The sequence below is a fragment of the Canis lupus genome, chromosome 9 (genome assembly GCF_011100685.1).
Source record: "Canis lupus familiaris isolate Mischka breed German Shepherd chromosome 9, alternate assembly UU_Cfam_GSD_1.0, whole genome shotgun sequence".
NCBI lineage: Eukaryota > Metazoa > Chordata > Mammalia > Carnivora > Canidae > Canis > Canis lupus.
In genome coordinates, this window is record NC_049230.1 from 16,642,223 (window position 1) to 16,712,483 (window position 70,261).

General features: G+C 50.0%; 2 protein-coding genes across 7 annotated transcripts; both read right to left on the reverse strand.

The window, feature by feature from the left end:
• Nucleotides 1-5,251: 5,251 nt before the first annotated feature.
• Nucleotides 5,252-24,357, reverse strand: GOSR2 (golgi SNAP receptor complex member 2). Of its 6 annotated transcripts, none has more exons than XM_038546990.1 (6): nt 23,895-24,337; nt 17,058-17,122; nt 15,454-15,559; nt 14,499-14,631; nt 11,630-11,770; nt 5,252-8,428 (listed from the first exon to the last, which is right to left on the reverse strand). In XM_038546990.1, the coding sequence occupies exons 1-6, from the start codon at nt 23,921-23,923 to the stop codon at nt 8,267-8,269; spliced, it is 636 nt and encodes a 211-aa protein (XP_038402918.1). In that variant the 5' UTR covers nt 23,924-24,337; the 3' UTR covers nt 5,252-8,266. The 6 variants fall into 6 exon arrangements, with proteins under 6 accessions (XP_038402918.1, XP_038402917.1, XP_038402920.1 ...); XM_038546989.1 differs by having other exon boundaries at nt 15,454-15,562; nt 23,895-24,050; XM_038546992.1 differs by lacking the exon at nt 23,895-24,337 and adding an exon at nt 23,495-23,683 and having other exon boundaries at nt 15,454-15,562.
• A 28,920-nt stretch (nt 24,358-53,277) lies between these two features.
• WNT9B (Wnt family member 9B) lies at nt 53,278-60,453 on the reverse strand. Its single transcript, XM_038546094.1, has 3 exons — nt 60,009-60,453; nt 58,323-58,588; nt 53,278-57,515 (listed from the first exon to the last, which is right to left on the reverse strand). Exons 1-3 carry the CDS (start codon nt 60,370-60,372, stop codon nt 57,042-57,044), a joined length of 1,104 nt encoding a protein of 367 aa, XP_038402022.1. The 5' UTR covers nt 60,373-60,453; the 3' UTR covers nt 53,278-57,041.
• Nucleotides 60,454-70,261: the final 9,808 nt, after the last annotated feature.

Sequence of the window (70,261 nt, forward strand, 5' to 3'; positions counted from 1 at the left end):
CAGTCCCCCACACCCAAGTCCATTTGATGGTTTCACCAGGGCGAGGGAGTCCAGGTTTGTTGGATGCTCCTGAGACTGGCCACCCAGAGCCCCAGCACACCCATTCTCCTGCACACTTACCCAGGCTGCCTTAGGAGCACACACCCCTCTTTACTGAGCAGGAGCTCCTGGGCCCAGAGTCCAGGGCACGAGCAGGGCCCCTTCCTACGTTTCTGGTTTCAGGAGGATACCCAGGGATCCCTATACTGGCATCCACAGCAGCACCTCCTGGCCTTTCTCTGCCACCCCTTTCCTGCTTCCCACCCAATACTTCCCTACCCTTTCAACAGGACACCCCAAACCCAGCCAGCTGAGAACTGGGCTCTCCTCCCTGACGTCCCCATCGGGGAAAACAGTAGTCAGTACCACAGCTCTGGCCGCTGATCCATCCTCTACTCAGCTGAAGTCCTCCCTCTGCCAGGAGGTGCTCTGTCACCACTCCCTCCCCTGTCCGAACTCTGTCCTCTGGACATGGTCTCTGGTGTCCACCCTACTTGCTTGGCACCTACGACCACCCCATGACATTGCTGGTCATGATTTTTTTTTTTTTTAAGATTTATTTTAGAGAAAGTGAGAGAGAGAGCGGACGGGGAAGGGGCAGAGGGGGAGGGAGAGGGACACATGGACCCCAGCTGTGTATGGAGCCCTATGAGGGGCTTGTTCTCACGACCCTGAGATCATGACCTGCGCCAAAACCAAGAGTCAGATGCTCAATTGGCTGAGCCACACAGGTGCCCTCTTGTCACTATTAAAATGACTTTTCATGGTAAGAAGGCACAGAACTAGGATTGAGCTATATTTTTCCTCAAGTGAGTATCTCAGGCCTTCGACATCTTTAATTAAGTGCTGTTGCCCCAAATGGGTGACCTCCGAAGACTTATCCCAACGTGCTTTCTCATCGAAGGAGGTGGCCACGACTTCTATTCTGGAATTCTGCTCTTCTTCCAAGAGGTCCCTGGACTGTGGTAAGAGAGACTGCCCTCTGCCAAAGGAGTAAAGCAGGGGGAAGGAAAAAAAGGTTTATTGACAGAAGCTCTCGTGGACGATGAATTTACCCCATGCCTATAGCACCAAGAAGTTGGACGATCTTCAGGAGAGTTCAGGGTTTTATCTGATATTCACGCCTGACCTGGGGAGGTCTGGGGGGCAGCGGTGATTCTTCTTCCCTCCTACAGGGGTCCAACTCCCTGACCCCTCACCTCTGCCCCTGCACATGCCCTGGGCACGAGACACTCTTAGCAGAGTGTGTCTGCTGAGAGGGGCCGGGAGGGGAGTAGGGCCAGAGGGTGGGCTCTGCCCACGCGGTCCCAGGGGGAAGGAGCGGGGAGCCCGACGCCCTGGCCGCCGGCGGGGGGAGCAGGGGGCGGCCCAGCCTCCTGGCTGCACAGGGCACACACGAGTTACTGCCCACCAGCGATCGGCTCCACCAAGGCTTCTGCTCCACCGAGGCTTCTCGGGCCTCTGAGCAGCAGCACTTCCGCCAGGAGCTGTGTGCAAGAAGGGGATGGGGTGTAGGCCCTCCTGGCACCTACCGCCCTCCCCCTCCTCTGGCCTCCGCAGCTCAAGGCTGGTCAGAGCTCAGGAACTGCCCCTCACCTGGCTTCTGTCATCCTGCGGCCACCACCTCACTCTCCCAGAAGGCCCCTCCTGGTTAGTCCACAGTGACAACCACTCTAGACTCTTGCCCCTGACCCTGAACACATCTGCAGGTCACTGTCCTCCAGTTGTTCTGTGTGACTTCCTGTCTTTCCAGTTAAGCAAGCATAACTACCAACCACACCTGGGAGGCATTTAGAGCAGTGGTCTCAACCTTGTCAGTACCGGAGACTGTCTTGGAAAATTCGAACAAATATCCTGAGACCCGGGCTGCACCCCAGATTAAGTGACTCCAAGGCTCTGGGGGCAAGGCCCCGAACCTGGACTTTGTAAACTCTCCAGGAGGCAGTCGCAGCTGAGAACCACTGCTCCAGGCCTCCGGCGTGTTTGTAGAGCCCCTGCGTCTGCTGTGGGAAGCACCGTGGGACAGGCGTTACCCCCATTCTAAGAGAAAGTGGAGGCACCAGGAGGGGCCTGCCATGTGGTTGCCACCTGCACCCTGGATCCCAGTCTCTCACCGCTGCCCTGTGCCTCCTTCCTGCCAGCTGCAGAGACAGGGCCTGCTTCCCACCCACACTTGTCCTGGAACAGCTACGAGGGTGCCAGGCCCATGCTGGGCTCTGGTGGCCTGGTCCTAAAGGAACCAGGGGCACCGGGTGGCCGGCTCAGTCAAGGCCACGTCAACTCTCCAGGAGGTGCCGATGAGCCTCCACTAGCGGAATCTCTAAGTTGGGGGGTCAGCCTCCAAGATCACAGTCCCCCCGCTTCCTGGGTACTTTGCGTTTGTCGGGTTTTTGTTAACCTCTAGTGTAGCTAGAGTGGCCAACCATCCTGATTCACTCTGGCCTGGGGAGGTTGCCAGGAGTTAGGACTTTGAGCTTTAAAACCAGGATGGGGGGAATCCCTGGGTGGCGCAGCGGTTTAGCGCCTGCCTTTGGCCCAGGGCGCGATCCTGGAGACCCGGGATCGAATCCCACGTCGGGCTCCCGGTGCATGGAGCCTGCTTCTCCCTCTGCCTGTGTCTCTGCCTCTCTCTCTCTCTCTCTCTCTCGCTCTCTGATGACTATCATAAATAAATAAATAAATTTAAAAAAATTAAAAAAAAAAAAAAAAAAAAACAGGATGAATCGGTCCCCCTACTGGTCTCTCCCCTAACAGTCCCTGATGCATTCTCACTATCGAAGTCCCACACCTCTTCCCCTTTTGCTTCAACCACACACAACACCTGGCTAGCGGCATGTGAATCTTTTGGTTTCCTCCCGGCCTGGCCACAAAAACTTTGCTGAACCACTGTACCCATTGCTCAGAAATGTGTTACCTGCATGGGCTGGGCTCATCAAGTGCCTCCTGCAGGCCAGTGAACCCCAAGAGCTACTGAACACTTACTATGCACAGAGGGTGCACAAAAGTCCCTGTAGTGAAGACACACCTGAATCTCCACTGTTCCCCAGATGTGCAGTGCTATGGGTCTGTCGGGGATCGAGGGCAGGGCTTCTTGGAGAGGACCTGGGATTGTGGTGGCACACCCTGAAGAAAATATCTTGTGAAAAAGGTGCAGATGTGCAAGAGTACGGGAGGTTCCAAGAAGACCAAGCAGTCCAGGGAGGACAAAGAACTGGGGAGAGCTAACAGGTGCACCAGGGTGGCAGGAGTCACTGGCCCGTCACCCTGAGATGCTTCACTCAGCAGACACAGAGGTAGCAGTCTATGATGGGGGTCCACTGGCCAGGAAGGGTGTGACCCCTTCCCTAACCTGATAGGAGAACCCAGCTTCCACCCTCCCGAAGCCCACCCCAAGTGGTCAGGGCAGTGGCTCCCTGGTGTGGCCACAGGGCAGTTTGTGGGGGACAGCCTCACCTTGTGTCGAATGCTCTAGGGCTAGAGCAGTCTTTCTCACCCTTGTCTACATGTTACAATTGCTTGGACAACCTGTAAAACTTCTCATGCCCAGGATACATGCCAGGCCAATTAATCAGACTAGATCAGGTTAAGACCCACACATGGGTATTTTTAAAAGCTCCAGGAAGAATGCACATGTACAGCCAAGGTGGAGAACCCTGTGCTAGAATGATGTAGGGAAGAGGCGGGGAGGGCATGCTCACAGAGGGGTTCCTTTGGCAGGGAACTTAGCAACTGAACCAGAGGGGCCCAGGACCTCCCAGATTCCCTTACCCCATCCCACCTCCCTCCTCTCCCATGTGTCACAAGAAATGAAAGGACATAAAACGGGGAGTAAGAATGAACACACTTTTGAGAAACATTTTCCGTTCTTGTAGGAAACAGGTCCGTGTGCTAAAGGAAACACCAAGTGGAAAGGGAGTCTGAAAATCAGAACTAATAGGTTTCAGGTCATTTTTGGCCACATCCCAAAGCCCCACAAGACAGCCCAGAGCTGCCACTCAGCAGTGAATTATGTATCTAAAAGGAATGGATAAAGAAGATGTGGTCTATGTATACAATGGAATATTACTCAGCCATTAGAAATGACAAATACCCACCATTTGCTTCGACGTGGATGGAACTGGAGGGTACTATGCTGAGTGAAGTCAGTTAATCAGAGAAGGACAAACAGTGTATGTTCTCATTCATTTGGGGAATATAAATAACAGTGAAAGGGAATAGTGAAAGGGAATAGAAGGGAAGGGAGAAGAAATAGGTAGGAAATATCAGAAAGGGAGACAGAACATAGACTCCTAACCCTGGGAAACGAACTAGGGGTGGTGGAAGGGGACGAGGGCGGGGGGTGGGGGTGAGTGGGTGACGGGCACTGAGGGGGACACTTGACGGGATGAGCACTGGGTGTTATTCTGTATGTTGGTAAATTGAACACCAATAAAAATTATTTTATTTAAAAAAAAAAAAAAAGGAACCAACCCAAGTGGACACCCGTTTCCTCCTCTTCCAAATACACCAGGCCTCAGGCCCAGACTCAGCACCCGGCAGACCAGCCACAGGTAGGGTTATGTCGCTCCCTAGTGGCGATGCCTGAGTACAGCTCCATTCTCTATTTCCAGAAGCTTCCCCTGACAAATCTCCTCTCCCACTTTCAAGTAGGAAAATACTTCAAGATGGAGAACCTGCCATGTGAAGCACAAATGCCTTATAGCCTGTACTCAACCCTGGCATTCTGCCTATAGTTCCTGCCCCCCATCCTGAGTGTGGGAGGCCCCTCAATGCCATGGTTGGGAGCTTGGGCTATGAGGCCAGACAGATGTACAGCCTAGAGAAAGTCACTACATCTCAGCCACCTACACAATGAAGATAATACAGGACCTGATTCAGAGTGTTTGTAGAGAGCAGAGGGACGGCCCTGGAGAATAACCACACCTGACTTCCAGTAAGGGCCACAGACAAACCAGCAGTATTAAGGGTCTGGGTTTTCCTCTGAATGAAAGACATCCCCAACCCCACTGAGACAACAACAGATAATGCTTCTCTCTGCTTTGGATGCTGGGGCTCAAAACCAAACCCAGAATAGTTCTAGAAGGGCTTCACAACTTGCACTTGCATTACTTTTTCTTAGTAATGACACTAATCTTATTTGTTCTTGGTCCTCATTTCTTCCTGTTGTACTGTTAGTACCTGTAAGTCTCCTCAAATCTTTTCTGGAATAAGATAGGATATAAACAAGTGAGATTTTATTTTGGACATTGATAAAAGTTTTGCTCTTTATACACAGATCCCTATCGAATTCAGCATTTACTTTAAAATGGTATCATCTTTGATTAAGACAAAAGCCTTCTGTCTAAAAAGACAGTGGTTCCAAAATACACACATCAGAATTACCTTAGACTTTAAAAAATATTCTAATTTAGAAGGTTTGGGATAGACCCCAGGAACCTACAATTTTAAAAAAGTTTCCCAGCTGCTTCTAAGGTAGCCAGCCTAACCCTGGCCATGGAGCTGTGTGTGAGAATCTCAGGCCTGAAACTTTAAAAAAGAGTAGTGACAAAATATAATTTTCTAAATAAAATGTAAACCTCAACTTTAACTGATGTTTCAAAAACAAGGGGTATAAATCCAAATCTGCAAATCAGACCCATCTAAATTCATTAAGGGCAAAAGATTTTGGGAAAAACCCAGCAGTGAGGCCTCCTATGAAATCAAGACGCTCCTACTTACTTTTGGGTCCTTGAGTTTGGTTTTTCTTAAGGTAGTTGCACCTGGAGCAAACTCCCCTGGAATGAAGCTATTTCCCGGTTCCTTGACAACCAACCCATCTGTCTTCAACAGGCACACTCAAATCTTGTATGAGGTCGCAGATGCCGCCAACAGACCTGCCTGTTTTAAGATTTCACCCCAGCTCCACTAGAGGGTGCTCCTTCCCTGGCCTGGAACCCTTCCCTACACGGGGGGTTAGGGTAGGGGGTGTTGGTGGTTGATGGAAACAGTAGCACCCAGATAGGCCAAGGTGTGTTTCACACAGGACACTGAAAGTCAACTTGTGCCTTCCCCATCTCTCTGGGCCTCCAGACACCATGTGGCTGCCATTCCCTAGCCCCAGGCGGCAAAGACCCACAAACTGCCTCTATGATTTTTATTACCAAGTGGGGAGGATGGCTCTGAAAGTACAGCAGGACGGAAAGTCTTACTTCTGGTACATCAAGGCCAGCACTCACTGTGAAGTGTGCGAACACACTGGTGTACACTATGAACAGACCTATCACAACAGCAAAGCAGGGGGAGAGGTGCTAGGGGGATTTTCTGTGTCCCCAAGTCCAGGTCTGCAGGGCTTAGTTGTTCCTTATACACTTTCCTCTAAAGGATGCTCTTTGGCAGGATCCTCAGATGCCCAGGGAATAGGACAACCGGGTCTGTGCATTAAGAACCTTTTTTATAGACTGCTAAGATCCTTGTGCTGGCAGGGGTGCTGAGGGTGCTGCAAATTTCACCTCCCCAAAGTCAGACCTAGGTCTAAAGATGCCTAGACAGCTATCTACCCTCTGGGCCACCATTCTTACTCTGGTGGGGCCCTCAACCCTTTTATGAAGGGGTCACAGTTCCCTCCCCTTCCTTGGAAATCCAGGGCCCCTGTTTAGCACAGGGAGCTAGGAGCCATGGAGAACCCACCAACTATGAAATCAGCACCTGGGAAACCCATGTTAAAAATCTGTGACAATTATGAAACACTTGCCAAAAAGTATGCTAGAAAAGACAAATATTGCTACAGAAACAGGTGGGAGGTAAATAAAGGAGGTGGAATAGAACACACATAGAGAAGGAAAACAGATGACAGTCCAGGTGACAAAACAAACAAACAAACAAACAAACAAACAAACAAACCCAGGACACACATGGGGCAAGGCAATCACAGGTGGAGTTAATACTGACCAGGGATCCAGTTCTGGGAAATTCTCAGTATTATTTTACATCTTGCTATAAGGTACTGAGCCTGGGGCAGGCAGGGCCTGTGACAGATGAAAACACACGCTAGGTCTTTCTAGTACATGCAGTGCTCAGCTACAACAGAGCAGCTGGCTTTACAAGAAATCGCAAAACACACCAGGTACTGATATAGCCTTAACCTGGGGTTGGTCAGAGAAGGAAAGAGGTCCTGGTCCGACAGCAGAGACACACAGGACACCAGGGCTGTCTCCGGGGTGGTCCCTGCCCATGCTGGCTGGGAAGAATGGGGGACTGGCTGGCAGATGCTAGTAGATTTCGGGGAAGGGAAGAGAGCCAGAGAACCAGGGACGCTGAAACTAGAGAAGACGCTGTGATGGTACATCACTAACCCCCATGCACAGTGGCTTTCGGGGTGGGGGTGGGGGGCGGTGGTGGACAGGAGCAGAGGCCCACCAGTGCCTGGGCATGATGCCAGGTGGCAGTCCTGAAACCACAGCAGCCACCCATTCTATTAACCACTGGGAAAGAATCAGTGATTAGGGGCCTCAGTCCCAAGACTGAACATTCTCAGGGAATAATACTGGCCTTATTTTAGAAAGGAGGAACACCCAACAACCTTAATGTGGAAAATCTTACTTGCTGACTGCAATGGCATCGGTGCCTCTGTTTCCTCTAGGTAGCTGCTTCCAGGGAAGGGTGACAAGTACCAGCAGTTAGTCATCTGCCTGTCACTGAGGGTGGGGGATGCTGGTAGCAAGAGCATGGAAATCCATGTGTTACAAGGACACGGGAAAAGAAGGCCTCCTTCCCTTCCTTCTATTTGCTTCTGCTCTGACCTTTCCACAAGGAGCCAGAAAGGCCAGATGGTGATGAAGCGGACAGTCCTACCTGAAAGGCTCACTATGAAATCTCAGGGTGCGTGTTAGCTAGAAACCAGCGAAGCTGTTCTTTCCCTCCCGCTTCCTTCTTCATCCCTTACCCTTCTGTCACTTCCTCCCCCATGAGGGCAAGAGAGGGAGAGAGAGAGAACAGGTACTCCTTTCATTTCCTAAGTACTGTGCATCTTGGTGGCACTAGCTCCCCCTCCATGGTGTCACAGACAACAGGGCAGGTTTGAAACTCCCACCAGGTTACAGATGACAGTTACTTCCAAGTGGTCTTCACAGTTGAGAAGGGCATACATTTCAGGAGGCAGCCTCTGGGGTCCCCCCATTCTCTCACGCACACACACTCACACAGATTCAAATGCAGTGGGAACAATGTGCAGCCACTGGGCTCAGTCAGCTCATGTCAAGTATTGCACCACGAGGAACATGAGCACACAGGTGAGCAGCATCCCACCGATCATAAAGTACTTGTCCTGGAAAGCCCGCTTCTCAATGAGCCGCATCACTGTGTTGGACAAGCCCAGCATGTTGGCAATGTCAAGGATCTTCTTCTGAGTCCCCTGGGGGCAGACAAGAAGAGAAAGAAAAACAACGATCAGCTCTTTTTGCCAAGGAATGGGACTTTACCAACAGACAGTCTCCTGGTCATGCCTGAAGCATATAAAAAGCAGCATTAATCAGAAACAGATTCACGCTTATGGTCAAATGACTTCTGATCAGGGTACCAGAGCAAAGCAAGGAGGCAAGAAAAGTCTTTTCCACAAATGTGCTGGAACAAGGGACTCTAGGCACATGGGGATCACAGACACACACACACACGTCTCATATATTTTATACCCATGTATGTGTGTGAAAAGATCCTCAATTCATATTATGCCCCCAAATTAATTTGAGATGGATCACAAAATTAAACACAAGCTTCTAAAGGAAAATAGGAGAATGTCCAAATGCTGGAGACCCAGGTGTATACCAAGCACAGAATGAGTAAACGATGTACAGTGAATCTTTGTACTAGAATACTACTTGACAATAAAAAGGACCTAATGACCTACATGGAACAACATCAAAGAGCCTGGAAAACATTCCTGAGAGGAAGAAGTCATACTTCCGAATACATTTATGTGAAGTTCAGTAACAGGCAAAACTACTTAATGGTGAGATAAATAAGAACAATGGTTGCCTGAAAGGAGGGGTAAACTGGCTAGGAAAGCAGGAGGGACTGTACAGGGCCAATGGAAATGGTCTGTCTAGAGAGCAGTGTGAGTTACAAAGGTGTGCACACTTGCCAAAATTCAATGACCTGCACACATTAGATCTGTGCGCCTCTTGTATGTACATTATATCTCAAGAAAAATTTTTTTACAATGTCATACATTTTCTTAAAAAAAAAAAGGCAACATCAAAAAACTTTTCCTCTGCTTCTTAACTCCCAAACCCTGGCTATCAGCTTGTTCACCTTGTAGAATAGAAATTTCTGGGATTCTTCGGCGTGTAATGTGTGGGTCAATGTCCATGTTTATCAAAGGGTCTGAAGGGTACAATTACCAGTGCCATGATCCCTTACAAAATACCACCAAAGGCAAAAGGATATTTTACTCCTCAATCAACAGCCCATAGCACCCAGCCTGCCCCTCCTCTTGGCTTTCTAATTTTTGTTTTTAAGCACAATTTCTTATGAAGTAATAAGCTTAAATGACTCCTAGGACAGACCCCATAGCCTACTTCCACACACGTCACCCACTGCATCCTTATGGATGGCATCTAACCTAATGCCCTACGTGCCTTTTTTAAATCAACAATGCATTAACGAGCAAGAGAGAAGAGGAAGAGGTGCAGACAACATGAGGCATCACAGACAGGAATTCAAAACCTAGGTTCAGCCCCGCAATGACAGACAAGCCTTACTGAAAGACATCTCTCAAGTCAAACTTTACTGTTACGAGAAGGCCAGAGACATGTTTTTTCCATAACAGTAATGGTAAAATTTAGGCTCTCGCTAAAGATTCTGTTTAGCTCAGATTATTTTATTACTATATGAAGTATAAGTAGCAAATCACTTGAAAATTAACATAAATTTCAAAAAAATGTATTCCTTTCCAACCCCAAATTTCCCCAAATCATGGCCCAGTTCCTTCATGCTCTCTCCCATGTTCCTTTCAAATGGTTTAGGCAGAAAACCCCAACAGGACTGGGGTGGGAGGAGGGAATCAAAAGACTTTAAAAGACAGGTAGGCAGCAGTAGATGTCCAGAGGAAACTGAATCAGAAACCTCACATTCCAACCCCAACCACCTTGCCAGGCTTCCCGGCACTGCCTTCTGGGGACAGTGTAGGGGCAATGTTGCTTGGACTCCCCAGTAATACGAGACTTTGCGAGGACATGAACATTTGTTTTAACAATAAGCTCTAACTAACCCCACCTCCCAGGTACATGGGTACGACATGGGGAGTTTTGTCCTAAAAGACTTTTACTAGGGCGCCTGGATGGCTCAGACGGTAAGTGTCCAACTCTTGATTTTGGCTCAGGTCATGATCTCAGGGTTGTGAGACTGAGCCCCTGATCAAGACCCAGCATGGGTCTGCTTAAAATTCTTTCTCTCTCCCTCTGCAAGCTCCACCCCCTCCCCCCCCCAATCAAAAATAAATAAATAAAAGGGTTTTACTGTTTTACTGGGTTGTGGGCAGTTTTCTAAGGAAAATGTAGATTAATCATCATGTATCAGTTGAGATTACTGCAGGCGGCCACTCGGAATGGTGGCACCTGTGAAGCTGTCAAGAGAGCATACTTCAGGACCACAAGCACCACCACAGCCAGTGGCAGGTTAATTGTCCCTCGTGGCTTGCCTGACCTTCTCCCTGGTAAAGATGGCAGGGGCTGGTCAGCAATGTACCAAAGGCCTGTGGAGCTGACAGGCTCAACGTGGTCCAAAAAAAACTAAGATAAAGTTCACACTTCCGAGTGACTGTTTCTCACAGCTCAGTGGCCGGGACTGCTTCGTTCACAGGGGACCACACCCTGATAATAGGCGCAGCCCACACCCCATTATCCATCAGGGCTGATACAGGAAAAGGGCTGAGGCTGAAACACCACGATTGACATCAGAATCTGTGTAATGTTTCTGTAAACCACTCCCGGGGAAGGGGTGGGAGTCAGGGGGGAGTTGGAGTCTCAGCCAATGGGGCAGGGCTTCTAGAAAACACCTGTGACTACCAAAAGTACAGAGGTGCTGTAGCTCAGCAGCAGGTGCTCTAGAAGCCATCTGCCACCAGGCAGCTAGGGCAGCCCTAAGCCCCCACCACTCACTACTATCCGCTTCGGTTACAGGTGCACAAAAGATGTGGTGTCCAAGGTGGTCCACCGGAGGGGCTCTCCAAGAAGCCACGGAGGGGGAGGTGCCACATACGGCCGCATCTGCCTTCTTAGAATCATGGATTCTGTAATTTCTGAAATTGTGGAATTTCTTGGATCTTACTGGTTCCTTCTGTAGCGGCCACTGTCACGAAAGGTTCGGGACAGGGAAAAGGACCTAGGTACCAAGAGATGCCAAATCATGCTTCACAGTGAGCACAAGAAATAGCTACTGGTAAAGGGAGCATGGTGACCCGTGGACTCGCAATAATTCAGCTCCGACAGGAAGGACCCCAGGCTCCATCAAAATCTCAAAATGTGAAGATAAAGAGCCGAAAGGTAAATGCGGGTACCAAACTGTTGGAGGAGGCCAAGACAAGGGGCCTGGTCCCTGTCCCCCGGAAGTGCCCCACCTTCAAAGTCAGTCTCTGGGCCCTTAGTCCCTCCAGAATACTGTGCCCTCCTCCAATGAGGTCATCCATGCCGTGGTGAATTTTCTGGAGGGAGGAGTTGAACTGCAGCGAGTCATCCATTGGGATGGTGGTGTCAGAGTCCTGTGAAAGAGACGCAGGCACTGGATTAGCTCTGCTGGCTGCTCGGCTCCTGGGATCCCGCCACATCTGGCCACTCTGCCTTTGGGCCAAGGCCAAGCTCGAGGAATAGCCAGAGGGAATGGTGCAAGAATCAAAGGAACCGAATAGAGAGGAAAATGCAAAGCAGAGACCTGGGTGGCCTCTGTTCGCTCAGAGCAAGAGCAACCTTCCTCAGATGTGGCACTCTGCAAACGAATCCATTACATGAGGCCCGTTAACTCCTGCCTCTCTGCCATGACCATGGTCTAGGACAGATGTCGGTCCTTCAAGGCCTTGCTGGGCTCCTCCTAAAGGCTTTCTCTGACCATGAACTCAGCCCATTCCACACGTTCCTCTCCTTTGCTTTCCCTTAACGCAATATTAACTGTTTGCTTTTGGTCTGCAGCTGTTTTACCTACAGCTTATCACTGCAATTAGATTGAGACTAATGGTAGAGGAACCTGTGCTTTCCATCGAAGGCCAAAGCGTGGCCCGGATGGGACAATTCTAAGCAGGCAAGAAAGGTCTGGAAAGAAAGGGAGGAAGGGAAAAACAGATGTTGATCAAGCCCTTTCCACTCTGCGTGCACATTGCCCTAAGCTCCCCGCATCTTCATGCAGACATTACGGCGTAATTACCATAGCATTCCCATTTTAGAGGTGAAGAAACTGAAGCCCAGAGAGGTGGAGCGGCCTGTCTTGACTCATGCAGAGCTAAGTTCAGTGGGGCCTGCATCTCACTACTGAGAGTGAGCCTGCCCTCTTAATCATCCTGTAGAGACCAACTGGAGACTGGCCCTGGAACTCTAAGTTTACACCGAAGTAGACTGTATACAGCAGTCAGGACTGGCTATAATGCTGTTTTTTCCTGCCTCCTGATGATAGCACGTTCTTCAGTCTGCCAAGCAGTGCCATTCCCATCTCTTTTGATCATCATGAAGAAGCTAAACCACCTCATCTTTCCTCCCAAGTTCAGAGCCATTTTTCATGCATCTACCCTCAATCCCCGCAGATGACACGCTTCTCACAGGTAGGAGCCATGGCTTTGTATTTTTCCACAAGCTTTACTCTTGGCACCCTCCATGGTGTTCTGCACACGGCTAATGGTCAGTGGGGCAAAGACTCTAATGTTTGAATGAATCAACGAGCAGCTCTGACAGGCATTTGCAGAATGCCTTTTATATACAAATTTTTCTTAACCTCCCACCCGAAAGAGTATATATAGCTCATGGGGAAAAATGTATTATAGTTGCAGCTCACAGAATGACCAGCAAGTACTTCATTTGGCAAGTCAATTTTCTCTAGGGACACTGTCTACACAGTCCCACACCAAGCTGGTAAGAAACAAAATAATTCTGAGTGATCGTCCCAGGCCTAAAACAGGCCTGAATACCCAGTGCTGTATCAGACGCCCACACACCTTTTAGTGGGTTGGACAGTTCATTGCGCCTTTTGAAGAGCAGCTATGAAAATCTGAAACTTATAATTAATTAATTAAAATTTTTTAAAAATTAAAAAATTTTAAAAATTTAAAAATTTAAAAAAATTAAAAAGAAAAAGAAAATCTGAAACTACAAGAAAGACAGCTATCCTTACCATTAGACCACCAACACGTCCTCGTTACACTTTTGATTTGTTAATCATTGCTACGTGACTGCTTACCCTAGAGAAGCAAAAACTATGCAGGCACATTCAGGGAAATTTATTGCCAGTGTAGACACAGCAAAGAGACTTAAATATCTGTGAAATGTGGACTGGTCTGAATTCTGATGGCAGACTTTGAAAGCTAAGATCTTGTTAGAAAATGAACCTCTCGGGACACGTGGGTGGCTCAGCGGTTGGGCGCCTGCCTTCGGCTCAGGTTGTGATCCTGGGATCTGGGATGGAGTCCCACATCGGGTTCCCTGCAGGGAGCCTACTTCTCCCTCTGCCTGTGTCTCTGCCTCTCTCTCTCAGTCTGTGTCTCTCATGAATAAATAAATAAATCTTAAAAAAAAAAAAAAAAACCTCTCTGTAAAACAAAACAAAACATAACAAAAAGGCCTCCAAGTCCAGCTCACTTGATGAAAATATATTACACAGGACATGAGAAAGGCCAGTGTGCTCTATAGCCATGTGCAGGAAATGAGCCCATGGAGACCCGAGGGCAGGGGCAAGGGTATCCCAAAAATCCAACATGTGAACCAACAGGCCACTTTTGAACAGGCTCAAGTTAAGCAATCTGTCCAAAACAAAGTATCTGTTAACAAATTCCTTCAAATGGCTGCTCAGATTAGGGGCAAAAACATTTTAATGCATCTGACGCTGGAACCACACACAGACACAGCACAATGGTGACCGCCCGAAGGCAGCTTTGAAATGCTGCCCTCTTGACAAATGGTCTCCATTCTAATCATCTGTCTCTATCTGATCAGAAAAACGTTTCTACCACGTGAACTTCCACCTCTCCGTCAAACCAGGTCATTTTTACCTCTGCCCATTCCCTCAATTCAACTGCTTTCTTTTCAGGTTTCTGTATTAGAAAAAAGAGATTTCCCTTCTAGGTCTAGTGGCTGTGGCAATGCACAAAGTCCACCGTCATTTCCAGTTAGTCTCCTCTTGCTCAGTTGGCTTCAGATACCCCCCAAAAAGGATGAAGCTCCAAGACCCCAGCCGCAGCTCCAGTGAGCCGCCCAGTACCTGCAGATCCCCACCCCAGGAGCCTGGCTTACGTTAGTGGTGAAAGTGCGAGACAGGAGCGCCTCTCGCTGTCTCTCCTGCTGTTCCCTCGCGTATCGCCGATGCTGGAAGTTACTGAGAGCAGTCTGCAGATGCTGGACATCATACTTTAACTGGTCAACACGACTGGAATTAATGGAGAGAGAGATTACATTCCGGAAACTCAGGCAGCACACTTAGAGTAGCCAGGCTTTGCATTCAAGATGTTTCCTTACTTCTCCCTACATCACTGTGTGTTATCCCCGCTAAAATCATCTGATTTTGATCAAGGATATTGAAACTAAAAGCAGTAGCCTGTGGTCAAAGCAAGGTTGTAGCACACAAGATTCCAACAGCTTTACTTAAGCATCTGCTGGTCTCTGATTCTGGATGCATGACAGGGAACAGGTGACAGGAAGCAGGCTCAAAGACCTCTCCCTGACCTTCTATGGATTAGATCGCTTTCCAAGAAGCCCAAGGGCATCTTTTGAGTAAAGCATCAACAAAGTTTCATAAAACTTTAGGGAGCAGGGGCTGGGGTGGAGGTGGTGAGGGGAGTTTCATTTTAATTTTATGGAGGAATATCAAACATTAGATCGGTAAGTTCATTATAAACTGAAGTGATTAAGGGCAAGATTTCATTTCAACCCAAGAATGCAGCGGGAACCAAAGGGTAGGGCAAATCTCCCTGGCAGCAGCAGGATTCAAGTGAGCAATCTGGTCAGAAAGTACTTGGAGGCAAAATTTTAGAATGACCCAATATAAAGAGATACGAAGCTTCTGAGCCGCCAGCCTCACAGGCTTTTTATGTTGAGGAAGCATGCCTGAAGTGGAAATTGTGCCCTTTAGGGACTTTGCCAGCTTTATCTTTACAGAGTCTCAGTTTTTCAATGTGTAAATGGATTTTCAGAATATTCGATAGCCTCCCCTGGGCTAGCTCTGATGGGCTGGGGGTGTCAGAGCACTCACAGTTTGGCATTCTGTCTTTTGTTAGGGGGCTCCTTGCTGGACAAAATCTCCAGACGCTCTAGATGGTTGAATATCTGGTCTATGCTTGCTTGGATTTCGTTTTCTACTACTGCACAAAAGAGAAAAAAGAATAATTGCTGGAAAAGAGACAGTGAACTTAAATTAGAATGATACATTAAACATATCTTTTTTCCATATCCAATAAATTCAAAGAAACACATTTGAAAAGGGAGAAAAATGCAAGTACCACTGAATAACAGGAAAAAATTCAAGTTACACTAAGTGACTCTGTAAACGTTGTTCTAAATACATACACACACAACACACACACATATATGTAGCTGTTAAAGCCATAACAATGCCAATTTTTTAAAAAGCTAGATAAATCTGTAGAAATAAATTTCCTGCCTTTAGAAATGAAATATTTTAAGCAAAATGCAGTATCTTCTGAAACAGAACGAGGTCTCTTTTCCTTTGAGATTATTCTCAGATACAAGTTATAAATATCTAGTATAAAGGCTGCCAATTGAATTCCCTACAGTAATGAGGTTAAAAGAAAAAAAAAAAAAAAGCACAAAGGGGAAGATTAGTGTGTGAAACACAGAGAAACGCTCCCTTAAGGCTTTCCATAAGAATGGGCAAACTGACGTTGCAATCCCCAAAATAGACCAAATATCACTAGGAAAGGCCCAGGAAAGAATCCTCAGAGGTAAAGATATGATAAATACACTCATTTTCCTTATCCCTTTTGATAAACAGTCGAAATGACCTCTTTTCCATTTCTAATCGTGTGACAATGAGAACACTGGGAAGGCAAACAGAGCCCATGGACACTAACTGTGCACAAAAGAAAGGGCACCCAGACTGCTTCTTGCTGAGTAAAGTCATGACAGCAGACAGTGATGTCACCATCCTGGGCCAACCTACAGCTAACAAACACAGTTTAGATTAGATCAAGGTAGGCACAGAACCCAGAAAAGAGACACCTCTGAAGCTGCAGAAAGAAGGTACTAGTGGACCAAATACGGTGCGCTCACAGCCAGGTAGGGAGGTGAGGGGGTGGCCTCCACAGTGTGTGGGTAACCAGCGGTGCCCCTATGACCAGCTCTGGGACAGGACCTTTCCTTGTAACAGAGAAGAAACTACAAAACAAAAAGCAGTGCTCTTCTCCAAAGAAACCATGGTGTGGGAACTAAACCAATTAATATTGCTATTCGTTTCTGAATAATCCTCCTAAAGAGCCACAGTTCTCAGCTCAGAAGAAATGACCAATTCCAGTTAAATATCCCTGAAGTGGTATGGAGTACATTCCTCTAAGGGCTTGGTAATTAGATTAAGACAGATGGAGGAGAAGAACGTCCATTCCCATAGGGCCATGTCAGGTTGAGTGGAGGGGTAATGGGGGATAAGACTTGTGGGATTCCACAGGGTGCAATCAGGGAAGTCAGGGACTTTGCCAGAGGGTTTTTCTGTCCACCCCAACAACAGAACTCATTCTGCGCTGAATCATTAAGCCCCTGAGGCAGAAATGCGGTCAGGAAACCCAGCCCATTAGCATCGTGTCATCAGAGAAAGGACTCTGGTCTCCATAGTTAATTACTCACAGTGCAGAGACTGCTTGTCTGCCGTCTCCAGGCGTGCCATGTGAGACTGGATCTCATGGACCTGCCTATCAAAGGAAGAGAGAGGAAATGAGTGAGACAGGAGTAATCAACAGTGCTTCGGTCAGGAAAGACACGTTTTCTGATGCCAACATGTAACTGATTTAAATTGACAGCATCATTGAACTGTAAAATTTGTAAGTGGCACTTTAGGCCACATGTTTTGGCATGATTTCTAACATTTTAACATGAACATGAATAATAATACCGACAGGCAGCATTTATTGAGCCCTTGCCACATATCAGACATCCTGCAAAGTCAATAACCCCATGAGGAAAGTACCATTATCATCTTCGTTTTATAAATAAGACGACTGTAGCGCAGAAAGGTTATGTAGCTTGTTCAAGGTCACACAGCAAGTGATAAACCCCAATCTGGACCCAGCCAATCCCACTCTCTGTTCTTTGACCCAATGTGCCGAGCGCTGGTCTGTACTAGGGAGGGCCAAAGGGCAGGACAGATATAATCCTTGTCCTTGAGAAACAATGTAATTAGGAATGACAGGCCAGAGAGACATGAGAAGTCCCAAGAAGATTTGAGGGAGCACTAATACATATAAGTCTAAACAAAAAGAAAGCTGAGGAACTGTGCCTGGTGGTGCCAAGCAAAGGCAAGCACACAGGAGAGTAAGCTGGAGGGAACAGGTGGGGTGAAGGCAGTTCTGAAGATCATTTTGAAGACATGATCTACTGAGGGAAGAGATGAAGAAAATGGTACCCAAAGAGGCATTGTCAGGTGGATTACGATCAGGCTCGCCGGCCTGGAAGAGATTTGGGGTCAGAGGGGAGAAGGGATGAGGCTATCAGTTGGAGATGATCAGAGAAGGTCCTGAAAGATAGAGATCTCCTGTTTGGTAAACATCTTTCCCCAGCAATACCAGGTGATTGCTATCTCTTTTGGAAATGCAACACTGTACCCTGGACCTCTGGCACAATCCCAGACATCAGGCCCTGGAGCACTCTCCAGAGGCTCCCCTGGGCTTGGCCAAGGTCACCCTCGGAGCCCTTCCTGGCAGGCCTGTGTGATCAGTACTGAATACTGCCTCTGTTGCCCCCAACAACTGCCTCCTAGTGTGTCTGGTCTTTCCATATTAGAGGCACATGGGAGGAGTCTGCTGAGCTCTTCTATCACCTCCAACCCTTGAAAGATTAGCAGCCATCCTCCACCATGAGCACCAACTGTGAACCCAAATTTACTAATGCAAGCCAGGAGTCCAAAGTTGGTTTCAACTTCCTCTCGTCTTTTCCCAGGGCTTTCCTGAAACCTCTAAATATGACCCACGGCACCAGAAGCAAGGCCAGCTCTCTAATGACCCTGAGTGCACCTGGGTGAGACGCATGGCCCTGAGAGGAAACTAGAAATCACTACTAGAGATGGAGAGACCAGACTGCTACTCCAGTCAGGTAAGTCCTGAGAGTTTAGAATGAGGGCACATGAGATTTGGAAGCAGATACAGGAATGCAGCTTGACTTAAGCAACATCTGGATCAGGGTTACCATAGGAACGGCAGTAGAGGACCGCATGGCAACGCTGATGGAAAGGAGAATTAGGATTTCACAGAAGGCCTGAACATAGGCAGTGAGGCAAATTTTCAGTGGTAGCTTCATAGAGCAAATCTGAAAATTAGCAGCGTCACTGACAGGAATGGAACATAATACAAAAAGGGGTGGGGGCAGAGAGTATCCAAGACAACTCTGAATTTCAAAGTATGAGAGAGATGACCTGTCCCACCTGCTATTAACACTTATTACAAAGCTATAATAACAGGGGGATCTGGGTGGCTCAGTAGTTGAGTGTCTGCCTTCTGCTCAGATCGTGATCCCAGGGTCCTGGGATCAAGTCCTGCATCAGGCTCCCCACAAGGAGTCTGCTTCTCCCTCTGCCTATGTCTCTGACAGTCTCTCTGTGTCTCTCATGAATAAATAAATATTAAAAATAAAAACAACCCACCAAAGCCATAATAATAAAAACAATATGGTAGCAGTACAGAGACAGACAGACGAACCCTAACCCCAACCCTGACCAAGAAGCAAAGAATAGAGGCTAGCTAGAAAGAGCTCTCCATGTTTGGGAACTCAATGACATAAATGAGTGGAAAAAAGAAGGTACTAGAGTCAATGCCAAAGGCTCATTTTGTTACCCATATAGCAGACAATATCTCACATAATACACAAAAATAAACTCCAGATGGTTTAAAGCCCAAATGGAAAAAGCAAGGCTTTAAAACTTTCTGAAGAAACTGATGAATCACTGAACTCTACCTCTGAAACTAATAATATACTACATGCTGATTAACTGAATTTAAATTAAAAAAACTTTCTGAAGAAAATATAAAAGTGCATATTATGACCTCAGGTTAAAGAACTTCTTAAGACAAAAAACAAAACTATCCCCAAACCTCACACACCACAAGGCTGGTAAATTTGAGTACGTGAAAACAAAAAATTTTTCTGCAGCAAAGGTGCCATAAAAACAAATAAATAATAAAAGGCAGAGACTGGAAAATACCTGGAACAAGTAAGAAAGGACTCCTGTCTAGAACATATAAGAGGAATGCTACAAGTCAACAGGAAAAGTCAAACAGAGAACTTCTGTAAAATGCGCAAAAGGCAACTGACAGTAAAGAAAACCCAAACAGTCAATATAAAGAGATACTTCCCTTGACCAGCAATCAGGAGAAGGCAAATTCAAAATAATGAGACATCACATCTCATTGGATTGACAAGTATTTTAAGCTTTAAGGATGAGGGCTTCATGGCAGGCTAAATGAGGTACCCAAAGGATCCTAGGGGAGATTTCCAGCATTCTACCACAGGGCTGCCTTTGGCTTTATGTTTTGTCCAATTTTTTTTTAAAGCCAACATATGAAATTTGAACATGATTCTGTGCTATAAAGAGTAGTTAGACTGGGTGGTGGGCACTGAGGTGGGCACTTGACGGGATGAGCATTGGGTGTTATTCTGTATGTTGGCAAATTGAACACCAATAAAAAATAAATTTATTATTAAAAATGAGTAGTTAGGATATTGTACTACAAAATAAATATTAATGTTTTTCATTTAGGCTAAAATAGTAAGATGAAATTTGTCAGGGATGAAAAGTATTTTGACTTTTTAAAAAAGTCACATGTACAATATTGAACGGCACTCCATTCTGGGAGCCATCTGTTCAAGGACCCTGTCTATTAAAGGCTTCCCCTAATGGAAGATGATGAACAAGATGACTGGGAAAGAGTCTAGAAGTCAAATCACAAAGAGGAACTGTCAAAAGAGCTAGTGATAGTAAGCCTCTGAGGAAAGAAAAGGGGGAAAAAAAAAAAAAAACCTCTATATTAAAACGGGGAAGTTGGTGCTCTTCAAATATCTAGAGTTGACATACAGGAAAAGGAATGGGCTTGTTCTCCATTGCTGCTCCTTAAGGGAGATCCAGAACCAAAAGGTCCAGATTTCAAGATGACAGATTTCAACTCAGCATACCCCCTACCCCTCAAAAAATCCCGGAGAATAATTATGAACTCTCATTCTTCAAGAAAAGGAACAAGGAAAAGGAGAGTTCCTGCATGTCTGCCTTGGATTTTATAAAGGGTCTTTCTGACCAAAGTGTGTTGGAATGGAAAATCTTGCCAGTCCCTTTCAATTCTTAAATAAATAAATAAATAAATAAATAAATAAATATTTTTTTTAGATTTTATTGATTTATTTGAGAGAGAGAGAGAGAGAGAGAGAGAGAGAGAGGGAGGAGAGCACACAAGCAGGGGGAACTGCAGGCAGAGGGAGGAGAAGCAGGCACCCCACGGAACAGGGATCCCAGGACCCTGGGATCATGACCTGAGCCAAAGGCAGATACTCAACCACTAAGCCACTCAGGCAAAATTTTTTTTTTTTAAATTTTGAGATAGAGCACACGTGTCTGCATGTGTGCAAGCTGGTGGGCAGGGAGCAGCAGAGGGAGGAGGAGAAAGAGAATCTTAAGCAGGCTTCATGCCCAAGGCAGACCCCAATCCTGGGCTCAATCAACCCTGAGATCATGACCTGAGCCAGAAACAGGAGTCAGACTCCTAACCAGCTGTGCCACCCAGGTGCCATCCCCCTTCAATTCTTAAATTCTATGAGGACAGAGGGAGAGATGGTTGCAACACCTACCCTTTAAACACCCTTCATTTGGCTTTTACTGGTTTCTAAGCTAAAACAGGTAAACTTTAAGTTGTAGGGAAACATTACTGACTTTTCCCATCTAAGCTCTATTATAGGCTTTGAATGAACTAGAAAAGATACTGCCAAGAAAATGATTCCAATCTCTACATTTCCTACCTGAGAGGAAATAAATGCAAAATAACCAAGCAAGTATTAATTAATGACAGGGTGGGAACTACAGTATGCTAAGCGGGAAATCTGTTTTATTTTTTTTTAAGATTTTTAATTTATTTATTCATGAGAGATGCAGAGAGAGGCAGAGACATAGACAGAGGGAAAAGCAGGCACCCTGCAGAGAGCCTGATGCGGGACTTGATCCAGGACCGGGATCACACCCTGAGCTGAAGGCAGATGCTCAATCACTGAGCCACCCAGGCATCCCAGGAAATCTGTTTTGAACTGGGAATTCACAAACACACCTGAAGCCAATACGGAACAGGTGATACACAGGTATGACTTGGGAGTGTGGACACTAGAAACTGTTAAGTCCTAGCCCCATTCAGCACGGGGTCCATGGTGGGCTTGGGTAATAATATAAACAAACAGAGACCCTAATAATAAGTCACTGTTGCTGACTCAAAAAAAAAAAAAAAAAAAAAAGTCTGCAGAAGATCCAGGAAGAATTTTAAAATGAAGTTGTCTTTTTAAAGTCCATGGAACCACCCTAATGCCCCTTCATATACACCCACTTTGTATCCATTATGCCTCTGACCACTGCAAGCAGGAAACAAAGTTTTGGAGTTAAAAGAAACTGGTTTCAAGTTCTGGTTCCACTACATAGCAGCTGAGGGACCATGAACAAGTCATTTAACTCCTTGACGCCTCAGTCTTAGGTAAAATAGGGTATTAACAATCACAATTATTTAAAGGCTCATAGATCCAAATGCAGCATGAAACTGCTGTGTAACCTACATAGCATCACAGAAACCTTAGTGGTTGTTTTTACTTAAAAGTGGTGGGAACCATCTGGCCATTTTCATCTCCCTGACCTTGCTTCTACCACATTTAGCCTCTCACCAGAAGGCAAAATCAAAAAAAGGTAAAACTGACCTTGGGATAAAATAATAGTTTTTACACCCAGCTGCTCATCAAAATCACTTGGGAGAGCTTGTTAAAAATAGAGCTTCTTCTGCTCCAGACCTAATGAATCAGAATCTCTAGAGATAACAAGGTGCAGAGCACTGAATGGTCCTGAATGATATAGAGGACAAGTATGGGCACTGGAATATCGAAAATAGAAGCCTGGCTACTTATTCCTCTATGATGTTCATTCAAATGAAGTTTTATTTAAGTATAAAATGTTTATTCTGATTTTCATCCCTTTTTTTTTCTTTTCACTCGTTCATGTGGTGATTCAGGAGCTTTCAAGACACCTAATTTTAAAATATCAATCTCAAAAAAAAAATATCAATCTCAAAATAAATAAGTTAATTAATAAAATAAAATAAAATATCAATCTCCTTCAACATACTTTCAGGGACACCGCACAAGATAACCACCAATTGGGTTCAAAGTCCCAGCAAAATTCATATGCTCGGTTACTGCCGTGTCAATTCAGTTAGACAATTGTTAATTTCTGCCAACTGCAAAAGTTAACTGCTGATGCTCACAGGGTTGCGTGTTCCTCTTTAAGACACTCCATCACCAGTTATTATGAAGCTGAAAGGAGACTCGGAGTTGAACCAGCCTCAGACATTTCACAGATCAGAAAAATAAGGTGAAGAAGTCTAGAACCAGGACTCCCAGATTCAGCACTTGAGAAGAAAAGACTAACTGTAAAAGACCAACCCTTCCTTAGCAACATGAGAAATGCCATTCCTTTTCCAATGGACTCACAGGCTGAATTTTTTTTAATCCCTTCCTGTAATTTTGATGAGCCCAGGGCTCCAGGGTGAGAACCATATTCTGTCATTTTAATACCGTTACAAAGTAGGTTCTGTAGTCTCACTCACCCAAACCAAACACTCCATCACTATGGTCTTTAGTATAAACCAGATCAGAATAAAAGCGGGGGGGGGGGGGGGTCGCAGCAACAAGCTTAGTGTCGATGAGGAGTAGGTGCTGACATCATTTAGGAACTGTGAGCTGCAATGAAGCTTTTTCTGACGACCTTAGCCCAGGGACGGCTCTTTCTAAATTGCTAAAGAAGATTCCGCTCCTTTACCCTCCATCGCATCCTGTCACACCTTAGATCAGTCTCCGGACTGTCCAACAGTAAACTATGTGGAGGGGCCCTGACTTCCCACCAGCTCTATCAATCCAGAGCGCTGAGTTGGCAGGTGCTGGACAAAGCATTATGATCCGTAAGTGTGACTTTCCCTTCGCCCAGTCTACCCAGCAGGTGGATTGCGGCCTCGAAGATCCCAGGAGCCGTCCGGCCCAACGTCTCCAGGCATCAGGCCGGACCCTCCAACCGCCGCCGACCTGGGCACCCCGCCAGAGACTGAGCGCTTCCGAGCTGCCCCGGGCTGCGCCCCGCCGGAAGGACTCGGCCTCTACACCGGCGGACGCCCGAGGCCCCAGCCAGGGGAGCCGGCCTCGCCCAGCCTGGCTGCGCTCCCGCCCGTGCCCCGACGCGGCCCTCACTTGTGCGTCTGCTGGTATAGCGGCTCCATGTCGCCGGCCGCGCCGGGTCCGGCCCTGGCTTCCTCGGAACACGTCCTCACAGAGCCCTTTCCGGTTTCCGGCTTCCGGCTTCCGGTCGCAGGACCCGCCCCCTCCTGCCAGCCAGGGCTGCCCCCACGCGCGCCCGGCTGGCGGTGGTGGCGAGAGAGGAGGAGGGTAACGGGAGAAGAGGCCCGGGCAAGAAGGCCAGGTGTAGTCAGAGGCGCTGCGGCAGATCGGGGACGAGGAAACGTGGGTTTGGGCCGGGGGCGGTCTTCAGCATCAGCTCAGGCGTTGACCAGGGCAGTCGGAGAGGACCGACGTGGGGTCCTCAGAGCCCGGCTGCAGCAGAGCAGGTGGATGGATCCCTGCCCTTCCCTGCGGTTGGCTTCGCCGTCGACTGCTCCGCTCTGGGATTGGATGGAGATTTCGCTCATCGCTGTAGTGTCTGCCCCGAGCTTCTCCTCTGTCAAATCTGTCCGCTTCCTACCCTCCCCGCCCGTCCCCCCCTCCCCATTATCCTTCCAATAAACTCAAAATGAATGAGCGGTTAGTTACTATGTGTGCAGTGGGGGAAACCGGGCTCCTCTTGCCCTCCAAAGAGGTCGCGGGCTAGGAAGTAAGATAAGTATACAAAGAAGTCCAGACAGGCTGAGCTGAGCCGGGGTCAGCCCCGTCGAAGAGTCAGGAAAGACTCCTAATGTAGGAGGTGGCATTTGAATTAGGACTCGAAGGATTGGGACGCTTCGGTCTCTCTCTCCACAGAGACCTAACCCGTGTCCACCCTCCCAGGCTTATCTGCAGTTCCTTCCAAGGGAGGAGATGTTCCTCTTCCTTTGACAAGTTGATGCTTTTATTTTCCTGTATCCTGGAGCCCACCCAGTTTTGTGTCCTAAGAGACTGTCCACCCATGTACATTCTTTCCCAAACATTTTCCCATTCTAATTATTAATGAGCACCTACTATTACCAGGCACAGATACTGGGAGCAGGATTACAGGAAAGATAGCCTTCAAATATCTCTTCTCTCGTAGTCTGTTGACAGAGCTAATTATGCCCTCCAGCTACATTATCAAGTAGAAAAGTGCTACAGTTGATACAAAGTACCTTTTTTTTTTTTTTTTCTGGAGAAAAGCAAGAAGAGTTCGTGGATGAAAGAGCCTATGAATGGGGCCTTCAAGAATCAAGTGTTTTGTTTTTTTGTTGAAGAATCAATAGAATTTTAACAGTGTCTTGCACATGCTAACCCCTCTGTAAATGTTTATGTTTAAAAAGATTTATTTTTTTGAGAGAGAGCAGCTCACTCAGAGGGTAGGGGCAGAGGGAGAGGGAAAGAGAGAATCTCAAGCTGACCCCCCACCCAGTGGAGCCCAATGCTGGGCTCTGTCCCAACACCCATGAGATCATGACCTGAGCAGAAACCAACAGTCCCTCAACCAACTGAGCCACCCAGGTGCCCCTGTAAATGTTTATTTTGTTGGCCTAATGGAGATGAAGGGAAGGACGTTTGCAGCTGAGGGGATAGCTTGAGAAAAGGAAAATAATGGGAAAGAACATAGACCTCTTGTGGCTGGGTTTAGGGGGCTTGGGGGCAATAATAGTGTGAGAAGGAAAGTTGGAGCCAGATCATGGGGGATCTTCAATGTCATGTGTACATTTTTATTTATAGATTTAAAAAAAAATTCTGTAAGTAGTTAGAAGCTTTTAGAGGTTGGAAAGAAATTTTAAATTTTCTCAATTTTTATGCCTATGTCTTGCTCTTCTTTGGACCTCACAGCATCCCAGTGAGGTGGGTAAGGCAGATAAGGAAATAGAAGTCCAGAGGACCTCCCCTCTGCTTCTCAGTTTCTTAGGTCTTTATTATGGGCGTAGGGCTTTCTCTAAAGAGAAGAAAACTCCATCTTGCTGTGCTTTTAACTATCTTATTTCTTTTAATGACTAAACCACCTTGACAATTGATCTACACTGCCAACATCTCTGTGGATGGCCTGCCTTCCAATCTCTCCTTTGTTCTCCTAGAGCTGTTTTCTAGCTCCTCAGAGTCTACCTGACTTAGTCCAGTGGTCTCTTTCCATGAATTTTCATACATATATTCATTGAACTCATATACATATTCATTGAACTCAAACTCATATCAGGCACAATGCAAGGATTGGGACACAAAGAAGAGTAAAACATCCATCAGTTTGCCATAGAAGTTCTTTATTTTTTTAAATTTAAAATCAATTAAATAACATGGAGTGTATTATTAGTTTCAGAGGTAGAGTTTAGTGAGTCATCAGTCACATATAACACCCAGTGCTCATTATATCAAGTGCCCTCCTTAATGCCCATCACCCAGTTACCCCATTCCCCTCCCCTCCAGTGACCCTCAGTGTGTTTCCTAGAGTTAAGAATATTTTATGGTTTGTCTCCCTCTCTGATTTCATCTTATTTTACTTTTCCTTTTTTAATATACACATCTACACAGAGGGAAAATATCTACAGAGATCATTAGAATACCACATGGCAAGTGTGGGATAGAGATAATTAGGACCTATGTGATGGCAGAGAAGTGACACTTAGCCTAGTTTGGGGATTCAAGAGGACTTCAAAGAGATGATGATACTTGAACTGAGTCTTGATTTATTTATTTAATGCTAGTTACATTATTACTCATGATGCTACATCATCCTTCACACTTCACATGAATACTGACTTCTGATGACCCAAAGTTTGTTACTGTGCTTCCCTGATGATGACACTAATGGTGAGTTTTCCCTAGAGTATGCAGGAAAATATGAGTAACTATTCACTGTTCAGAATTTTTTAGTATAAATTTATAATAATATACCTTCCAACTATGTCTTCTCTTGAATTCTTTAGGTCTTAATCACTGCATTCCTAGAATATGATCTCTTTCAGTGTTGACTGCACCCCTGCCTTCCACACACTGAAACTAGTTGGCAGAGGAGAAAGGGTAATTAGGCTGGAGGTACATGGATGAAGTGAGAAAAGAAGTCCCCAGAGCAGCCCGGGTGGCTCAGCGGTTTAGCGCCACCTTCAGCCCAGGGCCTGATCCCGGAGACCCGGGATCAAGTCCCACATCAGGCTCCCTGCCTGGATCCTGCCTCTTGCCTATGTCTCTGCTTCTCTCTCTCTCTCTCACTGTGTGTCTCTCATGAATAAATAGATAAAATCTTTAAAAAGAGAGAGAGAAGTCCCACCCATTCTAGATGGAAAGACAGGGTACAGGACTCAACAAAAAGGTAACAATGCCAAAGACAATTGGGTTCTGTCAGAATGTAGGGAAGGAAGAGATCCCTCTGAATGTCAATGATGAAAGAAGGCTTTCCAGAAGAGACGAGATTTCATCTGGATCTTGAAGTGTAAGAGAGTTTAACACATATGGAGAGGCAGGCACAGGGCATTCCTGGCAAGCAGGGAGGTAAATTTGGGACCAGGCCGTCTGTGTGGTCCCTCTGAGCCAGAGCGGAGGGTCTCTACAGTAGAGAAAGATGAAGCTGGAATGCTGACAGGAAAGCTGTCTTGCCTCCATCTTGTAGCCCTGGAGAACGTCTGTAGGCCTTTGAGCCTTGGCTAATGGAGTCAAGTAACATTTCAAGAAAATCAATATGATGTCTTCATGCTCTCTCCTTTTATTTGAGCTTCAAGAGGTGCCCCACAGTTCTATGGTTTCAGGATTTGGCACACCAATCCAGGGTCAGCCTATTTGTTCCTTTTGTGGTGTGATAAACTTGAAACCTCTGAAGAGTATTTTTGACCCATCCAATTTGATAGAACTTGATTCTTGTCTCTGAAACCAAATTAATCTGTTGTGTGTCTCTGGCCACCTCATTCAGACCCCTTCTCCCAAACTGTCGTGCTCCCTCTATTCCCCAGCCCTGGTCTCTGCCTCCTTCCCAGTGCATTTCCTGGTCCTGTTTCCTTCTGAGCCCCATTGCCCCTAATGTCCATCCTACCTATGCTCACACACCACCATGCCAGCTGTGAATACACCTCACTTTCCCTACCAGATTATGAGAGCCCGTCAAGATGCCCCATCATTCCTCAACCACTCCCTCCCCTTTTCAATCATCTTCTTGTAGATGCTCAAGCGATCCTTCTAACACAGAGATTTGCTGTCATACATATGTGGGGACTTTTGATAGCTCCCTGATGCCTACAGAACCCAGTAAAAAATTCTTATCTTGGCAGACAGAGCCCTCCTTATTGACCACATCGATTATGGCTGTTCTCACAAGAGCTTTTGTGTCCTCTCACCTTTGTATGCACTAGTCCTTCTGCACCCTTCCCTCTGCCTCAGGCCTGATGAACTCCCTCCCACTTGTTCAAGTCTCAGCTCTGGTTTCACCTCCCTTGGGGAGCACCCCTGACACCCAGGCTGGGTAGGAACACCTCCCCGTGCTGCTCTGGCACCCAGTGCTCCTTCTTAGCACTTTTCATGGGTGTCTCAGTTCTCTATCCACCAGCCTGAGGGCAGAAGATGTGGCTTTCTCCGCTGCACCTCCCCAGCGTCCAGCTCAGTGACTGGTATAAGGTATGTGTTTGCTGAATATCTGTTTATATCTGCTGAATATCTGGCAGTGGACTCTGTTTTAGTCAAATCATTTTTTTCGGAAGCCCAGAATTGTTTGAGGGTTGACTTTGAGGCAATTATAAACTGCCTACATCAGAGGAGCCATTCTTGCTGAAAGGCTTGTCACTTGCAATCAGTGCAGAGTGCTAAACAAAATGCCTTTCCCTTAAGTACTTTCTCAACAGGTTCTCATTCTGTGCTTATAACTACCTGGCGGGGGGCGGGGGGTGGCAGGCAGGACCAGCATTGCCACCCTGGTTTTCTAGACAAGCATGCTGAGCTTCAGAGAAATGAACTTGCTTGCCCAAGCTGACAGCGGGAAAGGGGAGCTAGGTCCAGGCTGCAGTCACCCACTGCCCTCCAGGTAGCTGTTGTGTCATCCTGCCTTTTGACCCAAAGAGGGCCTTGCCACAGATAAGACACCTCTGATGGCTTCTGCTTTGGACAGCCTCAAAACCCTAGTCACTCTCCAAAGCCAGAGAAACATAATCTCACTGCCTCTGGGTTTGCTCTCCCACTCCTTCTATTAAAGCTGAGCAGACAGAAAGGATGACATTTCTGAATTCAGAGACTGCAATGAGCTAAGAAAAACAAGCAACTGCGTCTCCTTCCAGGACCCACCAGGTGGAGGGGATGTTGCCCCGGGTGCTGTGGGAGGTGGAGACGGGTGTTCAAGAAAGCTGCCCTCTGTGGACAGTCCATCAGCAAATTGTCTCATGTAGCCATAACAGCCAGGAGCAAGGTGGGGGAAGCAGGGTTTTGTCCAAGGAGAGCCAATGTATTGTAAACAGGATAAAAGGGGCTGGAAAGCCCCACTTATCACTGACTAATGTGTCCCCAGGTCATCAGGGAGCGAGACCCCCACCGACAGCCCTGAGCAAAGCAAAGAGAATTCCCGATTAACCCCATCACCTGTGAGCAAAGCCAGGGCAAAGGTCTGGCTTTTCCTCCTGTTAAGTGATTCCCATGGTCATTAGGCATTCGTGGGGGGGGGGGGGGGGGATCAGCACGGTTTTTAGGAGGCCTTCTGCCAGACTAGAGAAATGCCTCCCGAGTCCTCGGCTCTTTGGGGCCACATGGAGCAAGGTGTAGGTGCGGGTATCCTTGGGAGGAGAGGAGGTGGGAGGAAGGCAGAGACAGCATGAGGTCGGGAGCAGTTGCTTGGGGAGAGCAGTGGAACATGGAACAATCAATCGGCTTAATTTAGACTTAAGGCACTGACTGAGAAATGGCTCTCTGGACTTGAGTAATCTCATTCGTTCCTTACAAAGCCCCTTGTGTACAGGTAACTTAATTTACAGCTAAGAGAACGGAACCTCAGGGAGGTTAAGTGCCCAGAGTTATGCAGTGGGTGGCCTGTGCTCAGGCGCTTTGCTAGCTAGCAACCAGGGCATGGGCACCAGCTGGAGCAGGTGTCCCGGATCAGTTCTCCAGTGTGGCAGCCTCTGAGGGGTTTGTGGCTCAAGTGAGTTCTGCTTTCCTCTGAACATAGTTCACCCATCCTGAGCACCTTGCTTGGTCATCTCCATCTCCTCCTTTTGGGTTCCCATTTCCTGGACCATGGAGTCATGGGATAGTAGGAAGAGTTCAGGATTTGATAGAGAGAGCCTGAGTTTGGTTTTCCAACTTGATCCTTCAGACAAATGAATTCATTCCTCTGAGCTTCAGCTTCTTTATCTGTTAGACACCATCAGTGTCTCTCTGCTGCTGCTTCCTTGGCCTAGAACTCATCTTTCTTGGTCTGGTCCATCTCCAGCTCCCAAACCCAGAGCCTTTGCTTCCTTGCCTGACCATGGGCTCGAGTCACAGATCCCACTGTGTGTTCTCATACCTGTGGGCCTGTGGCTCCTTAGAGTGATCTATCCCCTCTTCCAAACTGGCTCAGATTGGAACCCCTCCTCCAGCTGACTTCCTGACCACCCATCCTGTAGCAGCCTCTCTACCCTCTTGTCTTTCTCTGTGCCTTAGCATTCACCTCCTGGGAGTATTGGCTTTCCATGGATAATCAGTCTCCAGGTTAGATCATAAGCTTCTTGAGGACAAAGATCTACATGTGTCTTTCAATGAACCTGTTCAACTAATGTGGGCTAGCGAGGCAGTGGGCTTAAGGGGATGTCCTCAGGAATCAATTCATCCACATGTCAGGAGACAGTGCCTTACCCCAATATGTGAGCCTCTTGAGCAGCAGTGCTTTGAGGATCTGGCTTACAGGAGGGCTCAACATACGTCTATGAATTGACTAGAGCTGTGGCAGGCCAGTGTGGTGGCCGGGGGGAAAGGGGGTTGTGTTTAGCAGGTGGTAACTTAGTGGGACCTGGCAAAGGGTGCCAATCTAGAAGTCCTCTATTCTATAGCCCTATAGGCTTGCCCTAAGCATGTAGGAGCCCCTGTGTCATCCCCTTTCCTCTCTGCCATTCAGTGTGAGTCTCTGGGTTTTAGGTGTGGAGTGGGAAAGCGGGAGGCATGGGGAAATTTCCTCTCATGTCCTTCATAACCAGTGAACTGACAACCAATCAAGCTGCTCATTTATCATCAGGGAAACTGAGGCCTACAGATGGGATATGACCTACCCATATCATACAGAGTTCAAAGCCTAGCTGGGGTTAGAACCTGCATGTTTTGATTCCTGCCCAGGGCTTACCTCCCTACCTCACACTGTCTCTTGGGTGACATACACATGACAAGGCCCTGTAGACCCAGAAGTGTGGGTCTGGGAACGAGAGCTCAGGAACCATCCCTGAAGCCAGACTATCTTCAACATGCCAAGAGTGAAGCAGGCCGATCCAGACTGAAAAGTCTCCAAGAAGGAGTCTCTAGGCCCCTCTCCAAGGCTCTCTGCCATTCCTTGGTGCATCCTACCTGCTTGTTTTCTCCCCTTGAAATGAAGATGCTCCCCACAGCCTGAGCTCCATGAGCTGTCTCCAGCCTCTAGCCACATGTGACTGTTGAGCACCTGCAGTGCAGTTAATGCAAATCGATGTGTGCTGTCAGTATAAGATACACACTGGCTTTCATAAACTTAGTAAAAAATACATAAAATATATATAAATATTTTTAACATTGATTCATGTTGAAATAATAATGTTATTAAAATGAATTTTGAAAATCTTTTTTTAAAAAATGGGACTTCTGGGTGGCTCAGTGATCGAGTGTTTGCCTTCAGCCCAGGGCGTGATTCTGGAGCCGAGGGATTGAGTCCCACATTGGGCTCCCTGCATGGAGCCTGCTCCTCCCTCTGCCTATGTCTTTGCCTCTCTCTCTGTGCTTCTCATAAATAAATAAATAAATAAATAAATAAATAAATAAATAAATATATTTTAAAAAATAAAATGAATTTCACTGGGCATCTGGGTGGCTCAGTGGTTGAGTGTCTGCCTTCAGCTTAAGTAGTGATGCCGGGGTCCTGGGATTAAGTGCTGCATCAGGCTCCCTACAGGGAGCCTGCTTCTGCCTATGTTTCTGCCTCTCTGTCTCTCAGAATAAATAAATAAAATTTTAAAAATAAATATATAAACTGAATTTCACCTATTTCTTTTTCCTTTGTTACTCCGACTTCTAGAAATTTAAAATTGAATCTGTGGCCCACATTTATAGCTTCTTCTCTGTTTCTATCTGGACAGCCCTGGTCTAGAGTATTTGCCCTCAGCCTCCCTCTGAGACTGCAGGCTCATGAGGGCAGAGAGCTGACTTGAATAGTACTTCTCCACACATGTTGTCCCTCGCAGCCTGGCATCCCTGGACTAGTACATGCTGATGCACGGGTTGGGTTCTCAATTCTCCAGAATGCATAGCCTGGCTATCTGGGCTCCTCTGGGGTCCCTTGGATCCACAGAGTCTCAGAATGGTGTATGAGAGCAATCAAGGCAGACTTTCCATTGGAAATGAATGGGGCTTCAGGTTCAGGTCCAGGATTAGGCAAGCCAGGTACCCAGGACACAAAATTTAAGGAGGCACTCGTTCTTGGGATGGGGCTAGAAGCTTCACTTGCCATTTGCCCTCCTCACAACCCTGTCAACCTCCACTATGGTTCCTTCAGAGGGACCTAGGCGGGAGCCGCACACCTCCGCAGAGGTCCACTGCTGAACTCACCGTGGTCCCAGGGTGATCCTAACAGCCCCCTTCCAGGGCAAAAACCCTACTCAACACCTGCCAAGTCAACCCAGAATAAGCCAGATCTAACCCCAAATCCTCCACAGCTAAGGCCTCTTCACTGTACTTTGAGGCCTCTGGGAGACAAGCTGCATTAATGGTGATAATTTTGCAGCTTTGAAAGCAAGCGCCCAAGACCCTGAGGCATGGGGTTACAGGAGCTCTCTGAGGAGAGGGCCAGACAGCAGGCATCCCTCAGAGGCCTCCGTCCCGCTGCAGGCCATGGGGCCAACGTGTCCCAACACTGACAGGCTTCCTTGCACAAGCCAGACCTCACAGAGTGAGGGGGCGCATGAGGAGGGGGATGAGGGGGCTCAGCAAGAGGGTCGGGGGCCCATCCATCAAGAACCGTCAGACAGTGGGGCCACAGGCCTGCCTGAACACTTGGCTCTTTAAAGGGGGCTTCTCAGCTCCCCCACCCCAAAACTTTAACCTCCCCAAATCAAGCACATTCCATTGGAGAGGGATTAGGGGGTTGGCATCCCAGGCTGGGCTGCCCCCCTCCACTCACCAACAGTGCTGGGACTGAACCTCCCTACGCCACCCCACAACTGGAGCTGTGGTTATGGGGCCCAGGGCAAGGCAGAAATTGGTGGGGCCTTTTTGTCTGTCCTTGCTTTTAAGAAAATCGCACACAATTTGAGAGGCAATATTTACTATCTTTTCTTTCTTTCAATCAGGAGAGCTGGGTTGCAGTGGGGGGCAGGAGGGTCTCCCAAGTCTTGTGGAAGCCAAGAGCTGGGGTTGGAGAGTGGGGAGGCCCCTCAGGGGAGAGCAGAGGACCAGTGTCATCCTCCCCACTGAAGGTAATACCTGCACTTGGTTCACTCTCCTCAAACCCTGGGGATCAGCCGGCCTCAGGTGGCCTGAGTGCTCACAGCCACAGTTAGATAGATCTCTCTCCAGGAGGGACACGAGTATGGACTTCCCATCTCCCAACCCCCCCCCCCCCCCCGCCAAGGGAACCCCAACTGGGGCCCCTCTGGTCCTGAGAACAGCAGAGCCAAGAAGAACCTTACCTTGACAGTTGCTCATCAAGGCATTGGAAAGGCCTATGTTCAAATCCCAGCTCAGCCCCCTGCCACCTGTTGACCTTGGCAGGCTACTTGAATTCTCTGAGCCCCACTTCTTTAATTAGTAAGTGTTCCTGGTATAGCGCTGGTTTAGTTGAAAACTATCTGGTTTTGCAATCATAGAGACCTGGGTGGGGCCAGTGGCTGGCTGTGCACCCTTGAGTAAATTACTTGACTGCTCTGACCTTCATTTTCCTTATGAGGGTTTTACAAGGAATAAATGAAATCACATATTTAAAAGTACCTGGCACAACACATGGCTGCTGCTATCAGATGGAATTCATCCTCTTACCTCCTGCCCTCCCACTTCCCAATATAGCCTCCCTTGGTGCCTTCACAGTATAGCTCCAATTACCCTAATCACCCTAAGTGCGGTATAGCTGTGGCAGGGTTATATGCTGGTCTCTCGGGGGTGGGTTCCAGGCAGGACCCTGTGATAGTGCCCAGCATACACAAGGCGCTCAAGTGGTGCTCTTATTTTTGCACCTTTGGGAGATAGGGTTGCATATGAGTTAAGAGCATCAACTCTGCAGCCTGAGTTCAAAAGCTGGCTCTGCCGCTTACTGGATGGGCAGTCTCCGGCCAGTTGCTTAACTTCTCTGGGCCTCAACTTGCTTGTTTGTAAAACAAGCAGAATGATAGCACCATCCTAATAGGCTTGTTGGGGGTGGGGAGGTAAATAAGGTGATACTTACAAAGGGCACATGCTACATGCTGCAAGAGTGTTTTTTTAAACCAAATTTATTGACCACCTTCCCTGCCCAGAGATGCTCACCATCCATCTGCTGGCTCCAGTCCAGGCCTTTGGCAGGCTCTGTCCTATTAGTTCAGGGAAGTCCTTTCTGACCCTGTGTCTATTTTCTTATGGGAGAGGGGAGGGAGCCAGGCTCCAGAAGAGGCCGGGGGAAGGCCTTGGCTTGGCCTCTGGTCTTTGCCTCCCACCCCCACCCGTAAGCACTGGTCAGAAGCCAGGGCTTGCTGCTCCTTTCCTGGACTGGCTTTCTCCAGGGTGGGGGCTGGGCTGGGCCGAGGGGTCTGCCCCTCATTCTCAGGAAGAGATCCGACAGGCAGGGAATGCATTTGTAACCGCCCAGTGGTCAGCACAAAGGTGGCTGCAGGAGGAGCTTCCTCTCTAGGAGGAAGGGAGAAGGTCAGCGGCCCACATCCGGCCCTGCCTGTTCCTCCCAGATGCTGTGGAAAGATGTCCTAGCCACTTCGTCATTGCTGGGCGGGGTCTTTCCTTCACACTGGGGCAGGTCCCTTGGAGGACCCTAGTCTGCAGGGCTGGGCACACACGCAGAGGCGCACAATCTCTCCACCTTACCCCCACCCCCCAACACATACACACACACACAGTCCAGGGGCTGTGGGATGAAACAATCACATTCCATGGGGCTGTCTCAGGCTCTAAGGCCCAACTGCCTGGATGCACAATGAACTTTTGGGAATGATGGCTTAACTGTCCATATTCATTGCCCAATAAGTCAAGGTCACGGGTAAGTTCTTAGATAGGTCCAGAGATTTCCTTCTTTTCCATAGCCACAGATGCCACCCTGTGCCAGGGGGTCCTCTCACACACATGTCCAACATGTACAACAGGGATCACCTATGACTCAGCAGAAGGATAAGACTGTCTTATTGCTCTGGCCCACTCCGGCTGGGGGGTGGGTTATTCAAAGCATCATCTTCACAGCGGGGCCTCTGGATTCTGTGATGCAGACTAAGAGTATCTCACTAGGGCCACTGTCTAAAATAGAGGCGTTAGGACATGTGGAGACCTGCACCGAGATCCCAGAGCTGGTTTTGTGGTGATGGGAGTGAGTAGCTCCTGCTCTGTTTTGGGAGGTAGAGGTCCAAAAGGGGACCCAGGAGATGGGAGCACCTCCTTTCCAAGGTAGAGGTGGAGTTCTTCAGGAAACGCTGGGAAAGGGGGCTCAGGGTCATGGATTCAATGGCATCATTGAGAATTAGGATCTTTCTCTCTTTCTGTCTGACTACTCCCAAAGTGCTTGCCAGCTCACCTCGTGGTGTCAAAGTGGCTGCCGCACATCCAGGTACTACCGGCCAATATTGTAAATAACTGAAGCATAAGAGGAACAGTTTCTTCTCATCTCCCTTTTTAAGAGAGAGGGAAACTTTCTCACAAACCCAGCAGAACTTGCTTTCAAGTCTCTTTGGTTGGCATTGTGTTACCTGCCCATGTTCAAATTAATATTTGAAAAGGGAAAAGGGATAATCACACCTGGATTTACCCCTCAGCTGGGGGAGTGGCGATCCCTTCCTTGGAGGGGATGGGTATCTCATCAGAAGTGGGGTTCTCTTTACCAAGAAGAAGGGGGGAGCGGGCTACTCATGGTGTCTGTTGGCAATCAGATGAAAGATCCAGGCATTTTGTGTTTCTTCCCCCAACCCTGGCTTTCTCAGCCCCCTGCTCTGTTTGTTTTTCCCTCTAGAAGAACTGCTTGGCCACAAACGACTCCTTGTTTGTTGTTAAAACTTGGCCAAGTGAAAACTTCCTGCCACAATATTCTCTCTCATTCTCTCTCTCTCTCTGTCTGTCTCTCTCTCTCTCCCTCACACACACACACACACACACACACACACACACACACACACTAGTGTCCACTGAATTACTCTGAATCCCACATATGCATGAGCAAAATGCCTGTCCCAGTGCATTGTCCAGTCTCCGGCATGGACACTGCCCCCACCTGTCTCTGACAAGGTTTGCACAAGTAGGCATCCATGAGCCTCCATTTCTTCATAAACAATCCACAGCCAAAGACCAGGTTTGACCTAAAGCAAAGGAAAAAATGACACCTAACCTCATGTGCTCCACATGGCCCAACCCGAAGGAAGAGGCTTATGAGGCAGCATTCAGAGAAGAGGCGGCTTATCTAGCTGGATCCATAGCAGGCACCGGAAGGAATCCCAGTGGTAGCAGTCTTACTCCAGCCAGCCCAGAGATGGTGCCTGGCAGATGGAGATTGTGAAGGGAACCAAAAGATTTGTTGCAAATGACCCAACCTCGCTCCATTGCTGTGAGCATAGGGAGACACCCTACAGGATACCATGCCTTGGGATCCTGCTGTTCCCCTCCCGTTCCCCCTCACAAGAAGTCTGGAGAGCCTGCCCATGCAGCCAGCGGCACTAGATACAAAAACCAAGTCCCTAACAGACCTGCTTGCTCTGTGTCACAGGACCTCCTCCCACCGCAGGGTCTCCCCTTGCCACCCTCTCAGCTCCAGCGCCCCTGGCCTTCTTGCTGTTCCTGAAACGTGCCAGACTTGTAATCCCACTTCAGTTCCTTCTCCCTCAAGTGGCCCCATCCCATCTTAGCCCACGAGCCAATTTTTCAAGGAGATTTCCTTGAATACCTGTATAAGATAGTCCCTCCCACCTTTATCTTATTTCTTTCGATTGCATTATAGCTGGTGAGAAAAATGCATTCTTGATAGGTTTACTTCTTTATTATGTACCTCCTCTACCCCACAGAATAGAAGCCCCATGAACCAGACCTTGGACTGGCCTGGTCCCCACTCTATCCTAGAGCACAGAGCTTGGCCTGTAGATGGTGTTCAATAATAAGATGAATTAATGATATCTCCAGACCAGATCACTTTTCTGGGATGAAATGGAAAACAAACAAACCAACATCAATCTGCTGCAAAAGTGTGTGATATTGGGGCACCTGGCTGGTTCCATCGTTGCAGCATGTAACTCTTGATCTCAAGGTCATGAGTTCAAGCCCCATGCTGGGTGTAGAGCTTGCCTTAAAAAAATGCTGTGAGATTAAAAATGCCTGATAGAGATAAGCTACCTTTATGTCTTTCCACCTGCCATGTCCTACAGTGCTTCTCCTTCTTCATCATCCTCATCCTCTAAGAGTGATTGCACTTTAGGGGGCTTGAGAAGGAAAAAAGAATGGGAGGAGGTTGTGTCCTATCTCTAATAGCAATGATGCCTGTGAGCTCCAGGCTGTGCTGTGTGTATAGTGTACAGCACTCGCATCATGGTGCCCATTTTACAGATGAAGACTCTGAGTCTCTCATGAAAGTTGAGGGACCTTCAAGGTTCCTGAACTAGGAGAGGGTGGAGTTGAGGTTATACTCTCACCATTGCACTGGAAGTTCTGTGCTCTAAGAAGCATGTTCCTTACCCCTCATGCAAGGCTCTGTAAGAATAAATGAAGTAACAATCAACTTACCTGACAAAATTTCCTAGTATTTTCTAAATAACCGCTGTATTGGGAGAATTCACATACCATAGAGTTTACCCTTTTTCAAGTATACAAGTCAGTGGTTTTTAGTACATTCACAGAATTGTGCAACCATCGCCATTACCCTTTCAGAGAATTTTCACCACTTTCCCCCCAAAACCCATGCTTATTGGCAACCACTCCTGTCTACCCCCACCCCCACCCCCACCCCAGACCTAGGCAACCACTGCTCTGTTTTATGCCTCTTTGGATTTTTCTCTTCCGGACATTTCTTGTAAATGGAATTATGCAATGTGTGGTCTTTTATGACTGGCTTCTTTTACTCAGCTGAATATTGTCAAGGCTCACGCATGCTGGACTGTGCGTCAGTACGTCATTCCTGTTGATGGCTGGATAATATTCCGTCCTGTGGGTAGACCACGTTGTTTATCCATTCACCAGTTGGTGGATTTTGGCTTGTTTCCACCTTCTCACTATTGAGGATAATGCTGCTGTGAGCATTCCTGTGCAAATTTTTGTCCAGACATACTCTCTTGGGTAAATCCCTAGATGTGTTATTGCTGAGCCATATGGTACTAACCCCATGCTTAACATTTGGAGGGCTTGCCAAAGTGTGTTCCAAAGCAGCCACACCGTGTTATGTCCCTACCAGTAGGGTATGAGGCTTATAACACACGAGGGATTCTAGGTACTCCCATTGTTACTGTCGAAATAGACAGTCGTCTGACTCTCTGCTGAGGCTGGCTTCCTTAGGCAAGGATCCCTCCTGAATTTTGAGGTTCCACAAGGCAAGAATCCCCAGCATGAGCTTTATCTCTGTTTTATTGTCTCTCCTCTTCACCTGCCTCCTTCCTTTCCTTCCTGCCATAAGCCCTACCTCTCCCCTGGCTCTGTCACCCCTCCATGTCTCACCTGTGACCCTCGTCACACACAGTGGGGAAGCTGGAGGCCCCCATGGGGCCAGAGATGAGGCCAGGTCTTGTGACAATAGCCATGCACACAGGCTAGGTCCAGACTAGAGCAGAGCAGCCACATAGCTCACTTCCTAGGGGACCTTTGAACTTGGCAGTGGAAACTCTTGAGGCAGCAGGCCAAGGATCCCATGGGAATTACTGAAAATGTATACCTTTGGTGGGGGTGCACTGGAGTGGCTCAGTCAGTTAAATGTTTGCTCAGGTCATGATCTCAAGATTGAGCTCTACGTGGAGCTCCCCACTCAGGGGGAGTCTGCTTTTCCTCATTCTCTCTCTCTCTCTCTCTCTAATAATTAAATAAATCTTTTTAAAGATTTTATTTATTTATTCATGAGAGACACAGAGAGAGAGGCAGACACATAGGCAGAGGGAGAAGCAGGCTCCGTGCAGGGAGCCCGATGTGGGACTTGATCCCAGGACTCCAGGATCACGCCCTGAGCTGAAGGCAAGTGCTTTAACTGCCGAGCTACCCAGGTGTCCCTAAATAAAATTTCAAAAAAAGAAAACATATACTTTAAAAAAAAATCGAAATTACTAAGATTTCCATTGTTAAAAGCTTGGAACATTTTCTGTGTACATTTGTAATATTCTGAAGCTGTGTGTTTGTTGGCTAGGAGAAGTGGGGAAGTAGGAGAGAGAGCAGTCCATTTCCACATCTCCACTGGGGTATCTCAGCAAGGTCACAGTAGGGTCCAAAGCCGAAAATCGTGGAGAAATGTCAGCCCTCGAGTGGCTGAGATGGAGAACATGTGATTGAGGGAGTCCTTGTCCCTGATAATGGTCTGCTCTGTCTCTGGGGAACGAATGCTGCCTCTTCCAGGAAGTCCTTGGATCCTACTCCTCAAAATACTTTCTCGAAAATGAGACTGCATTCAAAGGCTATGCGCTCTCTCTCTTGCTGAACAGGCCCCACTCAGGGATGGATGCTTGGTGTACAGAACTCACCTACATGACACACATTACCTGTTTTCCTCTTTGAAAAGTTTGCAGTGAGAATCCAGGACCCAGATGAGTGAGTGGAAGAAATTCAGGCAGTGGAAGAAGCCGCCCGGGAGACTCCATGATAGCTTATTGCTGCAGAGTCAGTAAAGGAAATATAATCAGAGCCTATACAAGAAAAGCCGTGCACTAAGTGCCAACGTGACCTTACTACAAAGTCCCTCAATCCAGTACAAGTCCAAGGATGGACCAGACATCAGTAACTTTGTGATTCAAACTACATCATGGTAACCTTAGAGATTTGGTTAATGGTAGCCCCGGATACCAGGTGCCTATGTCCTGTGGGTCTAGGTGGTTCTGGGGGGTCAACAGCACCAGAAGAAGGTGGTCCTGGGTTTCTAGGTAAAGATAGCCCTGGGTTTTTAGATGAAAGTGGCCCAGACTAATGCTAACCTCTGATCCCAGGTTTATAAGCCTTGAAGGGTGTAGCTCTAGGCTTTAGTAGCCCTGGCTAATTGGGTGCTTCTGATCCTGTGGCATTAGTGACAGAGGCCCCATGGTTCTAGATGCTGGCAGTCTCTGGTACTAGGTGACCAACAAGTCTGTGAGCATTGGTCAGAGCTAGTCAGAGAAGAAGGGAAAAGGAGCTAAACTGGAATTGCCCTCCCCCGTCCCGGCTCCTGAGGGACAGCTCCTGAGCCTGCATGGTTAAAAGCCCTGGGCTGCAGCCACCTCTGAGCTAAGCTATCTGGAAGCACTTTGAAAGGGACAGGCACAGCACACAAGTTAGTTATTACAAGTCACTGACGGGGCGGGACTGGGGGGATCCCAGCCAGCAGCCTCCACACTGACCGGTGGCTGAACCCAAGCTGGGCTCCCTGCCCTGGAAGCAGGGCGATGCCTGGGGATGGGTGGCCTCATGTCCTCTCAGCCTGGCCCCATGGGAGCCTAAGGCCACCTCCCCCAGTGGGCTCTGTTGAGGTGTAGGAAGGGGCCACTGCCGAGGACAGTGGGATCCAGCAGGTCTGGGCAGGTCTGCTCTGCCGAGGCCGGGCCCTCTCCTGGGTGGCTGGGGCACCCCAGAGCGGGCAGGCAAGCACGTCCCAAGCACAGGCCCCTGCCCGGGAGGCCCGGCTAATGACCCCGTGCATTCCGGCCTGCATGGGCTGGGGAATTGGCTGAGGGCAGACCCATTAGCTGGAATTCTCCCAATGCTCACACATCAGAGTGGAGGGGGTGGGGGGGAGAAGTGAAAAGTTGAAAAAGAGCTAATTATCGCTTTTATCAGAGCGGGTGGGTTGATGGGTCCTGCCCGAGGGCAGTTGGGGCTGCATTAAAGATTAAACACCAGGTAGGGGGGAGCAGCGCTTGTCATTCCACAGGAGGGAGGCGGGCAGGCCGCCCTATGGAGACCTGGTGGCAGGCGGCAGCCTTAGATCTGTCAGGCGAGCCCTCTGTCCCAGGGCCCACCATGGCCACATTCCACCAGGGGACCCCCGCAGCGCCCAGCACTTCCGCCCCACCACTGTGGGGAGGGCAGCTGAGGTCCGCATCTCTCCCTCGAGGGATGAGGGGTCGGGGCAAGCCTAATTATCCAATTGGTAGGTTTCCTGGCACCTGTCTTCGGGGGACTTAAATGATCCCTGCACATCACCCAGTGACCTTATGTGTAGAACCTACTTTGGAATTGTAGGAGACCTGGCAAGGATTCAAGGTCAGAGAGTCTGATCTTCCTTGTTACTGCAGAGCAAGAGCCCAAGGCCCAGAGGAGGAAACCATCACATTGCTGGATGGTTAATCCCATGAGGTTGTAAATCCTGGGAGGGTGTGGGCTGCATCTTCAATTCTCCTTTTTTCACCTAAAGGAAATGGAGGGATTAGCTTCAAGTCGTCAAGGCCAGGGTGACTTCCCTAAGCCATTGCAACCCAACAGTGCTTTGGAGACACTGGGTGTTCAGTGAATGTTTGTTTGTTGTGTGGATGATGAAAAGGCCGCACCTAAGAAGCGTGATGGTCATTTGGAGCATTCTCCAAATCTTGGGAGCTAATTCACTGGCCATGAAGGATGAATGTAGGTGACTATTATGGTCTTGAGTTACTAGAACAAACCAAAGCAGGGGTCAGAGGGCGTTGCTGAGTGCCACAGGCAGGCTGACTACAGGCCAATGGCGTCAAGGCAGCCAGCTGTGCTAGTCTTCATTGGTGGTGTCCACTAAGACATCTCCTCCACTGCCACGAAGCCCCTGGAAGCATGGTGTCCACTCTCTGGCCCCTCTAGGGACCCAGAGCCCTGTATGGCCAGCATTTGCCCTTGCCGGGAAAGATAAATTAGGCTCGTTGCTTCTTTCTTTTCTCCCAGCCTCTAAAAATCAGAGCCTTTCTGGTTTGGTATCTTCAGGCTTCGAACCTCAACTCAGAACTTGGTCCTGTTCTCACCCCTCCCCATGGTAAACAATAATTTACTTGTTATTCAGACCTCCTGAAGCTTCTGCCAGTTAGGCAGCCCTCAACCCTTGTGGAATAAATATTTGTTGAAGGAGGGAGAAATGGAAGAAGGAAAGACGAAAGGGAGAAGAGGAAGAACTTTTGCAGGAATGGAGGTGGATAAGAGCCAGGGCTTGCTCCCAAGGAGCTCACAGTCCAGTGGGGGAGAGGGAGAGAGAGAGAGAGAGAGAGAGAGAGAGAGAGAGAGAGAGAGAGAGAGAGAGAGAGATGGTTGCACAGGTGCCCACAATGCAAGGCAATGAGTGCGAGTGAACGTAAAGGGAAAAACGGATGGTAGGAGCTCCCAGGAAGGCATGATTCACTCGGGACCAGTGGGAAGCTTTCTATAAGCTGAGTCTTTATGGTGGAGCAGGACTGAGTAAGGTGGACACAGGGAGGAAAGGCATTCTGAGCAGGATTGGCATGAGGAGAGGCTCTGAGTGGAAACATGTGGCCACATGCAGGGGGAGTGGAAGTGGCTCGGCTGGCTGGGGCATGGGACACCTGCGCGGGGCCTGGAGCTACGGGCTGAGATGATGGGGAAAGGCTGAGGGGCACACCTGGGGCTGACAGCCAAGGTTTCAAGCAGGAGTGTGACAAGTCCAGCCTATAAGAAGTGTAAAGAAGGACTTGGAAACTCTGAAGACTGGCATTCACTTTCACTAGAAACAGAGACCATTCCATTTGGAGCCAAGAAAGTTCTGAGCTGCCTGAGGCCCTGCAGAGAGTGAGCCTTTGGCCATCCTGAGTAGAGCACAAAAAAGGACCAGGACCTAGTGACAGGGTATGACCAGGACGTAGGTGACGACATGGCAGCCAGAAGGCTTTTGGGCTGGGTGGTATGGGAGGCATTTCATTTTCTCCCTGACACTCTCAACAAACTGACATCCTCTCTACTGAATGGGTGGACTGGGGCCCAGGCGAGATCCCCCTGACTTGGGTACCCTCTCAAGTTTCCTCTTGGAAACTTCTCCACTCTCAGGCAGCACAGAGCAAGGCTGGGACCAGTGCAGAGGATGGGGTAAGCGATGATTCTCCCATTAGAGTCATCTCTGCACCCCGCTCTGCACCCCTGGGCTCTGCAGACCTCACTTTGAGTTCTGGCTCGCCACCTTCCACCTGTAGCCCATGCAAGGAGCTCACCTCTCTGAGCCTTGGTTTCCTTGTCTGCAAAAGGGGATGATTAAGTCTTGGTCTCCCCTGGGAACTCCTAGGGGTGCTCAACAAATGAATAATAGTCACGGAAGACACTTTGTAAATAGGAACGTCCTACACAAAGATTAGATGTGATTTTTACTTGAGTCCACAGAGTAGGGAAGACCCAGATGTGGGATGTCCGGGTTCTGCACCCATAACCTTTGTCAGGGCTGGGACTAGCCAAGGAGAGCCTCTGAGAGCTGCAGGGCCCCGCTCCCCAGCACCCTTCATTAGATGCTCTCCAAGGGAGACAAAACCCTTTTCCCCCTTCCTAACTGTATGACTGGAGAGCCTATCTCAGGGAGCTGTTATGGGAACTAAGGAAGTCAAGGCCTACCGAGGCCATGGTGGGGCCAGGCACCGAAGTGGCCATTTGCTTGTCTTGCTCCCTTGCTGGCATGCGATCCTCTCGCAGCCCCCTGCTCCCACTCTTGTCTCTTCCTGAGGAACCCTGTGGCTGGCAAGACCCCTGGAGGTGAGGGCTGAGCAGGGCTGAGCAGGGCTGAGGACAGAGTGGCCAGGAGCCTCTCAGGGCCAGAATTCCGGGACCCCAGGACTTCTCTTGGACAGAGTGCCCAAGACATAGTCCCCAATGGACCCTGTCTGTCCTGGGACACTGAGCTGAGTGTTCTAGCCCCCGCCCCCTGGGACAAGGAGGCCAAGATTCCAAGCCCCCCAGATCCCTGGTCTCTGGCTCACAGCCCACAGAGGGGCCACTCCTCCTGGTCCCCACCCCCCACTGCAGCCCCATCTCTGAGACAGGAACCCACCTGGAGAACTCACAGACCCGCATTCCTTCCCCCGAAGCTTCCTCCAGCTGGGCAGCCCTTGTCCCTTGTGGAGCACTTTAGGCAGAGCTGGGAAACCACAAAAATTTTAAGCTGAGATGAAGGAACGTAATGGGCTCTAATCTGAGCTGACAGCAGCATTATTAGCTGGCCAAGGGCCTTAGGAGCAGTGGGTTAATAGGGAAGCACGGGGACACAGTGGGAGGGGGGACGGTGGGGGGGACGGGGACAGAGACACAGGACCCACAGGGGATGAGGCAAGGCTTCGGGGATGGAGGCTCGGGCAGGGCCAAAGCAGTGGTGTGAGGGCGAGCCCAGGAACCTGGGAGGCCAAGTGTTAGAGTCCTAGCGGTGGTAGCAATTATAATAGCAGCTGGGGCTGCTTGAGAGCCGACAGTGTGCAGGGCCTGCTCTAAGCTCCTGTATTAATGAGTGGAATCCTCACGATGCAGGTGTTCGCGGTGTAGGGGTTAGCACATCCCCACGTTTCAGATGCTGTAGAAATTATGGCACAGAGCAGTGTCTCAATAAAGATTGCTCATCCCGTCCGCAAGGCTGGGATCTGTTGCTTCAAGAGATCTTCCTCTGCTCTCTAAAGGTCAAAAGTCAAAGGCCTCCCTGGGCAGTCAATAAGATGCAACTATCACACCGAGGGCTGTGTGGAGCTCCTCCCTCCAGGGTTGGGAAGGAAAGAAAAGACATGTTCTCATACCTAACCACACAGGCAAGGCTGCTGGGGGTCAGGTGAGTGCCAGGGAGGGGGGCGGGCAGGAACACAGAGGTCAGAGGTCTGAATTAAGCTTTAGGAGTCAGAGATCAGAGGTCCATTTAGCCAGCCCAGGGGCTGGAGGTCGTGACCACTGACAGCTGGCTGGACCCCGCCAAGGCCATGATGAAGCTATGTGCTTACAGGACTCCTCCTTTCTTCCAAGAAGCAGAGAAGAGACCATGGTCACCAGCACAGCTTCCTCATGGCTCACTAGCTCACAGCTTGCCTGGGGTCAGGGCTCTTCCCTGCTGGCCCCCAGCCCAGGGTGACATGCTGGACCCCCTCCCGAGGGAGGGAAGCACTTCCTGTCAGGCTGAGGCTGTCACACCCCAGAGGTCCTGATTCCAAAAGGAACACCTCTCAGTGAGCTGTGCACCCCCACCCCATCCTGCATGTAGATGTACTCAACTCCTGACCATCGGCCTCCCTGGAAATCAGATTTTCAAAATTTTATTGTTGTGATCACAGGTTCTAAGTCTAGAACACAGATCAGGTTTTCGTTGTGCTTAGTGGGCTTTACCAAGTGGGAGGAAATGGTTTTCTTCCTGTTGCAGAGAAGGGCTGAGCAGACAAGTAGAGAGAATCTGAGAGCTCCCACGTCTCAGATTCTCTCTGCTTTAGGGCCAGGAAGTGGCCTAGAGGCCACCCGAGGTCAAAGCCTGCCCATGCGACCTCCCGAATGTGACCTCATGAAGGTTACTTAACCTTTGCATGCCTCAGCTTCCTCATCTGTGAAATGGGGGTGGTAATTACAGAACCTCGCTCCTGCTGGGGTGGTCGTGAGGCTGAGAAGCTAGTGCACCATCAGTGCTGACCACACTGGTTTTCATTGCTGCGCTATACATTGTCCTGGGCCTGCAGCCAGGAGGGGATCCTGTCCCTTCCCAGTGTGGGGAGGTTTCTTGGTCTATGATGTGAAATGAAACGACCCAGGCAGCCGTCTTCTGCATCAGAGGTCCAGGGTTGTTCTGGTCCTGTGTTCCAGAGAGAAGAGAGAGGAGCCAAGCACCCCTCCCCCAGAACAAGGCACCCTCCGCTGGGGCCTCCTCTGTCTTCCTGCACCCAGGGCTGGGCCCACATGGACAATAAAACGCCACAGCAGTCCCAAGATCGCCTGTCGCCAAGGGACTCCCAGAGGCCCCGGAACATCTTGGAGGGTGAGCAGCAACACGAGGACCCCCCTCTCCCTTGTCCCTGCTGACGGCAGCAGCAGTAATTGCAGGATTAATAGTAGTTGTGGCTGCTGTACATTAAGCACATCCCATGTGCCAGGCCCTTTTTAGAGCTACCCTCTGAGCCCTCGATGACACTGCACCCCTCCGTACCTCATAACCTTTCCCCTGGCACCTCCCTATCCTCCCCCTCAAGCTGCTAACCTGGCCCGGGCCTCACTAAGCTATAGGCTGAAGCTGGGCCTCCCCTTCTGCGGGAAGCCTTCTCTCTCTTCCCCAGGCCAGATCTACACCCTGCTAACCGCCCTCCAAGTCTTCCCTGAAGCACTCTGTACTCCTCCCTTGTCAACACTCATCGCACTTTATTTTCATTCTTTTTTATTTTGTTTCTTTTCAGTGGTAAGTAATGCATTCACATGGTTCACAATCCAAAAGCAACAGCAAGGAACACAGTGCAAAGCCTCCCTGCTCTCCCACCCCTGTTCCTCAGCCACCGAGTTCAGCTGCCTGGGGCGACCAGGGTTGTCAGTTTCATCACCCTGAATAGTGATGACTTGTTTATCTGTCTTCTGTCCTTTAGGAGCTGGGATGGCTCGGGCCTTGTTAACTGCTTCATCCCCAGGGCCCGGCACAGCGCCTGGCACATGTATATGGATGCAATCTGTCTATCTATGCTTCCATCTCTCTGTCTACCGATCTACTAATCACCTAGGGATACCCATATAGAGCTTTTTGTCCTGTGTGCTTGTTTTAATGAATGAGGTTCAGAGAAGAAAGGTAACATGGCTGCTTGGCTCACCCAGGACTCTGATTTTTTTTTTTTAATTTTATTTATTCATGAGAGACACAGAGAGAGAGGCAGAGACAGAGGCAGAGGGAGAAGCAGGCTCCCTGCAGGGAGCCCAATCCCAGGACCCTGGGATCACACCCTGAGCCTAAGGCAGATGCTCAACCACTGAGCTACCCAGGCGTCCCCGTTTAACAACTTTTAAAGACTACTTATCTTTCCTTCTTGGACATTTAAACATCCTCTGTGAAGTAGATCCTGATGTCATTTTTTTAACACTAATTTGTGATTGGAACATAAGTAGTACCCCTCAAGAAATGATCATAAGAGAAGAGCCATGTGTCAGGAAATAGAACGTCTCCCCACTTCAGAAGTCTTCCTGGTGCCAGCCCAATCCTGACCTCAATGTTGTGTTCAGGATGTTTTTGCTGCTACGCACCTTGGGGCTCAGTTTCCTCATCTGTAAAATGGGAACAGCCCATTAGGTCCGAAATTCTATGGATCTTTGATGTGTTCCCTATTATTACTCCATCCAGCTGGTACTGCTTTATGCCAGCACTAAAATGATATCATTTACATTTTCTGATAGCTATGATAGCTATGATAGCTTTTTGACTAAAGCTCGATACCAATGCAAGAAATGCACGAGGTGGGTCAGGACAGTTTTCTGTCTTGGGCCCTACACCAGCCAACCCAACCATGTTCTAGCTCTGGCCCAGGCCAAGGGTCAAGTACACACAGTTTTGGGTGCTCTGAAGCACTGGAGGGAGAAGCAGGGGAGAAGTTCACACTGGGAAGCAGGTGGAGGTGAGGGGTGAGGGCCCCCTTGGGGAGGGCAAGTTGGCCCATGCACTACCTTTATAAGGAGACCAGCAAGCTACTTTCCAGTTGATTGGTTCATTCTCAGTCCCAGGGCTGCAGAAAGCAGCTCTCATGGAAGCTCCAGCCTTGGCTTCTGCGCAGCCTTGTTACTGATGGTTGGGCAGCCAAAGTTCCTGGGAACTGGGAAGGTGAGGCATGAGGGAGTGAGTGGAAAGAAAAGGAGTAGAGAGAAGGCAGAGAGCATGGTCAGTGAGGAGCCAGAGTGTCCAGGAGGGACACGGCGCCTGCTGAAACAGAAAGCTTGCTCTGGTGGGAGGCTGCTAGGGTGAGAACAATATGGAGAGCAAGATTCATAGATTCATTTGTTCATTCATCTTTTCATTCATCCAATCAAGCAAATAATGTCAGTATTAAGGGCTATTTGCTAGTCATGGTATATGCAAAATGCTAAGAAAATGTAAATGAGGAAGCAAACAACTATTTGACGGGTTGCAGGAGTGGGGGAGTTAAGGGAGCAGGCAAATTTCACCGAAGATATTTAGGCCAAGCCATGAAGCAAGCCAAGAAACCAATCCCCAAGTCCTCCTCAAACCCTGTGGCCCATCTCTTCCCAGACCTCCAAATCCCAGTCTGGCTGGTACTCTCACTGGTTCTGAGTCCTAGGTCCACCACGTACTTGCTGTGTGACCTCAGGTAAATGATCTAACCTCTCTGAGCCTCAGTCTTCTCAGTTGTAAGGGAGGGATGGCACAAATTTGGAGGGTAGTCTTGCAATTCAAATAGGACAATGCATGAGAGGCACTCTGCAAGGTGCTTGGCACCTGCATAGAACATGCTCGAAATAATGTCCTGTTGATATTGTCAGTGTCAGTGGCGGCGGCTTCATTTCCCCAACTCTGGGCCTCTGTCTCTGGGCAGGAGAGGAAAGCCGAGGCTGTTCCCAGCATCTCCCATCCCTGGCCCCCGGCCTTTAGGGAAACATGAGAAGCAGAGCTGGAGGATCTAATGTGAGCCCCCCACGCCCCTTAATCCTTCCTGAACTTGGGCGGGGAGGGGGGGGTTAGGTGGGGGCAGCACTGCTGTAACACCTGCACGGCTCTGACATCTCCCGCCTCTGGGCAGAGAAAGCAATTTCAGAAATGACATGTTGCCAACAAGCAGAAATCAGCTTCTGAATTAAACTGTGTTGGCGTCAGGTGACCCCAGGCTTGGAGGGCTGGCTGCATGAAGACAGCTGAGATTAGGGCCTGTCAGCCACTGGAGGGGCTGCGCGGGAAGGGGTGCGGGGACCCGGGGGCTACCATTGGCCGCCCTGGACTTGTCCAGACGGGGGCAGGAATTTGGACTCTGGGTCAGGTTCTCCTGCGACTCTGACCGGCCTCCACCTCTCACCTGTCCACTCTGAACAGTGGGGGCGGGGTGGGGAGAGTCCGGCCCGGCTCCCCTGGGCCCGCTCCACCGTAACACATTAATGGGACCGAGAGAGCCAGGGAGGAATGTGGGCCTCACTGCCTCTGGGGACTAGAGGAGGGACTGCAGGAGAAAGGGGGGGGGGGCGGAGAGGGGATCAGACACCCCAGAGGCAGTCAGCCTCAGCTCTGCAGGTATGCAGGGAGGAGAGAGAGGGAGAGGGAAGAAGGAAGACCGAGCAAGAGGGAGGGGACACTAGCAACCACACTGAGCCCTTGCAGTTTCCCGATGCCATCGTCTCCCTGGCACCCTGGACTCTGCACGAGCTGTGTCCTGCACTTGGGACAAGAGGCATCTTGTTTAATGGCCAGCCCTGTCATGTATTATAGGGCTTTGGTCATGGCAGGGAACCTCTCTGAACCTGTTTCCTTATCTGTGCAATGCGGATCATGTTTGTATGTAGCCCTGGGGTTGGCATGGACAGGAGATGACCTGGGAAGGGCACCGGACTTCCAATGCCGTTAGGTGTCTCTCACAGAGCTTAGCACCCAGTGACCTATTTCCTTGCTTGTCTTCTTGTCCACAACCTCCCTGAAGCCTGTGCCTTAGTGTCGTCACCTTGGCACCCCAGCACATGCCTGGCACACAGGTGTGCTGGCTGAACAGTTACAGGAAGGGACACTGGATGAGAGATGGCTCAAAGTAGAGAATGAACGGAAGGGCAGCAGGTAGGTAGAGGACCCCACTCAGCTGCTCTCACTCCTGAATGTCCCCACCCCAATCACTGCTCATCCCTCTGGTCCTTTACAGCCTTTCTCCTGGGGGCAGGGCTTAGGCAGACTATGCTTGCTGGCCAGACAGTGACTATATCTCCCTGATTGGAAATCAGGCAGGTGAGATATTTCCACCTGTCTTTAGAAGTCAGTGGGGCATCGTAATTGACCTTGGGCCCTTCTCCGGAGCTCTAGGACTTGGGGTCACCATGGTCATGCTCCACAGATCCAGGAGTCCAGCGAAGAACAGAATGTGGCCTGTAGGGGTGAGGCTGAAGGGCCTCAGGGAGGCAGCGAAGTGGGAGTTGTCAGCACTGCAGAGCCTCTAAGGTGGGAGGCGGGCCTGGGAGGCCGGAACAAGGCCATCTCATGATTTCCAAGAGAGGAAATCTCTGTTCCCCACCCTCCCTGCCCCACCTCTGCTGCCTTACAGTCTCCCACCTGCTATAGGAACTCCACTGGGCGAGGGCACCACTCCTCATCCCCTGCTTGGAGCTGAGTCATCAGAGAAGACACCCAGAAATCTGGGAAGATTCCAAAGGCAGCGGGTGAGAGCTCAGATGTGAGAAAGGCCTGAGTTTGAATCCTGGCTCTGCCACCCACTCAGCCAATGACTGAAACTCCCCCGAACCTCCATTCCCTCATCTGTAAAATGGCGATAACAATTCTTGGGGCACCTGGATGGCTCCCTCCATTGGTTAAGTGTCTGACCAGCTCAGGGGCCTGGAATCAAGCCCCGGTTTGGCTCCCTGCTCTGCAGGGAGTCTGCTTCTCCCTCTCCCTCTTCTCGTGCTCTGTCCCTCCCTCAAATAAATAGAATCTGTTAAAAAAAAAGAAAAAGGGTAACAATTCTTACCCTGTAAGGTGGATTGTGAAGATTAAAAGGAATACCATGGAGATAAGGAAGAAGGGAAAGCTCTTCGGTATAGAAGAATGCCAACTAAAAACTAGGCAGGGAATGATGAAATTAGAAAACCATCATTTGTGATCAGTTCAGGCAAGGACATCAGTGGATGCTGGAGGTTTTGGGTAAAATGCTTATTGAGCAACCAGAGAGTCCCATAGTCTCAAAACATCACTCCGCAGACGAATCATGAATCACCAAGTGGAAATGGCCACTTCACGTCAGAAAGATATGGTGGAAACCACCTGAACCAAGTGATGAGATTCTGCATCACTGGCGATGTTGACAAACCAACATCCCATGGCTCTTGATGGCATGCATGGAGCAGGGCGCCCGTCACCCGAGGAGAATTCTGGCCAAAATGTCCAACCAGAATCTAGTCATAAGGAAACAATCAGGAAAAAAAAAAAATCTCAATTGAGAGACATTCTGCAAGACATCTGGCCTGAACTTTAAAATGTCAAAGGCATGGGGCACCTGGGTGGGTCAGTGGATGAGCATCTGCCTTTGGCTCAGATCATGATCCCAGGGTCCTGGGATCAAGTCCTGCATCGGGCCCCACAGGAGCCTGCTTCTCCTTCTGCCTATGTCTCTGCTCTCTGTGTGTGTATTTCTCATGAATAAATAAATAAATAAAATCTTTTTAAAAAATAAAATATCAAAGGCATGAAAACAAAAGCAGGAGACTATCCTAGATCACAGGGGGCTTGGAGAGGCATGACAATACGCAAGACCTGATCCTCAAGTGGATCCTGGATCAGGAAAAAAAAAGTTGGAAAGGACATTTTGAAGGACAACAACAGAAGTTTGAATAGAGTGTTTGTAGATAATATTGTGTCTTGGATGTGATGATGGCCTTGTGGTGCTTTTGGAGAATGCTCTTGTTCTTAGGAGACATGTAATAAAGTATTTAAGCGCCCTGGTGTCTGTAATGTTCTCACAAATGGTTCAACAAGATAAACATGTATGTATAGAAAGGAAAAGAGAAAGAGCACTTGTGGCTAAATGCCTTTAAAAAGGAAGACAGGCTCCTGGGTGGCTCAGATGGTTAAGTGTCTGCCTTCCACCCAGGTCATGATCCCAAGTTTCTGGGATCAAGCCCCAAAGCAGGCTCCCTGCTCAGTGGAGAGTCTGCTTCTGCTTCTCCCTCTCCGTCTGCCTCTCCCCTTTGCTCATTCTTTCTCTCTCTCTCAAATGAATAAATATTTTTTAAATAAAAAATAAATAAGATAAATAAAAAGGGATATGCCATAGATGAAGTACCCACGCAGTGATTGTCTCAGCAAGCACTGATCCCCAGGAAGAGATCCTCTCACTGAACAGCTGAGGGTAGAGAGGCCCCAGGGCCTGTTAGGGAACAGATTTATGGACAGGAGTAGATGGAGGGAGGCCAAAGGCCATGTAGAGTAGAAAGAATTTGGGGTTTGGAGGCAAAGACCCAGGTTATGCGATATTTGGCCTTCAGTGAGTTTTTTAAACATTTTGTGCCTCAGTTCCCCTATCTGTTAAAAGGGAAGAAAAGTGCCTGCCTTGTGAAGTTCAAGTGAGAGCAGGTAAGAAGTCCCTTGGAACACCGGAGCCCGCTGCGTGGACTCTTCAGTCACTGCTCAGAACCAACTGACCCCCAGGCCTGAGGAACACGTTAGGGCAGGCTTGCCGGTGGAATTACATAGGTGCCCTCACGATTGGACTGGACTACCCTCTGCCTCCCTCTCCGGGGACCTGGGCTGGAGAGCTAGGGCAGGGCAGCTGCCAAGCCCTCTCTGCCGCTCTCTGTTCAATAAGGGGCCTCCTTCCCAATCACACCTCCAGGAGCCATGCTGGTAAAGGGGATGCACTTCCCTAAGCATGCTGGGAAGGCAGTAAGGCCAGAGAAGGAACTCTGGGGCTGACTTGTCAAAGGGCACAAACCATCACAGCAGTGCTTCTCATTTCTCCTATTTGGCCCTAAATCCCTAAAGGCTCCTGCTTTGCATTATCTTGCCTCCACCCCAACCTGCATGCTGGCCACGGGATGAGGATGCTAGAAACACTTATCAACTCGAGGAGCGGACCCAGGCTCCAGCTGGTCTGACTTAGCATGTAACCTCAGATGGGTTACCTCCTTCCCCTAGGCCTCCATTTACCCAGGATCCATTAAAGGCAGTGATCCATTCCTGCCCTGTCTATAGATGAGAGGAAGCAGCAGTCCAGAGAGGGAACTAGCCATACTTTGAAGGCCAGAAGATCTGTGCTCAAATCCTGATGTCTTTGTTTCCTAGCGGCATTCGAGAGCCTTCACTGGTTGTGTCCAACATGCAGGGTTATTGCAACAAATCAAGACAGAGTACAAACAACTGATACAGAATTTATTGGTTTATTGTGTCTCTCCCCCACTAGAGTGTCAGCCCTGTGAGTCAGGGACTTGATTTTGCCCACTGCTGTACCCCAGTACCCAGAGAGGTGCCTGGAGTTCAGCCCGGGCTTCCTAAGTCATCACTGATTGAATGGATGGACATAACAGGTACTTGATATATGATAGCTCCCACTGGAATTCCAAAACGTGCTGAGACAAAAAACACTTGAAGTTCATGGCTGTTGAGAGAGGAAACTCTGGAAATAAGAAATAATCTTCGGGGCTGGCATGGGTCTGTTTGTGGGCCTGTCTGCCAGGTCATGAAGGACACAGGGACACTGGGCTTATCTGGACAGGGGGAGGTACACGATGTGCTCACGAGAGCCAGGCAGGAACATCCAGGAGTGAGGCGGACTGAGGTGGGGGCACTTGACAAACTGGGGACCCTCCACACGGCCTAACAGGGCTCCCTCCCTGTAGCTGACTGTGGCAAGGTGGGAAGACAAGCTCCGTTTGCCAGCATGACTGATTTTAGAAGGCAAGTCAGAAATCCAATGGAAAGCAATTCATTTTTAAGAGAAAAACACAAATGAGAGCAAATGAGATGAAACCCATCTGCAGGCTGGGAGGGGCCGTGTGATGTAGTTGCCCAATCCTCTCCTGCAGCCCCCAAGTGGCTTCCACGAGGTCCTTGTCTCTCCAGGCCTCTCAGGCATTTCCCAGCTCCTGAGACACAGGACTCTGCTTGGAAAAACGCTGACGTGCTATCCAGATCCGAAAGGCCAGGGTCACGCACAGCCAGAGACACAGCCACTTCCCTGGGCTCCATCGGCTCAGGGCAAGTCCGCTCCCATAGCGAGCGGCCCATGCAGAATTTCCATACTCCTTGGATGGACCTCCTCAGTGTGACTTTAGGGACATCCCTCCCTCTCTGGGCCACATCTGTAAACTGGGCATGAGCCCCTCCCCCACAACACGCATGCACGCGACACACACACACACACACACACTCTTCTGGGGATAAAGGGAAATCAAACGGGATTCAAGGGACAAGAGTTTCTGAAAACCGAAAGTGCTTTACAAATGCAAAGAGTGGGCATCTTTGTTGTCATTATTATTATGAGCAAGATAGTTTTGCTAGAGCAGAAGAGGGGGCCTGGGACCCAGAAGAACAGAGAATTTACAAAACCTCCACAAGGACAGTCTGGATCAAGCCCAGCAGGCCTCATGCACAGAGGAGAAGTGTTCTCATCAGCGCCAAGAGAGGCTGGTTGCAAGAACCTGTGAGACACCCCAGCCCCCTGGTGAGCAGCTCAGGGGTGACCCCCGGGTCTGGCCAAGCTGTGTCTCCCCAGACAGCTGGCTTCTGACAGAACACACAGCCCCCGCAGGTGCTGCCCATGAAATATAGAAACTATATAAATATTATACATAAATATTTTCTCATATATCTTAGCTATATAAATTATTTTCTTTTGCCCTAAAAATTATATATGTGAGGTAGACCAAAAATATACCCTGTGAGCATTTCCCTTAAAGCTGTAGAGTGAGGGGCCCCAGCAGGGTTGATGTGGACCTTTGGGGGCACCCGGAATAGAAAGAGATGGAGCAAGGAAGGAGAGAAAAGGCTAGGCAGGGAGGACCTCCCCCACAGGCCGAGGCACTCTCAGAGCCCACACCTCGTGTCATTGGCCTAGGTTGTTGGGGTTGGTGGCCCACCATGGCCTCAGTCCCTCAGAGTCTGCCTTTATCCTCTTGCAACCCCAACACTGCCAGGCATGGAGCTGGGGATGCAGATGGCGTGTGGGTGGATCAGGTCCCTTTTTCCTGCCAGGGAGGCCTCTGGTCCCTTATGCCGAGGGCTGGGGCAAGGTAGAGGCAGAGTTGGGGCCTCAGATGGATTGGGCTGGCAAAGAAAAAGTCTCTATGCGGTGGGGGGGCGGGGAGTGGAAGAAACTATAAAACCAGCCCACTCTCCTTTTTTGCTCTTCTTGACAAGATGTGGGCTGGCTACCTGGGTCAGCAGGGTCAGTCCATTGAGGGCATCTCAGGTAAGTTTGGCTTCTCATCAGAACTTCTGTAGCCAGAGATCCTTCCAGCATCTCATGAGCTGCCCTGACCCACCCCAGCCAGGACAGCTCCTCGCCCTTGGAGGTCCCAGGGAGCCCAGGGCTTCTTCCTGGGCTTGCACTGGTTGTTTCTGAGCAGACAGCCAATTCTGAAATTTCTGTTGAGCAGAGGTTCAGCAACTCTGGATTCAGAGGAAGCTGACAGAGGGCGCGGCAGGGCCGGCAAAGCAGCCGAGGGTTTCCCGAAGGAGGCCACTTCCTCCTGGCTGGCACTGGGCCCTGCTCTGGGGAAACACTCTGCTTCCAGCAGAGTGACCCCTGCAAGGACTTGGTTCTGAACCAGAGAGGGTGTGCTGCTAAAATGTGAACCCTCAACCTGGCAGGTCCAAGGAGCACGTGTGTGTGTGTGTGTGTGTGTGTGTGTGTGTGTGTATACCAGTTACTTCCTCTTTCTCCCACACAGGGCCTTGGTAGGTAGCACTGGAAATGTCCACAGGATCAGAGGAAATTAGCAAAGTCACGTCTATTCCTCAGGTAAGAGCCAAAGTGGGGGCTATTCGTAAGTGAAGGGGGCCCCCAAGGAGCCAGGCTTAGCAAAGACTTTCCCACGCCTGTAACTCCAGGGTAAAACCTTAATTAGATGAGTAGCTATAAGAGGAGAAATGTAACCAGAATCAGACCTCTTCTGTGTCATGAATGTCAGCTGTGTTGGGGCCTCACGGCACAGGTGGACCACCACCACAGGGACCTGACCATACCAGGCCTGCAGGGAAGATGAGAAACTGAGCTCCCGGCGTCCCTGCCTTGAACCAAAGGCTGTCACTCTCTCCTGGGCTGAGAGTAAAGGTTCCACATCCAGAAAACAGGGATGGGTCACTGTCTCTCTGTGCAGCCTCCGTGCACTATCTGCGCCCCACCTGGGGACCGGCTCTCCCTACCACCTCGCATCCACTGGTGCTCTTACGGAGCAGGGCTGGGCGGGTATGGCTAATGCAGCTCTCAAGGAAAGAATGAGGCCTCCGTGAGTATTTTAAACACCAAACCAAGGACACAGGGCTCCAGGGCACGGATCTGACTTGGTTCCACTCAAGCCCAGAATGCTTTCCTTTCTGCAAACAAACAGCTCCTACTACCTAGCCTTTCTCCCTCCCACTAGCACAGCAAAGCCACGGGGGGTGGGGTTGTGCGGCCCCCAGGGCTCACTGTGACCTGAGCAGACAGGGATTGACCCATCCCTGTCAGGCTCAGGCTCCAGCCTTTGCGTCCAGCTGACACTGCCTCCCAGTGCCCTGCTGGCTCATAGGCTCACCTCCCAGCGTCTTACTGGCTCTAGGCCACTAACCCGAAGAATTGAGATAGCAGGATGTCCCTCCCCGCCCACTGCCCCCCAAAAAACCCTCAGTCCTATCCTCCTCTTGGTCTCCCTTATTCCCCCCACATCCTTTCCTACTCTGTTTTCCTGCTCCAACAAGGCTGGGGACTCTCAGTTCTGATCCCTCTGAACCTCTCTCTGCTGAGTGTAGAGGGACGGAAAGGCTGCTGAGGCCTGGTGGAGAGAGGAGTGCGTGCACACTGGCTCGTATGTCGGTGAGTGCGTGCATGCTGTGTGTTCCTGCCTGGAGGGGCCTCAAGGTGGCCGAGCACTGCGGGGTCCTGGCAGTGCCCCCTGGCACACCAGGCAGCAGGCCTAGTGCTTGCAGGTATACACGAGCTCCTCCTGCACGCACTGCTGGCACTCAACGTAGCAGCACCACTGCACCTGGCAGTGGCAGGAGAAGGCCACCAGGCGGCTCTGGGTGTCATAGCCCCGCCCGCAGCACAGGCTGCTGCAGCTGGCCTCCCGAGAACACACCCTGCCCGCTGTGCCTGGCGAGTACTTGCTGGGCCGGCAGAAACTGGGCGAGTCTTCCATGTAGACCAGGTCCCCAGGCCGTGGGGCCAGGCCTTTGGCGGGGCTGCCAGGCCGGACAGGTGCCCACAGCTCCAGGCGGCCCAAGGCCTCGTTGGTAGCACTGGACACCTTGACAGCTGAGTCATAGCGCAGCTTTAGTGCCTGGCCTGTCTCTCGGAACGGGGAGAGCTGCTTCCAGCAGGTGCGCACGGCGCAGGAGCCTGAAACACCGTGGCACTTACATGTGGTCCTGAGGCCACTCTTCACTGCCTGCGAGGAGAGAAAATGCAGGTGTGGTCAGGGGCCCATCCCCAGAGCATAGACCATGGCAGGATGTGGTAGCAGGATGGGCAAGAGACACCAGAAGGGGGCAAATAGGACCCAAGCTAACCCATGTGCCACTTTGGTGCAAATTAGCTCAAGGCCATGCTTCCGCTGGGCCAATGTGCACACCTTGGGCCAGATCTCGGCCCCTGCTCCTTCCCTTGGCCCAGAGTGCTTGCAGAGTAGAAAGCTGAGCACAGCAGCCCTGGTTTATACCAACTCAGCAGTGAGGACACAGAAGCCAGTCCTAAAGACTTGCAACCCTGGCCTCTTCCAGCTTCTCATCCCACTAGACCTAGATACCTTTCACCCTCCCGTCCTCCCACTACTGTGTGCCTCCGCTAAGCCCCTTCCCTCCTCTGGGCCTCCTCCGTCTCTCCATCTGTAACATGGAGGAAGTGGAGGTGTTGCACCAGGTCAAAGGTCAATGTAGTTTTCAAACTACATGGGCTTCTCAGACATCAGGAAAGCCAGTCCCTGGAATGGAGACCCTTCTCCAAACACGCTGCTGCCTCATGAGGGCCCAGTCCCCAGCCTGGCTCTCTCCTGCTGCCTAGCCCATGGTGGTGTCCAGGACCCTTCCCTACTTCCTGGCACCTGGTAGTGGCATGCTGGTGGAAGAAATGGGGTTCTTCCTGGGACAGCTGCGTGCGTGTTGGGGGCAGGGCCGATGCTGGCCTCCCATTGACCTTGCTGCCCACTCCTGCACCCTGGCTGGGGCAGGGCTTTGAGGCCTTCAGGCAACACACTCACCTTGATGCCCATGTGGGTATTGTGAGCATCCACCCGTGCCCTCAGGTCTTTGCTTCCTCTCTTGGGCCCCAGGAAGTTGCTCAGGAACTTGGTGCTGTACTTGAGGTTGTCGCCGCACACGCCCCACTGCCAGGCCTGCCGGCTCTCCAGGCCCGGAGAGTCATCACAGGTGCAGCGCTCCATGCGCCCGGCACTGCAGGCCCGGGCCAGCGTGTGGGTGAGGGCGGCCGAGGACACTGCATACAGGAAGGCTGTCTCCTTGAAACCTGGGCCGGGCATGGGGAGGGGGGCAGTTATCCAGGAGGGAGGAGGAGACTGGGCTCAGAGGCTGCCCTTCACCCACTGAGAGCAGAAGAGGATGATGGGGGCGCTGTGATGAGCCAGACAAGGATCATGTGGACCTCAGGACATGGCCCTGGGCAGCCTCCTATCACCTGCCCCTTAGGCTCAGGCTGCAAGCTGCGGTTTAGACGGAACTGTCAAACGCACTATGGAGTTTATGCCCAGGTTCCCAGGGCAGCGGACAGGGGTTACTGCCTTTAGTGGGCAGATGAGGACACTAAGGTGCAAAGACAAGTGACTCGGGCCCCTGGTGAGGAGCAGAGCTGAGGCTAAACCACTGATCTCGACTCCAAGTCAGTGTGCAGGCAAATGGACTGACCCATTTCTGAGGCCCCTGATCCCCTGATCCTCTGTGGGCTTCCTGTGCTTCATAAGTCCTCTTAAATGTCACTCTCTCCTACCTACTTGTGCAGTAGACCTAATGACCTATTGACCTAATGAGTAACTTTGGGTCTCCTGCATGACTTGTTCCAGACGGATCATCCCACCCCCTTCCAGGACCATCGCTACTCTTGTACTCTTGGGGCGTGCTCACCCGACCTATTCTCCGGGGTACCTGGCATAGCATCAGCTCCATCCTAGACCCTCCCCAGCTGTGGAGAGCAGCTGGCCTACAAGGGGGCTGGCTCCTTCTATATGTCATCACTGCCTTTCAGTAAAAGTCCCTTGCTACTTGGTGACAGAGTCACATGCTGACCTGTCTCCCCCGGAGGCTGTATGCTCTCCAGGGGCACACGGGATCTTCTTGTTCAGCCCTGTGCCTCCAGCATCCAGCACCGTGGCTGGCTCGCTGCAAGCCTCACCAGAGGCTTAGTGAATGAGGTGTGGAGGGATACAGGAGGAGGGAAGAAGGTGGAGTGAGAATGGAAGGGAAGGGGGGAATTATGGGCCAATGGTGTGATGAACAAAGTCACAGGGCATGAGTGAACACAAGAATTTGACCCATCTCAGGGTATTTGGCCAACTACTGCCTGCCTTCCATCCTTATACGCTCTTCCACTTTGTTTGGCGTGCATACGTGTGTGCCTGTGTTCCTGTGTGTGCGCTGGAGACTGAGGGAGTGGGACTGGGGGACCACCCATCTCATCTGTGGGCTCCTCCATGATCCAGGAATGGGCTGTGCCTCCTCCTTCTCTGTGTCTCTCTCGCTCTTCTGTACCACCTCCCCCCAAACCAAGGGAGAACCCAAACCCAAGACTCTTCTCACCAGGACCATGCTAGGTTTGCAAAGGCAGCATGGCCTGGGCCCAGAGGCCAGGGGAACAGGAAAGCTGACTCCCTCCAGCCCTCCTACCCCCAGCCCTTCTCTTTCTCCAGCCCTCCTCTCCCAGCCCTCCTCCCTACCTCTCTTGAGCAGGCCTGTCCTCCCCTCCAGGCTGCAGTTCCAACGCTCATGTCGGAACTGGAACTGGCACTCCAGCAGGCTGAGGTGAGCAGCGTCCTGCAGGGTCTCGGCCAGGCCGGGCTCCCTCCGGCAGAGCTGCTTCTGCCGGCGGGACAGCTTCAGCAGGTCACACTGCTTCAGGTGGGCCCCACCCTGTGCTGGGGCCGTGGCGGTGCCCAGCCCTGGGAAGGGGGTCAGGACCTCCCGCCCAGTCAGGCTAGAGAGAGCAAGAGAGTGAGACAGTGACCCTGAGGGTCTGATGGAGGAAGAGGGCAGGTAGGACCTGGGGCAAGCAAGGGGAAGGGGACCATCTGGGAGCTTCATTTATTCCCTGCTGGGAGACGGGCCAGCCCCATGGGGTTATGTGCCCACTTTACAGAGTAGGAAACCAAAGTACTTGTAACAAGGTCTAGTGTCCAAGTTTTCCAGGTGCCAAAGTCTCTACACTTCTCACCTGTTCTATTTCTCAACCTTGCCCAATCATAAAAATCATCTGGGTGCTTATTAAAAATATAGATGCCCAGGATCCACATTTGGCGATTCTGATCTTATTGGTCTGGAGTGCAGCTGGGGATCTGTATTCACCACATACCTTGGGTAGCTCCTATGGTGGGGGAAGTCTGGAAAGTACTGCCTGTAGGTAGTATTGGCTGCTGCCTGGAGCGGAGAGCCACGCTGCTCAGAGGGGGCAGGGAGACAGATGGAGATGTTGGGCAAACACTCAGCAACTTCCCTGACATCCCCCTCTCCCTTCTGTTATACTGCTGCCCAAATAATCCCATTGCCGACCCAATCTGTCTCCATAATTCCCAGCTAGAGCTTCAACCTTCCAGCCACTCAGCGCCTATTACAAAGAGATGCTTAGGGAATACCTGGATGGAGGAAGGAAGGAAGGAAGGAAGGAAGGAAGGAAGGAAGGAAGGAAAGAAGGAAGGAAGAGTGAATGTACAGATGGATGGATGGATGGATGGATGGATGGATGGATGAACTGACAGATAGGTGGATGAATTTCCAACAAGCCTTCAGCTCCAGACTTCCTGTTCTAGTACATACAAAGTCCATGGATTCTGAAGTCACGCTCCTACTTCCTAGCTGTGTAACCTTGAAGGCTTAGTTTTTTTCCTCTGGGAAGTGCAAAGAGGGATCCTTTCTACCTTCTGGGGCTGCTGGGAGGATTATATGGAAAGTACCATCCACAGTGCCTGGGACATGCTCGTTCACCTTTCTGCTAGCTGGAGTTTCTCAAAATTCTTTCCTCTCGCAAGATGCTTTATTCCTTAACCTGGGCAGATCTTCCCGTTGTCCAGATAAGGAAACAAAGTTTTATGAAGAGGCATTGCCTGGCTTGAGCCATACAGCAGATAAGCAGCACGGCAGGGACTCCTGTAAGAGTTCACCTTGCCTCTCCCCAGAAGTTCTCTGAGATGTTTCTCCTATTTCCTATCCTGTACCCTGGTGGCCCTCAGCATGGCTGGAATATACACTATTCCAGGAGAGGCCCACACCCCATGGAGCCAAGGCCCAGATCTGTTTGGAGCCACCTGACCTGGCCAGGACATCTGGCTGGATGCCACACTGCCCCGGGGAGAGTGTGGGTTCTGGCCAGGCCCCAGGTGCCCCCAGAAAGTGCCCATAGATTCTAAATCCATCAGATGCAGCCAACCCAGTGTGGAGCATATCTCCGAAACCCCTAAGCACAGACAGATGCTATCAGGCTCCTCCTGGCCCAGCCTGGCCCTAGGCTCCCCTGCTAGACAGGGTGAGGGCAGGGACCCGTTAATCATTAATCTGGGGGCAAATGGGTAAATTTCCGGTCCACCAGGTCTACACCCAAACCCCTCCCTGCAGCCTGACAGGAAACCCTTAGAGCTTGACCCTTGGCAGGTCCAGATGTCAGCTCTAGCTGAGGAGGCCCCACCCTGACTGGTTTCCAGTATGAAGGGCGCAAAGGGAGCAGGAGCCAATCAGCCCCTCAAGTGCTCTCCTCACCACAGCAGGTGCTGATGTGAGGGAAGACTTCTGCTCACACTGCTCCTGCATTTCAGAAACTGGAACCTCCCTCGTGAGCAGCTGATTGACAGATGAGAGAACAAGGCAGGGAGTGATGGGGAATTTCGACCAATGGGGCTGCACATCCTTCAGGGCTTGCCTCCAATGCCTTTCCTAGAAATATAGCTATTATTATTATGTCTTCATAGCTACATCATGTCTTATACTCTCTGTTGTGTAAGTTATATCATCTATCACTTTTTGAGTGCTTGTTACTAAGACCTTTAACCTTTAAATTGCAGACATCTGTTGAGTAGGCTACCCATTGGTTCTTCTGGTCTACATGGTTACCATGTGGTTGACCATTTTATTCCACTTGACCCTGCTGCTCTGGCCTATGGATTGGACCAATAAGGATCATATGACTTAGGCTGGACTAATCAGTCCTCTCTCTGGGAATTTGGAATTTGAATTAAGTTGTGCAGACGGTTGCTTTCTCTCTCTTTCTTTCTTTGGGTGGTTGGGCCTGTAACTCAGGAGATACAAAGAAGAAGCCGGCCCACAGAGAGACCAAGAGGATAAACCAAATACATAGGGAGAAGCAGAGTTGAGCGGGTTCGGGGAGCATTTGGGGAGATTTTCAGCCCCAGCCCTAGAGTCTTTCCGTGTGCAGCTGTGCTCTCATCTTAGAGATCTATAGTAGTGTCCTATCTGTAGTACAGTGTCAAGGCTTGGACGTGGCTGTCTAACTAAGGGTGCTGTCACTGATCACCACCTTCCGACAGCTGTGAAGGACCAGCATGCCCTAGCCCTCACTTGTTAGCAGGCTCAGTAAACACTCTCTCTCCCATCCATTGGCCCCTATTCTTTTTTAATTTCGTATAATAGACCCTATGATTGATGGCCCCAGAAGTCCAGTATAAAGTCGGTTAATTTTATTAGCAGTAATGACACTTAGTAGCGATTAATGGTCAGGAAAGGCAGCCAACCGCATCGAGGCCTCAGGCCACACTGGGCCCTGGTCTGCCTAGGGCTGCGCTCAGAGAAGGCTCCCTGGCACCACCTCAGGAGCCCCCTCAGGGCCTAGGAAGACAGCTGGGAGACCTTCCAGGACCCAGTGAGTTTCCCTTTTATTTATTTCCTATGTTGTGGTTGGGATCATATTTCCTTTGAGGAAATAGCTCCATGACATCAAATTTAGAAAACACGTTATTTCCTCACATGGTGTTCATGGGCTATCCTCACATCTACTAGGGAAGGCTTCTTCCTGGACCTCAGAAGGATTCTAGGCATTGCAGTTTCCCATCCCTCTCAGGGTCTATGGGCATGATCCCTTCTCCTTGAAGAAACTACGTTCCCTGGCACCTGGGCCTGAGAACCGCACCCCCAACCTGTCTGCAGAATCTTATTGTCCACATGTGAGTTGGGCCCCTTGGGGATAAGATGTATACCTGTAAAAGATCAAGTGAGCTTCATCAGTCACATGAATCCAGACAAAATTTGGAATTTTAATAAAGACACTGCCCTGTGGTCAGGTCGGATGCTATCAACCAAACGAGTAGCCAGTGTTCTGGACTCAAGAGCAGAGGATGAATACTTTGTGAAGTTGCTAGTTGCTCTTCCAGGGGTTGGGACAAGAGCTCCTTCAGGCTTCTGCTGGACTCCAGTGTTCCTGAGCTGCCTGGGACCACGCCACTCCCCAATTGGCTGTATTTGCTTTGGCCCAGCAGGTCCCTCCCATTTCTGCTTCCAGTTAGACTCCCCCAGGCTGACCTCCAGAAAGGTCACCCACCCCCATGCCGCAAGATGTCTCTGGTTTTGACTCCAGGGCATCCCCCCCACCAGCTGTTTCCTGGGTCACCTTGTCTTCTCCCAGAGTAGGAAAAGTCAAGTATGCCCTTCAGGACCTCACCTCAGATACGCTCCTACCCCTGCTCCTGGCCTTCCTGCCCTGGCTTCCTTTTACTCTTTAATGCTCACCCCATCCATGGTTTGGCTAAAGCTCCCCCATTTGGGATGAACCTGAAGAAAGGAAAAGAAGGTTCTCCCAGGATTTGGAGAAAGTGTCCCAGGAGACTGCTTTTGTTTACCTTCAACAGCACCCTAGTCACCACCAAATCCCAGAGAGAGGATGAAAAATTAACCACCACTTGCTTGTGTATGGGACCCAAGGACCTCAGGCCCGCAAAGCCGTTATGGCCTGGATAGTCTGGTCTCAGGTCTGCCCTCACTCATTGGTGATCCTGGGAATGTCCACTCTCCCCCTGAGCTCATTCCGTCTAACAAATACACATTGACTAGAGGGAGAGTGTAACGGGACCAGGCTGCCTGGGTTCAAATCCCACTCCTGCCTCTTGCCAATTGTGCCAATTTGGGCAATGCACTTCACCTCTCTCTCTGGGCCTCATTTATAAAATGCAGATAACCAACCACCATATCTACCTCACAGGGCTATCAGGAGGATTAAACGAGTTAACATTTGTACAGATCTTAGAACAGTGCCTGACACATAGTGAGCTCCAGGTAAGCGTCATTCTTGAGCACTCACTATATGCCAGGCACCATGCTGGCTGCTGGGACGTGCTCCTGCCCTCAAGGAGCTTCTAGACTAGAAGGAACTTGGTTGGATTCGGTAGTACTCCAGACTCTCCCAAGGCCCCAAGAAGCAGAAGAGAGCTTTGAACCAGCCCAACTCCGAGTGGAGCAATCAGGAGCTTCTCAGGGGTCAGATCTCTTAGCTCCATCTGGGTGAGAACCTGACCTTGGCCAGTCCCATCCTGCCTGTAGTAAGAGGCCTGGGGAGTGGGGAGGAGGCAAGAGAACGGTCCCAAGGAGCACTCCTGGCTAGTCAGAGAAGACCTGGCAGGTGCAGCACATTTCCCATCAGTTGGGGGCGCCCCAGGCTCTGTTCTTCCACCCCTACCCCCACCCTTCTTTCTGCTTGAGAGGTTCTGATGATTCCAGAGGAGGCCACCCCCAGGATGTGGGTGAGTGGTGTAGGACAAGGCTGGCGGTTCCCAGGGCACCAGGTAATGCCAGCCTGTCTAGACCCTTAGCTGGAGGGGCCAGGAGCTGTGCCTGGCACCAGGGACCATGCCAACTGTGGGCAGCTACCTGGGAACCAGGAAAGCCTTGCCCTGCCTGGAGCATTGGCCTTGGCCCTGCAAAACCCCATTAGATGCTCCTGATAAGAGGCTTCCGCAGCAGGGCCATTTGCATGGTAAGTGTTCCCTTTGTGATTTCATCTCAAACATCTCAGCGCACCTCACAGCCCTCACTAAATCCCCCTACACACACACACCCACACACATCCACACACCCACCCACATCCACACACACTCCCCACCCCCACACTGTGCTCTCCACCACCAGGTCTTCCCAGTAGGGAGATTGCTGAGGGCAGTGCCTGGCCCAGGAAGAGAGGGCATTTGGCTCTGACTGTCCTGCAGAGAGGGGGTACCCTCAATATCCACTCCAAGCCTCTCTCCCTTCTTTCTGTCATGCTAAGAGGCCCCAAGTTTATGTTGCTGAGCACCACACAATTCCTCCATCCTTCAGACTTCTTTCTCCTCTTCTGGATTTGGGGTCGCCCTCATGCATCCTCCAAGAACATGTCCTTAATGAACAGCCTGGTCAAGTCACCAGTTGCCACATCCTACCTCTACTCCAACAAGCTCCGTAACACTCACCCATTCACTTAAATATAGATATCTAAGTGACTTTATCAAGGGTCAGCTTCATCCCAGGGCTACCCACAGAAGAGTGAAAGACACAAAAGCTCACTCTTTCCCTGTCAGGGTCCCCCTCAACCCCTCCTGGATCCACCCTCCTTTTCCTTCCCAACTCTTATGTCAGGACTCCAGGAACCCAGCTTGAGAACCAAATCTGGTCACCTTCCCACTAGAGCTCATTCCCAGAGCCTCGTCCCCCACCCCAGCACAGCCCTGGCTCGGAGAGAACAGAGCCCGGCCCAGCTGCGGGCTTTGTCTCTCCAAAAACAGCTCCACTTCCTGTTCTGCAGCCGCACACCAGGCTGCCCGCTGAGGATGGCATGGGGGAGATGTGTGCTCACAGCTAAGTGGGCAGCAAGCAGCCCGCATGGCAAGCATGCTTTGCATCTCAACAATCTCGGGTATTTTGAGCTTGGCCAGTGCAACATCTGCGGAGGAAATGCTTCCCCCTCCTCCTTCCTGTCTCTCTCCCTCTCCACTCAGGCCCAGCAGAAGCCAAGGAGGGGAAGGCTTCATCCCTGGCATGCATGGATCTGGTGCCACGGTGGCCAAGGAGGATCCCCATGGGCAGAGGGTTCCCTCACCTCTACAGGCCTGAGATTAGGAACAGCTCCCCCAGCTCCCTTGCTGGGCCCACATGCACACCATTTAAATCATATATTTTAAGGCTGGAGAAGCCCTTCAAGATCACCCAGTCTAGAGGTTTTGCCCTGATGGCTCCTGGAAGATATTCCAGAGGCTTCTGGGGGCAGACCGGAAGGCAAGGGATTTGCCAAGTGTTTAGGTCTCTGCTTTGACCTATCGCCTGCCCTGGGAGTTCATGTAATATTTACGTTCCAAGGTGACCCACTGAGTTAGTGGCAGGCTTAGGACTGTGCCCTGAGTCTCCTGATTGTTTCTGTCAAGGCTAGAATTTTCTGCTTTTAGCTTCAACATAACACTTCAGGGAAGCAAAATTAGCCACCACCACCCCAAATGTTTAGGATGAAAGGAATACAAGACAGGTAGGTATGAAAGGAAAGCAATCTGGTCAGGACTCCTCTGGGCCCCTGAGCAGCTAAAGGGAGAGAAGTATGCTTTCTTTAAGAGACTACTTTTTCCTGGTCTAAAACTCAGTTTCTTTTTGGCTAAAATCAGAAATAAGGTTTAGAGAAGTGGCTTGCCTATTCATACTAAAGTGTGAGCGTCTGATACAATGCCAGTGCCTGAGAACATACTTTGCTAGAGAGAAGGCAGATCACAGGAGAGGGTCTGGGATAACGAAGAAGAAACGGAAGAAGGAGAAGCCTAGGGCAAGGAGAGGGAGGGGTAGAGAAAAGGGAGCCTAAGAGCTTTAAGATAAGCTTCCCCAGCTTCTTGGTTTCACAGGCCCAGCCCCGACCCAGGGGAGGAGCAGTTTAGGAGACATGGGTGGGGACTGTAGGAAAAGGCTAGTAGTAGTCTCTGAGGATGTCTCTTCTCATGGTAGGCAACACGCTCATCCAGTTCTGCCCCAACCTTGAAACCCTGGCTCCTAGGCTGGATAACTTTGACCAAGTTATTGAAGCACAATAAGTTAACCAACTAATCAGCTTGGCAGGCTGCTCAGTGGTCACCCTCTTCCCCACAGATGGGTAGGCAGGCTTAGGCAGAGCTGGGGGCCCTGGAAGAGCCAGGCTCCAGGGATGATGCCCTGTGTGTGATCCCTGTGTGATGACGGTAGTTTCACCATTGGCGGCTGCTCAGGACAGAGATGTCCCAACCTGCTGGTTCCATTTGTCCTCCTGCAGGGCCCAAAGATGGTCCACACCCCCTCACCTCTTCTCTCGGCTCCAAGGACAGCAGGAACCTCCTAATCTGGTGAAGGAGCCACATCCTGAATGTGCCTAGGGAAAACCTGAGTAGTCAGGACTGCCCTAAGGGAGGTAGTGGTAAGGGGCTCCCCTGGGAATAGAGCAGGGTCCCCAGAGCAGGACCAGAACAACTTCCCACCTTGGACTGTCCTGGACTCAGAGCCAGCCAGGGCTGTAGCAGAGGGTCCTTCCCTCGGGCAGTCTTTTCCTCATCCTCCTGTCAGTCCAGTTCATGGCTCCCCTAGTCCAGTTCATGCCTTCCTTCATGCTATAATCCCTGCCTGGGATGCCTCTCCCAGTCCCAAAGCCCTTGGGGATCCCCTGGACTCTTTTATGGCCACAACCTTTTTCAACATTTGACTTAAAATGCAAAGAATGAGAAAGGTGATTCTGAGGCCCCATCCAGCTCTAATGTGCTCTGATGCTTATCTGCCTCCTCCAGGAAGCCCTACTTGCTTGCCAGTCCCATCTCTCTCTAACCATCCTCTTTCTTTGTGTTCTCTCACTTTTACAGATATAACATCCATAGTTCTACGTGGTTGACACTTTTTTCTTCCTCCTCACAGCTGCACAGACAGACTCTCCAAGTAGCCTGTAAGCCCCTCTGCAGAGGTCCTGGTTTCTCAGACCCTGAGGTCCCCCATTCCCAGCTCAGATCCTCCACCCCAAACAGGTGCTCCTCAGATACCCGCTGGCTGCATAAATCCCTCAGATGTCCAACCCCAGCTGGAGAGTATGTTCCAGGCAGTCCCTCAGTCTCCCCCACCCCCCGTTCCCACACACCTGGCCTCCCTGCTGTCTCACTTCTAGCTGCAGGGGCCACCCAACACCCCCCCTCCCCCCAATCTTCCCGAGCTGGGCCCTGAAGGCTGGAGGGGCGTGGCTCTGGGGAAACCTGCCTTTGGCCACACCCTCCGGGCCCTCAGACTCTGATCCCTGGCCGTGCTCTCCCCAGTACCAGATCAGCCGCCCAGTGACTCCACCGGCCCACGGCTCAGTCCCTGTGGAGACTGGGGAGCCAGATCTGTTCCGTCTGGACCTCAGTTCCTGGGGACAAGCCATGCCAGACACCTGAAGTTTCCCTTGGACACCCAGGGAAGACCAGACAAGCCCTTAGCCCAAAAGCCTGTCTTTAAAACTCAGCTTGCACAACCTCTAGTGGTGACGGGTGCTGAAAGTTTACCACAGGTTCACAAATCTCACCCCAATTCCAACTCTAGGAAGCTCGGACGACTAAAAAAATTTTATGCAGTTAGGATGCATTCATATGACAGCAAGTCCTGACCTGAACCAAAATGAAAATATTTATGATCTGCCTTTATCCCAATATGTAGATCCTTTTTCTGCAAAAACAATAAAGTGTCTGATGATGGGATGCTGCTCTGGATTTAGTATATGCATGAAATTATCTTTCTAAAATTCAAAAATTCTTGAATTCTGGCCTGGCCTGGCCTTAAAACAAATGTAACTATCAAGAAAGCAGGCTTTCTCTGCTCTTGCCCTGAAACCAGTCTCTTTAGAATTTCCAGGACTCTGGGGGCGCCTGGCTGGCTCAGTGGGTCAAGCATGTGACTCACGATCTCTAGGTGGTGAGTTCAAGCCCCATGTTGAGTGTAGAGCTTACTTAACAAACAAAAACAAACAAATAAAAAAGAATTTCCAGTACTCTGAACATGGTGGTTTAAACCTATTCTGGCTCTTTGAGACTCTCCACCTCCCCCGTTCTGTCTTCATCTCTCCAGTGAGGGGGTCTGGGCTTGAGGCAGTTGTCCTACCCCAGAATGCATCTCAGCTGCCACCAACATTTCTATGGAAGGCAGCTGTAGCTGACTTCTGGAGTCTGATGGGGGCAAGTCTTTGCTTTCTACTTTACTTATAATTCCTATCCTGATGGATGCCAGGTCATGACAAAGCAGTGTGTGCTCAAGAGAGTCAAGTGTAAGTAGGAGATGGAAGAGCAAATACAATGGGGCAGAGGAAAATTCTAGGGGAGAGAAAGGGAGAGGGCTGTCCATCCAGACATTCTCTGCGGACCATGAGGCAATGCTAGGGACTATGGGGGACTCAGCCAACAAGTCCCCAAGACCCTTGCCTAAATGAATTGAAGACATAAGCACACTAAAAAAATAGGTAACAAAGCAAAAGTTTAAAACAACCAGTGAGGGCAGCCTGGGTGGCTCAGTGGTTGAGCGTCTGCCTTCAGCCCAGGGTGTGATCCTGGAGTCCTGAGATCGAGTCCCACATTTGGGCTCCCTGTGAGGAGCCTGCTTCTCCCTCTGCCTGTGTCTCTGCTTCTCTCTGTGTGTCTCTCATGAATAAATAAATAAAATCTTTAAAAAAAAATTTGTGAATGGGGCAGCCCTGGTGACTCAGTGGTTTAGCGCCGCCTTCAGCCCAGGGCCTAATCCTAGAGACCTGGGATTGATCAATGGATCCAGTCTCCCATCAGGCTCCCTGCATGGAGCTTCCCTGCTTCTCCCTCTGCCTGTGTCTCTGCCTCTCTCTCTCTCTCTCCCTCATGAATAAATAAATAAAATATTTAAAATAAAAAAAAATAAAACAACCCGTGAAAAGATGCCTAGGCCATATACCAGGTGAAGGGTGAGGGTGACAGGATGGGCTGCCCACGGGGAGGCAGAGACAGCAGGAGGCAACATGACA

Excerpts from the sequence above, each read along its gene's own strand:
- GOSR2 (XM_038546989.1), bottom strand. The coding sequence starts at position 23,923 with ATGGAGCCGCTATACCAGCAGACGCACAA. Across the intron at positions 15,563-17,057 it reads AGACAAGCAGTCTCTGCACT|TAGTAGAAAACGAAATCCAA; the intron begins GTGAGTAATTAA and ends TCTTTTGTGCAG. Across the intron at positions 14,632-15,453 it reads AAAAGACAGAATGCCAAACT|TCGTGTTGACCAGTTAAAGT; the intron begins GTGAGTGCTCTG and ends CATTAATTCCAG.
- WNT9B (XM_038546094.1), bottom strand. The coding sequence starts at position 60,372 with ATGAAGCTCCCAGATGGTCCCCTTCCCCTTGCTTGCCCCAGGTCCTAC. Across the intron at positions 58,589-60,008 it reads GACAGGCCTGCTCAAGAGAG|GTTTCAAGGAGACAGCCTTC; the intron begins GTAGGGAGGAGG and ends TGCCCGGCCCAG. Across the intron at positions 57,516-58,322 it reads ATACCCACATGGGCATCAAG|GCAGTGAAGAGTGGCCTCAG; the intron begins GTGAGTGTGTTG and ends CTCTCCTCGCAG.